The sequence below is a fragment of the Macrosteles quadrilineatus genome, unplaced genomic scaffold, assembly GCF_028750875.1.
Source record: "Macrosteles quadrilineatus isolate MER2022 unplaced genomic scaffold, UCM_ALF_1.0 Scaffold_6__1_contigs__length_79288215, whole genome shotgun sequence".
In the NCBI taxonomy this organism is placed as follows: Eukaryota; Metazoa; Arthropoda; class Insecta; order Hemiptera; family Cicadellidae; genus Macrosteles; species Macrosteles quadrilineatus.
In genome coordinates this window covers 14,073,418-14,145,506 of record NW_026542599.1, presented here as the reverse complement: position 1 = coordinate 14,145,506, position 72,089 = coordinate 14,073,418, and the positions used below count along the sequence as shown (strand labels likewise).

Genomic DNA, 72,089 nt, shown 5'->3' with positions numbered 1-72,089 from the left:
ATCGAATCGTCTGGCGGAAAGTCCCTCGTAAATTTTCAATTAAAAAACAAATTACATTCCACGCTGTCTCTTAAACATTTCCGAACACCTTGTTTCAGTTATCGATAACCTTACAACAGATGTTATTCATCCTAGTATAAACACACTAACCTTAAACAGTGAATATGAATTCATTCCCAAACACATAGGTTAATCAGAGTACTTTAAACAATATAATTCATTTTATTTTACAAGACAGTTATTTGTACTAATAGCTGATATATTACGAAAATGTTGAAGTGAACAATAATGTTGGACATTCGTTGAGTGCAAGAAGACTTGTGAATTCATTAAATATAAAATATCATCGGGTATCACCACAGACAACGGTTAACCAACCACTCCATTGTCTGTGGCACTACTAACAGAGTAACCATAGTTCGTTTGGGGTGTTTGTCATTGTTACTACATTATACGCACTTTATATCAAGGAGCGGGAAATAAAGCTCATCAATTGTCTGGGATACAGTGTTTGCCTTCAAATCTGAAGGTCGCTGGTTCGAATCCATGCAAAAACGTTTCCAAACGTAGATGCCATTTGTCATTGGGCTATGAATTAATAATGCTATCTAACGAAGAGGTCGACGTTAGATAATAAGACAGGGTTTGGACCGTTCTCTTTTAAAACGTAAAAATACCAATGGCGAAAATGGTACTACAAATATATACTGTATAAAATAATTACACATCCTACATTGATTTTAGAAACAAATATCAACAGGGTTTCTTAGTCTTATAAAAGTAGATTTCTCTTAATTCAGATAAGTGGAAAAAACCTCTTAATCTACTTAGTGCGAAACGTATCGGTGATTTACCAGGAAAACGCAGTGACTACATGATTCTGTGGTTAAAATTTACGCTTGGTTAAAAGTGTGTTGCTCAAACATGGGAAAGCTCTACCCAATCTGATCCATGATTTAAGGAACTTACAAAGTTAACACTGATTATAACAAAACCGCGAACAAGGGTTGATAAAGTAACTGGACAAGTGATTGGATAGGAACCTTTGAATGTAAACATATTTCATGAGTTTAAATTATATTGGTTGTTGTATTATTGTTTTTCAATGGTATAATATGATTGGTATAATATAATATAACGGTATAATTTTATATAATCAAAATCAAACAAAACAAAATCAAAAGTTCAACTTTTTTTCATTTTTTAAATTTGGTTTTTGATTTTGATATATTAAAATGCTATAATATAATGCTTAATTAAACACAATTAGGTTAAATTTAATTTTATATTTGACGATTCTCTTAATATAATTAAGGGCGAGAAATACATAGTACGATTTTAAATGCAAAATAAACTTATTTAATACAGAACACATTCTAAACAATTAAAAAAAAACAAAGATAACTTAACATCCCTAAAAATTAGGATTTATTTTCACTTTTAAATACCAAATCTACTTATCTAAACTTTTCTTAAAACTTACCAAACTTCCTCATATATTAGTTTAAGTCGTTTCAATGTTAATTTTTCAGCTTGGCCTCAAATAAGCCCCTTCAAATATTCGTGAACAATTTATTAACTCCTCTCACCCTCTTACAAAAACTATTTTTTTACTAAACCAATCTAGTTTTGTCCACGTCTAGTTTTACAATTTTTGTATTGTAAAACAAAACAAAAATAAATATATTACAAAAGCCTTAGCATCGATTGAAAAAGAAACAGTCATAACGTAACTATTCGATTCCAATTTGTCCAGTAATAACTAACTATTGATGTCAAATATCAGGTACCGTATGCATTGTCTACCAATACTGCACTACTAATTAATTGCCACAATCTTACTGCACACTAAAGCTATATTTATGGCTGGTTTCTACATTGTTTGATGGAAATTGTGAGATGTATTACTTCCAAACTATCGATTGGTTTTTAATTGTTCACGTATCGATACAGTAGCAGTATTATAAGTAGTCGATGTGAATTTTTCATAATCATTTCGTCTACAAACACACAAATCCCATACGGGAACAGAGACCATAGGTGCGAATAAAAATTAATATACTTTAAACAACGATATCACGGTATTCCTATTTAGTATTGAGGAAACTCAAGGTATTTGATGGTATAGTTGCTAGTGAGAATACTATTCCACTATGTAAATAACCAAAACGAGTTTTAAAGGAAAACTAGTCAGCCACAGCAACTTAACGAATCCTTAAAGGAATTTATCTCCCAGAATCCTTTGAGTGATTAAAAATATAATTTAATTTTTTTTTCATGAAAAAAAAATCTAAACAAATTTGGTATATAGCAAAAGCGCAAAAGAACACAACAAACTCGGAATGTGTTCGGTATAGATGTTTCACTAAACGTTTAATATTGTTCTGAAAGCTGCTTTGAAGCGCAACCGAATGGAAAGTTAAACACCAACAAAACCCTTTGTCTACGATATAGGTCAAAAGGCACGGATTCAATGGAAAATCTATATAGGTGGAAACACTTTGTTGGTTGATTCGAATTTGTGTTTTAGAAATCAGTTAAAACGCAAGTTTTTCAGTTAATTGTTTTGATACGTTTCCTAAACCAAAAATTAAGCCAAGCGCTGTATTAGAGTAGATTTACCTTGATTACTACTTCAGTTCTTGTAGGTAAGATGTTTCTATCAACCCAAAGGTAAATGTAACATAGTTCAAGCTCTTGAAACTTGGCTAGCAAAAGAAGAATTATGTATTAGACTCTAGACTGGTGGTTAGCTGGGTTTTTATCGCAAAAATTATTTTTTATGGATGTGTATCTCTTTGACGTATTTTGTTGTATATTCAGGAAATGTTTTATACTTTCTATATAGTTTCTTAGTAAAATCAAAGGTATCTGCAAACTGACTTACTTTTTCCATTAGCTCGTCAACAACCCTTGAGTTAACAGGTGGTGTTAGTAATAGTTAGTAATATTGATAAGATTTTACTCGATAAAAGAGATTAAATACAATAGATGTTTTATATAACATGGTTTAGAAAGAACTGATAAATGTAAAAAAATATAAACAGATCATAACAATTAATAAAACGTATGGTTTTATCTTCAGATGGCAGGCAGTAGATAGTAGATATACAGTAGAGTAATACAGTGTGACTATCATTTTTGGGAGTGAAATATGTTTTGTTTTTAATCGCAAAAAATAATCCTAGAACCGTAAGTTTACATTAGGAGTCCTACCATTTTGTTCATGCTTAAAATTACAACATTGTTTGAAGTAACGTATAAAATCAAGAAAAACTGTAATGTATATTTAAAATGCAAACATTTTACCAACAATCTACAGTATTATTTGCGGGTAGCCAAATTCTCCCGCCAGCGCTAAGACTCAAGACAAGAACAACAAAATGTAGTTGCTTGTACTTTGTACCTGTGTTCAAGTTCAACTGCTTCAAGGCACTTCTGAACTGTCTGCTGCAGCTCGGAGTTTACTTAGCTGAAATTGTATCTTTTGAATATGTAATTTAGGTAGCTAGCCTGCGTAATGTCTCGTTTGAGTGTAGCGTAGTCATTTATCTGTTAAAGTGTAATTTCCTTGCACATTAAAACATTCTCTTACTCATATATACGTTGTAAAATTATTACCTAGGTTTTAATTTGGTATAATTTTGTTTGATTAGGATTAATATATTCACATTATATTTTTATCATACGATAAAGTATAGTTTTTTATTTATTGTTTACAATATTAAATTTTGTTCGGAATTTTTATTGTTAACTATTGAAAAAATATATAAAAGAACAAAAAATAAAATTTACATGTGCATTAGAGGTTCTTCTTTATGTATGTATTTCTAAGTAGGTAGAAAATTATACGTCTTGTATTTGTAGCATCTGTAAAACAAATCTATCAGATACCTACTATAGTTTATCCAATGGTACCTTAACTTTTCTCAAGGAATATTAGCCAACCTTTCGGGACTGGTTTTCATGTTTATCATGTATATTTATCTTACGAATCGCTTTATTAATAGTACTTATAGTTTTATGGCAGTATCTGAATATGAGGGATACCCGTTACCATATATAAATTATTAACTAACCTTAAAGCATATTTGCTAGTTTTAAAGTCTATCAACAGTTACATGATAAAAAAAATACCTCAACGTGTCATTTATCCATTCTTTTTGGGTTCAAAATTTAATTGATAAATTAATACCCATGACAATTATTACTCAAAAAATGCGACTTTATTAATTTAAGACAAATAACAATGTTACACTACATCTTTGATATTCAGAAATATTTTACTTAATGGCTACGTTTACAAGATGTCAAACCCCTTTAGTTTAATAGAGAAATCGGTGTAGGAATTTCGTTACAAAAAGAAAGCTTCAATTCACTCGGATGTGTCAAAGACAAAACCGTCATTTCCTGCCATTTAATCTCCAGTAAAGGGTCAAAGCAACGCCTGCAATGTTCACGTTCAATTGAATCAACGCGTGTTCTTTTTTATGAACCTTTGGGCATAAAATTCTCAATATGTTTTAGACATTCCAGTTTTACCAGTTTATAATCGTACTTGTTAAGCAACGTCGGTAAATACCGTTCCTAAAATGATTTAATATTACACACAGAATCGCCAGGGAATATATTTATTTTTGTACAAAAGAGACATTTTATAACACCGCCATATTTTACACCCTCAGGCCAACAATGAGGTCTGTATAGAACGGAATAATAAAAGTACGTTCTCATAATGTTTCCCAAAATGGTCGTTTTCATTTCAGTATTGTTTTCCGAGCCGCATATTGTTTTAATATATGTTCCGATGAAAACACAAAAACTATTTCTGTCAAGTTGAATTCTCTGTTGTAATTTATTGAAACTGATCGTCATCACTTATTCTTGAGTTTATAAATATCAGGTAAAGATATTTAAATTCCTTCTATCCTGCATTATTAATATAACTTTAAGCTATGCGTAGAGTCACACCATTATCTTATTCTGTAGGTTATTGACAAGATTAGAACCAGGGACCTCAGGGAGTTAAGCACGCACTCATAAACCACACCAGCTTTCTTCCTGAGCGTATAGAACTAATAAGCATTGGTTGCGCTTGTATAATGTTACTACAGGTTGATACGGACATAACGAAAAATAGAATTAATTTTCCTAGATGTTATAATTAATGCTAGAATCATTCTATAATTTTATCAGGCATATTAGTATCATTTAAATAAAAAATATTTCAATCACATTATAATTTTTAGCATTGACGGCACTGATATAATTTGGTATTAGTCCAGCTTATGATTTAAGCAAGACTACTTTTGAGATCTAGGAATAAATAATTGTTATTACGGTTGTATACAACCATTTTTATGTATATTTGATCGGTTTATGTTTGTAACAAAACTGTTTTAAAACTCTAAATAGTCATTGCTGCAATTGGCTTCATTGGCTTAAAACGTTTTAGAAGTATGGTAGATGACATAACTAACTGTAAACAATGTTTAATGGCTGATTAGCGATTTAAAATCCTTTGTGGATCAGGAAAGCAAAAAAGGATATTTTGTGATCATAGTACCACGCCCTAATGTGTACACAAATGCAACCCTGCATTAAATGTTCTTTTGTTTTAAATCCTAGCTAAAAGAGCAAAGTTCCCTATTCACACAGAATATCAATGTTAAACAGTGGTATATTGGTCAAAATTTTATATTTTTCGATAACCAATGTAAGATAAAATTTGCTTTGATATTATTTTGTGTCTCTAGTAGTATGTGTTTATGTCAATGCAAAAAACGCACTGATGTATTAAAAACTAGCTGTTGTACCCGTGCTTTGCAACGGGAAGAGGACACAAAATAGAAACATTTTAATATTTATATCTGTTGCATATAATAGTTACACATCCGCCAACGCTTTTAGAAACAAAATTCAACTTTTGTAGCCTTAATAGAAACGTTTTAAGTTATATGACTTTTAAATTTGGTAAGTAGTGGATACCACCATTTTGGTTTTGATTACTTTTAAATCTTTTGTAGGCTGATATGAGAAAAACTTACCAAATCTTCGAATAAAACATTGACATACATGATTTATGCCTTCATCTTACATATCTTTTAATTTATTATTGACATTTTAAATATCAATTTTGAAGTTGCAAAAATACTAATTATTAAATTTAAATGAACATTTTTTTTGTATTTCACTCTTCTTTATATTACATCACAAATCTTTCCATCTTCAGTTTCTTCACTCACAATAAATCATTAGCTAAGTGAGCTGTTATAAACTTTAGAAATATTGCTGTGCCTTATCAATACAGTTTTTTGAAATATTAAAGAAACTATGTCTATAAAAAGATTTAAACAAATAATTTAGCATTAAAGACAGCAGACAAAACTAATATGATTATCAAAGCATCAAGGACTAAAAAATGTAATAGCAAATACAGTATATGTTTCATTGCATCTCTGATTCTACTCTACAAAAATATCAACAAACAACTTAATATAAAAACCATTACTTTTAATCAGTTCCATCGTCCATTGCCTTTACATTTTCACACTTACCATTAAGTAAACATAGTTACAGATATTTCATTAATTTTAGAAACAAAACAACACTGTGTACTGCTTAGTTTTATGATATTTTCCTTGGTTTAATTTAATAAGTGGTGTGGCAAAACACAAATAATAAATGTATCAAATAAAGAAAATGTGAACTGAAAGCTACGTAAAGATAAAATAAGAGTATTTTGTACTATTTGATAATCAAATATAGTTACACATATACAACAGATTTTAGAAAACAAAAATCAACGACGTACAATTCAGTTATTGAAGATATTCTTTAGTTTAATTTAAGCATAGGTTTAGCAAAACACAATAACTAAATTTACCTAAATATACATATAAAAAACAATGTGATGTGCAAGTTATGTTAGGTTAATCCAACACATGTTAAGCAGTTAGAATTTATTTAAAGTAGCCTCCAAATTCATATAAAACATCTATACTTTGAAATTTTAATACTGTTTCCATGAAAACATATCAATAACATTATTTTCATAACTTAGACACTTTAAAAAATCCAAAGCAAAGCTGGAGTTGATACAGCAACGGTTATAGAATTTTTTTTTCTATAATCATTTACTTAGTTTTAGAATAAACATTCCATGATAAAAGGTTAGTTTAAATAAACCTACCTCATAGTTATGGAAAATATTACATTTAATTTCTTTGTATCAGCTGTCTGAAATTGTGAAATAATATGCAGTTTAGCAGTTCTTCTTGTTTACATTTAAATGTCAAAGCAAATGTAAACAAACATTGTTAGGGTTCTCATCACAGCCATGGAGACCAATCAATATTTACTTTTAAAAGGTTCACTTCAGAACTTTTAAAGCCAAAGGGGCAAAGCCTTTGGTCAGTATCGAAATGAGAATAGTCCTATAATGGTCCTTGGTATGGTTGCTATATTTTTGTATAATTTAAGCCCAGTTGGTTCAGTAGTTTTTGCACCTATGAGTAATACACATACAGACAGACACCATTAGATTTTTATATAATAGTATAGATATAGATAATTAAATGGTGAGTGTTTTTAGTGTAATTGTGGTGCTCAATGATAATATCAAAATGAAAGAATTGTATAATGGGTCAATGGTAATGTAAACCTAACTGAACAAAATTAGTAGAACACTGACTTCGACATCTTTCTACAAAGTTCAGATGAATCGGCTAAACAAGTTTTTTTTTTTTTTTTTTTTTTTTTTTTTTATTGGTGTCTCTAATAAACAAGGTAAAATTGTAGGCCCCTAATATTTACTTTTCGCACGGGCCCCTTTCGTTTATATTATTACAAGTATTGTTTTTAGTTAGCCTACAAATTTTATTTATAATTTAATTTAATTATATTCTAGATTTTTGTAAATACTTTTTATTATTGAGGTTAGTTGAGCCATGTGGCCCTGAGTTAGTCTCAAATAAACTAAATAAAAATATTTACACTTTTTTACACAGTAACCAACCCATACGATTAAAGTTAAAATGTCAACTGTGCAGAGAGAGTTGATAAAACCTACATCCCCCAGGTCCTCTCTGCTTTGTTCTCTTTGCTCTACAAAGTGAGATTTTTAAATGACGCTCTCTCGTTATCTAAACAATAGACTCGAGAAGTGAAAGCGTATTTTCAGACAAAAACTACGCGAACGCCAGAACTTTGCATGACTCCATCCTTAACATAAAGTTTAACCCAGGGTATTGCTTCATTTTCTTTGCACTATTTCACATATAAAAGGAATAAACTGTTACCTTGTGTCTCAATGATGGACCTGGACCCGGGATCATTTTTTCGTTTTAATGTTTCCAGGTTAAAAACACCGCTCAAATTCATATGTATAATTGTATGTGTGTGAATGTGTTTGTCTGTTAGCAGGATAACTCAAGTACTTTTACCCCAGTTTAGATCGCGAACTAGTATGATGTATGATGGGATTGAGTTTATATAAGGGTGAATTAGTTATTCTAATTTTTACCCTCAAAACCTAATATATCATAGTGTGTTTTTTTTATTATGCTGTAGAGCTCAAAATAACAAATAATTTATTACCCTAAATTATTGTTTTACGCTAGATTGTTACGGAAAAAATATTAAAACCAACAGTTAAAAAATGCCCATATTATTCTTATGGAGAAATCTAACTGTTGTATGTTGTTTGATTTGTTTTAAGACATATATTTTGATCCAATTTGGTCAATTCATTTATTTCATGCCAGGCTATTACAACTTCACAGAAAAACACACCCTATTATTTACATTCCTTTCCTCATTCCTTTATAACAGCTAACCTATGGGAGTACTTCACACTAAATTTAATTTTAGTAAATTTGAATTAAATCTAACATGTTTAAGGGGATATTATAGTTGAAATCTGATCAGGGAAGAGCAAATTTACTTCGTCTACAGGTTTGCTAGAGGAACTTTTACTCTTTAATGATTGTTTTGTCACTCACCTGAGTGAAAAAAACTTGTACACAAAAAGCTATTATTTACTTATTTCTAAATACAGATCGTAAATCTGCTACGTACGTATTGTTTTATTCCTAATTTTAAACAAGTAAAAACTCCTAGCTTACATTTTGAACCGTGTTTTAGGCCGGGTGGTTTTATCTTGGGCTTAGTAAACACAAAAGTTACCATAAATTCCACATATTTATTGGTTTGTGTTGGTAAGTTTACGTTGTTGGGCTGAAATTAGTTTTGACGTTCGATCCCCAGTGAACACATGATCCTGTTCCTCCCTACAAAACAGTCATTATGTTTAACTTATAATGTCCCTCAGAACTATTGGCATACACAATCACGTTAAAACTTTAAAATACCAATATTGGCTTATTTCCCAGATGTTTTATAATGAACATTGTCTTCTGTGGAACCTATAATTATTTAAACAATTATTTCTTGTTACAAGAACCCTTATTGTTTACTTATGTGCTATTGTTAATAAGATTGTTTATGTGACTTGAAGTGTGTTTTTATATTCCCCCGTACACTTTTGATGTTTGTTTTGATTGGATTAGATTGGAAAAATAATAACAACCCGCATTATATCCCAACTCTACACGATTGTACGTTTTAGTGCGAATACAACTTGATATTAAAATATACATACGTATTCCACGTATTATATTTGCAACCTTATACTTTAACTGCTCTGTAATAAATAAATAAATTACGTCGTTCTTAAACTGAAACATCGCCAAAGTTAATAAAGTAAAGTGGATAAGTAGCAAAACACACTGTAAGTATTTGACAGGCAATGCACTGAAATAGATTGGAAGCAAAAAATATATATAAACATATTTTAACAAATTTTACACAGTAAAAATCGTGTAAATTGAATCTTCCAATAAATACAGATGGACCAAAGATCTCAATTAACAAAGGTCAAACATAACTTATTTGATTTCTTTGCAGGGTTCTAAGAATTTTCACTAATCTTCAACTCTACTTTTAATTACGAAAACAGATCGATTTCAAATATTTATCTTCCTTTGATTATTTTTTCCAAGAATTATTTTCTTACCTGTTCATGATTAATAATTAATTCACATATTCGAAGTAACCTTTATCGAAAAATGTAACGATTCATTGTTTGCTATGTTGGTTTTTATTCACAAAAGCGTTCATAAGCCTAAGATGAAAGCAAATCAATATCAATAAAAAAATCAATGCTGCTAAATGAATTATTAAAACAATGCTTATTTGAGTGATGGGTTTAATCGACCATACTGATTATTAGTCCAACAAAACTATTTTGGTTTAAAACCGTTCATGAAATAAAGACCTATTCCTAAAGTATGGAATAATCAAGAGTACCGAAATCGAATCTATCTCATAAAACTAAACCTGTTTAAAAAGTGTAATAGGATATCTTATACCTACATAAATATCCTTTCCCGTTTCGGTTAACTTCGGGTCTGGGTGTTCATTAATAATAGGGCATTAATAAGTGTTCAATAATTAATACGGTACTGGTGATGATTTATTTTTCTGTATTTTTTCACCAAAACTTTGTCTCTTTGGACAATCACAAACAAATAAACTTTAAAACAAAAGTACAGTAAAAATTTTTGACGACTGTGTCGTAAATAATCTTAACAGCTTGGTTCGTATTTTTTACACAAGACTCACAGCCATGCTATGGATTCAAAAGGACTTCAAACGGTTGAGAAGTGAGTTTCAACAGCCATCAAAGCCTTTAAAGAGCGCATTTTGTTAAAGAGCCAAAAAACAATGGAATCGTTTTAACTTCTGGTGATTCGACCAACCATATAGCAGTGTGTTTCAACACGGCGTTTGCACACATAGGTAGAGAATACAAGAATTATAATAGAGTATAAAATATAACCACAATTTTTGTTATAAGTGACAAGCCAATGAAAAGTATTGAGAAATTTCAGTATTAAAATATTGAGTAACGTGCGAGTTAGTAATACAAGATATTCGGTTACTCTACATATTGCTATGGGACAGAGGATATGAGGTACCAAATCTAATTTGCGGAAGGCTAAGAGGTCACTTGTGCTTTCTATCCAATAATCCAATTTGTACCCGACACGAGCTCAAATGTAATCACCCCTTGTACTCTATCGAACTATCGGGTAACTGGGACCAACCGTAAAGCTACAAATTTGTTGGTTTGTTAAAATAGTATGACTCTTTATAAAAATAAAATATATAGATAACATATATTCATGAAATATTTCGAAGTGACATCAACTATTGTATGTTGTTTTTTGTCTTCGGGTGTAAACAATGTAAAATTCGATCATTATCCACCGTTTTGGTTTTGATAAACCGAACCTTCACTTTTCGGGTGTGAGGTTGACCAGAAGACACCTGACTGTATTATATTAACATTGAGGTGAAAATATCCGTTAGTTAATATGCTGCTTCGACAATATGTCACCTAAAGATCACGAATATGCAGCTTCAGAGAATGAAATGTTGGCTATAAATATATATATATATATTTTATTTTAAGACACTTCTATAAATACCATTTTATATGCCTTTCTCCACATATAAAAGTGAAAAGTAAAATCATTGAAAGTCCCATATTTCCAAAGTAAAATGTTTATGTTTGATGGCAACTATGACGCGTTTAAATGACACAGGTATACCAATAATATTCTGATGTTTCGAGATTAGTTGCTATCATGAAGGTTCTGCAAAAGGAAATATTTAAATCATCATCCTCATGGTTATGATTCACTGCAAGTTTAACCAAGGACATCGATTTAACACACATCTTTTGAAATTTATCATCAGTATGGATCAGTTGAAGACAGTTTAAAGGTGTTTGGAAGTTTAGATTTTGTTTCTTGTTATTATATTTGTTTAACAACTATTTGAACGAAATAAATAATTCAATGGACATCAATAATAGCCTTGTAGGTTTGTAACCAAACAGTAAAGCTCGATTAGTAACAGGAATTTATGATAATAAATGAAAAGGGAAAGCTTTTAAGCATTTAAATAAGTCAATAAAACCAGGGAGAAAGGATAAACTTCTTTAGAGTAGTTTTAATTTACTTTCACCACCTTTTGACTTGACAATTCCTCTAGGAAAGAAGAATTTTTTACCGTTTTTTTTATCATTCTAGGCCTTAAAACACCAACCCTTAGAGGGTTGGTGCTCCCAGACCCGGCCAGTAAAATGTTTGTCTGAATGATATTAAAGCCAAAGAAGCAGCCTGCCTCAGATATTTATGAGGATATTCAGTGAGTTTCCACTCTCTTGACTGCACAAGACTCTAGATAAAAGTATAAGTCTCTCAGCTCCGAGTGGTTGACTTGTGTAGTGACAATATACTTGATTTTGACCACTGTAATGTTTGTATTGATCATATTACAGCTAAAGAAACAACCTGTCTCAGATATTTATGAGGATCTTCAGTGAGTTTCCACTCCCTTGACTGCACAAGACTCTAGATAAGAGTATAAGTCCCTCAGCTCTGAGTGGTTGACTCATGTAGTGGCAATATACTTGTGTTTGACCACTGTAATGTTTGTATTGATCATATTACAGCTAAAGAAACAACCTGTCTCAGATATTTATGAGGATCTTCAGTGAGTTTCCACTCCCTTGACTGCACAAGACTCTAGATAAGAGTATAAGTCCCTCAGCTCTGAGTGGTTGACTTATGTAGTGACAATATACTTGTGTTTGACCACTGTATTGTTTGTATTGATCATATTACAGCTAAAGAAACAACCTGTCTCAGATATTTATGAGGATCTTCAGTGAGTTTCCACTCTCTTGACTGCACAAGACTCTAGATAAGAGTATAAGTATCTCAGCTCTGAGTGGTTGACTTATGTAGTGACAATATACTTGTGTTTGACCACTGTAATGTTTGTATTGATCATATTACAGCTAAAGAAACAACCTGTCTCAGATATTTATGAGGATCTTCAGTGAGTTTCCACTCCCTTGACTGCACAAGACTCTAGATAAGAGTATAAGTCCCTTAGCTCTGAGTGGTTGACTCATGTAGTGGCAATATACTTGTGTTTGACCACTGTAATGTTTGTATTGATCATATTACAGCTAAGTAGAAATCTGTCTCAGATATTTATGAGGATGTTCAGTGAGTTTCCACTCTCTTGGCTGCACAAGACTCTAGATAAGAGTATAAGTATCTCAGCTCTGAGTGGTTGACTTATGTAGTGACAATATACTTGTGTTTGACCACTGTATTGTTTGTATTGATCATATTACAGCTAAAGAAACAACCTGTCTCAGATATTTATGAGGATCTTCAGTGAGTTTCCACTCTCTTGACTGCACAAGACTCTAGATAAGAGTATAAGTATCTCAGCTCTGAGTGGTTGACTTATGTAGTGACAATATACTTGTGTTTGACCACTGTATTGTTTGTATTGATCATATTACAGCTAAAGAAACAGCCTGTCTCAGATATTTATGAGGATCTTCAGTGAGTTTCCACTCTCTTGACTGCACAAGACTCTAGATAAGAGTATAAGTATCTCAGCTCTGAGTGGTTGGCTTATGTAGTGACAATATTCTTGTGTTTGACCACTGTAATGTTTGTATTGATCATATTACAGCTAAGCAGGGATCTGTCTCAGATATTTATGAGAATCTTCAGTGAGTTTCCACTCTCTTGGCTGCACAAGACTCTAGATAAGAGTAAAAGTCTCTCAGATCTGAGTGGTTGACTTATGTAGTGACAATATACTTGTGTTTGACCACTGTATTGTTTGTATTGATCATATTACAGCTAAGCAGGAATCTGTCTCAGATATTTATGAGGATCTTCAGTAAGTTTCCACTCTCTTGACTGCACAAGACTCTAGATAAGAGTAAAAGTCTGTCAGCTCTGAGGGGTTGACTTATGTAGTTACAATATACTTGTGTTTGACCACTGTATTGTTTGTATTGATCATATTACAGCTAAGCAGGAATCTGTCTCAGATATTTATGAGGATCTTCAGTGAGTTTCCACTCCCTTGACTGCACAAGACTCTAGATAAGAGTACAAGTCTCTCAGCTCTGAGTGGTTGACTTATGTAGTGACAATATACTTGTGTTTGACCACTGTAATGTTTGTATTTATCATATTACATCTAAAGAAGCATTATGGCTGTATGTGTATATGTAAGCTATATGTATATGGTTTTACGAATTCAACGATCATGTAATTTTAAAACTTGACTTTCACAATCAGGTCCAGGCAACTAATGAGATAATACATGGCACTGTAATTTAAATGTTATTAGTCACTGAGAAGTTTTAGAAACAAGTTCTGGTAAAGATTTTTTTAGTTTGAATTAAATCTTGTTACTGCTTGGGCCAAGTTGTTTAATTACAAAACAAAACGCAAGTGTAATTTTTACATCAACAAATAAACTTTACTTACATCCACAGGAATCATCGGAGATGGTTTCTTCAACAGCGAACCTTATTTTCAATCTCCCGCTCTCTTTTGACAGTATTTTTACGAATCTTTTGACATACCACACTGTATTAATACATTGATTATGTGGTTGCAAACAATGACCTGACGAATTTTAGGATACGAAAGTAGTTGTCATACCAGCAACTGTGGTTGGATAAGGTAATAATTTTATTTTATCTAGTATCATCACATTAGTTCAATGACTGTTAGGAGCTACTAACATAAAACTAGAATTTACACTCGATTTCGATTTCAAAATACCCTTAACGCCAATGGTCTTTGAAATCGGTCGTCAACCAGAATATATGGAGCTGTAAAACGACCCTAAGAGAGCACTCGCCCGTGACTTAGAGTTAGTTATCGGTTGCTGTTGGTTGTATGTCTTGTGTGATCGACACTGGAGCTTGATAACCAACATTGTAGCTTCGGATTTAAGTTTATTATCTCGTTGCTTACCTTTTGATCATTTTGTATTTAAACACACTGTTAAGTAGTGAATACATAGGAAGTAAACAGAAATAAAAACAATAATAAATGAAATTGTTATACAGTGTGATTGTAAATGTTCTCTAGTGATATATATTGCAGGTGTTAACATTCTTTTGATTTTCAAAATACAATTTTTTCATATATATTTTGTCTCCTCTTTGGATTTTTTGCATTGTGGTAAGTAGATTTTCTGAAAAGCATATTTTTTATGTGGCTTAGTAGGAAGCCTAAAACTGTTTTCAATAAATAAATTTCCTTTCCTAGGTTTAAATTCAATTACTGTTTTTCTTTTCCTATTGCTTAAACATTATGTTAAGCGTTCTGTGTAGTTTAATTTCATATATTTTAAATCGAATGTTTTATCTTAACTAACAATTTTAAACATGTATATTTTAGAAAGGCTAGTAATTGTTTGTCCTTGGACACTAGGCTCTGGCCCGGGGTATTCTTGCACATTACTTCAGGTTAAACATTGGGTTTGCGACATTATAATTTAGATAGTCTTGGGCAGGATTTGAACCCGGGACCTGATGGACTGAAGGCCCACGCTCTACCACTAGTCACTCCCCGAGAAAGACTAGTAATACACACATGCTTATTGTGATGTTATAATTTGACCGTAAGGCGGTAGTTTGTGTAAATTATACCTCCCGGGTCTTACTACAACCGTCCAATTTGTACTTAATAGTAACCAGTAGCAGCTTACAGGGGTCAGGCGGGTATAACAGTTATAGTTATGAATTTGTCAACGGTTATTGGTAGATGGGAAATAAAGGAGTTAGTAGCTTTACGTTTAGTTACTTTGTATGCTTAAATATATAGATTTTTTGCTCATATGGTACTGTTTAGAACACAGAATTACTTGAAAAGTAGCATATCTTAAGATAACATTTATATAACTCTTCTGTAATCAACCACATTACGGTCTAGTAAAAAACATTTTTATGAAACTAAATTAAATGTAACTAAAGTTAAATAATAGGTAGAAAAGTATTTTATTTAAATCGTCTTTTATGCATTGTCTAAAGATATTGATGACTTAAACGTATTTAGACGTCAAAACAAAGTAAAAACACACTTTGTATTGTGTGATTAGATATGTCAGCTTTGCCTATTACAGAATTTGAGTATTTCATTTGTGTAGGCAAAATTTAAGGTTTTTAAAAATTAAAACTTTGATTTTCTTTAAGGCATGGGTTTTTCCAAAAACGGAATCCGTGTTATAAAATTAAATGCACACGGCAAATAAAGACATACAAGTTGTGATCAAATTAAATATTTAATAAATTATTAACGAAACACTTAAAATTGTTTGGTTCATTTTCTAATTTGTCTTACAAAGAGTTTTAACGCAGGATTAATATTTCGTGTAAAATATACTTATGTATTATCATTGAATCGCAAAGTATTATATGGATATAAGGCAATAATTCTAGACATATTTATGTTAAAATTTGATATTTCCTGCATATCAACAAACATATTTCAACCAGAGTAAACCGTTTGAACTCCAAATGGCATTCATAACTAAATTTTTTATAACGTAAATATCATACAAGCTGATGGAAAATAGGTTCATAAATCTTAAAACTGATATATATTTAAAAATCGTTCTTACGTTTCAAACACAGTGAAAATATCAACTACAGTTTTACGGATGAACAGAGACCTAGAACCTTGATATTAACTGATTCAAAAGTAGTAAATTCTTAAATAAAAAAATCGAAGTACAATCTGTAAAGTTCGCAATTAATTATCTTGAGATTTTTAAATACAGAAATTAAAAGATAAAAGTGGCGTGAATAAACGCCTTAGCTATTTGAGTAATAGTAAACTCTAGGGAAGCAATATGAAATATTAATTCTAAGAATTCTGTCTACAGCGTCACAAATGACATTTAAAGCAACAAAGAAAACGTGGAATGCTGTTGTATTGCAATTTTCTTATTAGCAATTGACATGGAGTTGATTAAATTCCTTCTCATTGAACTGTTATTTTCGATTCACTCTTTTACTACGTCTTCTTAGGTAAATATGTTTCCTTTAAATGATGCTCGTTTTAAATTGGTTTGAATCAAATCAAATTTTATTGAGCCCAAAAAAAAAAAAAACAATAATACAGTTAGTTTGCATTAGCCAGGTCACAACAGTACAAAAATACTACACTATACAGCAAAATTACTAATTTTTATATTTACAATAATTATATATTAGAGCCTTCAAAACATTTAAGGAATTTTTGGACGCTGTAACAGGTTATACTTAGTAATTTATATTTTAATTGTTTTTTTTTAAGCCTTGGTTCCAACTTAAGGGATAATGGAAGTGAGTTAAAAAGCTTTATGTCAATGTACAATGTGTGTTTTATTCATTATTTTTTTAGACGTTGTGTGTTTAGGAATTAGCAAGTCAAATTAATTGCGCAATGTGTAGGCTATATATTTTTAGTATAGACGTCAAAATCAGAAAAAATTTCTAGAATGTAGATGGAGGGAAAGTCTAGATTATTCAAAGTCCTGAAGTCCTGAAATTTTCAATTTAAAAAGTACTCTCTTCAGGACTGACGCTCAGTAAAAAAAAACTAACTAAAAGTAAGTAATCGTCATAAACGTGTTTTAAGTTATCTAGAAATTCTGTGAGAGACCTAATAATATGAAAGAGAAAATAAATTTGCACTTACGTCCTTTTGCCATAATTTTTTACAAAAAGTTAGTGCACACCAATTTAAGATGGTCAATGATTTATTCTCTTGATTTATCAACTACTACACTGATATATTTTATTGTAATATCATCAGAATTCAGAGACCCCTCTTAGTAGGGTTGCTATAACATTGATCAAAACTATAAAAATGGCACGATTTATTAGATCCTATAAACATTGCTTCAAGTTCGGTCAAATCATTTCTTTTTTTTACTTTTATCTGAATAACTTCTTGATCAGCATCGAACGTGATATAAAATAACCTAAAAACAAAATTGTATAAGTCTTATACCTACACTGTTTGCTGACATGACGGTAAATACACATAACAGATGGTAAGTGGTAAACGATTCCGATTGGACACTCCAATCATCATCAGACTCAATAAGCGAATGACAAGGATCTCAATATGGCGTTTATTAATTATAAAATATGGCGTGTCTCATATACTATTGGCTACCAAAAGTACCGGCCACTAAGTTTTTTAATAAGTAACTGGAATAAAAATTCACTTCATAAATGAGCTTATTTAAATTTTTTAATTCTTTTTCTGGAATTTACTGGTTTATTTTAAAAGTTATCTGTGTCATTGAATGTATTAGCAAACTTCAACACCTTAGGTAAATTTAATTAAAACTTAAGCCGGTTGAGTGTCAAAACATCCCTCCTCAACCAGTTTACTTTACTTTCACAGGGACAGTTTTTATTTTTTAATACTATAAACTTAACCAACAACCATTTTCAACTTAACTATCTGTAATACATAAAAGTGGACTGATAAATATGTATCTGCAATGACGTGTAAAAGAGTGTGCATTTTCTCCAAATGTCCATAGTGGGGAATGATTCTAAAAATAAAAATTAATAAATAAATGTCCTTTAAAATAAACCCTTGAGCTGAAATGTTTGTAGCCTTAAAAAAACCATGCAACCTAGATGAGTTGAAGAAACAAGAAAAAAATGAATTGTTTAATTTGCAGCCATGGAACCCATAATCGAACCCTATAAGTTTCCTTTCAAACTGTCGTACATAAATAAAACGTAGGCCAAAGTGGTGACCTTAAAAGCAAATGTATTAAGCTAAAACTTAAAGAGTATAAGATTTTAATACGTAATTCATTAACAAAAATCATTTAAAATGCAGGTATGCTGCTACAGGCGAATATTTTAATAATTGAAATGAATCACAATTGAAAATAATTGATCAGTATTGTATTCATACACATGGAGCTTCCAAAGTGGTTTTCCCCAATTTCAGCCCTTAAATTCCAAAGTAAATTTACTCCCAACTTGCATGACATTACGAAAGTTTATCCTCATGTTTGACACGTGTTGTTGTTCACACTTTGACGTCTTTGGCTTCTGAAGCTAACTTAAAAATCTGTAAGACAATTTGTAAACTAACGGCAACTTGGTAGTTAGTAAACTGTAAGTCATGCGGTGACCTACAGTAGAAGTTAGGGATTACCAGAGTTGACCAGTATACAGTTTCCTGTGAACATTATCGAGACATAGTTACAATATAGATTTAAATGTACTTTGGTTTATCAATTATACAGGGTGAATAAAAAGTCAAGACCCCCCCTCTAATATTTTTCCAAGTAAATATACAGAAATATCCTTTTGGTGGTCGATCAATCTTAGCATTAAGTTTCATTTTATCATTTTGAAAGTTTTGAGTGTCCACCCAAAAGGGGGGGATTTGGGGGGCAACTAAAATATTTTAAATGTAAACCCCCTTCAAGTGACACCTCATTTTGAATTGTTTACAAAAACTTAAAGAATAGTGAAAACTAGAGGTCACTATCTCTTCTCTATCCAAAATGGTAGCCCGTCAAATGTTGTGGAAAATCAATGGTAAAATTGTTAATATTGGTTGTCATTTTGGATAGAGAAGAGATAGCGAGCTCTGGTTTTCACCATTCTTTAAGTTTGTTTAAGCACTTCAAAATGAGGTGTCACTTGATAGGGGTTTCTTTTGAAACATTTTTAGTTGTTCCCCGAATCCCCCCTTTTGGGGGACACTCAAAAATGTATAACGTAATTCCCCTTCAAGTGACACATCATTTTGAAGTGTTTACAAAAACTTAAAGAATGGTGAAAATCAGAGCTCGCTATCTCTTCTCTATCCAAAATGGCAGCCAATATTAACAATTTTACCGTTGATTTTCCACAACATTTGACGGGCTACCATTTTGGATAGAGAAGAGATAGTGACCTCTAGTTTTCACTATTCTTTAAGTTTTTGTAAACACTTCAAAATGAGGCGTCACTTGAAGGGGGTTTACATTTAAAATATTTTAGTTGCCCCCAAATCCCCCCTTTTGGGGGGACACTCAAAACTTTCAAAATGATAAAATTAAACTTCCTGCTAAGATTGATCGACCACCAAAAGGATATCTCTACTTGGAAAAATATTAGAGGGGGGGGGTCTTGACTTTTTATTCACCCTAGATGTGTAATGATCGGAAATGACGAAAATCCTTAACATAACAGAATGTTTACTATATAACAAACCTAACTATGGTACACAATTGATAAGTCAAATAAGTGGAATGCGGCAAAGAATTCCATAATCACACCTTGCCCTTAAAGGGTCCCAAAAAATATTCCTTATTTGCGCCAAGCCCAAGCCAAGTAGAGAGGTCAGTTGCCGACAGAAGGAATTATTTATTTATTTATTATTTACATTTGTTGTCATGAGAGCCGAAGCCCCCTGACTGCTTACCCGGTACCTATCCTTCAGGACATACCCGGGCCCCATGATGTAGGCCGAAGCTTACGCATCAACCTTTAGCACATCATGGGCGGATGACTTAAGGTCATCAGGCTCGCCGGCTGCCGAAGCAGACCCTTCGGAAAGAGGGTTGCCCCTCAATCCTAACCAGGGATTCCGGCTGCTTGTTTAAGCGTCACTCCACCTGGGTTCCACTAGGTCGGAACCTAGAGGTCCATAGTAGAGCGCCCCGACGCATTTAGTGCAAGCAACACTCGGGACCTATCTCATCCCTGACAGGCAGAACCCGCCATCAATAGCCAGGAGGAAGGGGACCATCAGCACGCTGACGGGGGGAACCCCAACCTCCCATTTACACCGCTGCCCAATCGAGGCCTGACCCATTGCTGGGAACCAGAGATATCCAGAGCGATAGATCCCCAGATACCCCTGGCGGGCTCGGACCCAGCACCCGATCTACTTCGTTTGCCCGTCAGACCCAACATCACTGCCAGGCCATCAGGGTTTCCCAAAAGGAGGCAGGTATAGAAGTGGGACCCACCCGGATGAACCTATCCACCAGAGGTGGCGACACCCTTGACTCAATTGAGGTTCCGGGAAGAACCCCCCACACTCAAGATAACCATACCGTCCGTGCTCAGAGACAGGGATAGGTTTGCATAAGTACCTACAAACCGTTGCCCTTACACTGCGGAAAGTTACGTTGCCCTTGAGTGTCCCCGTGAGCTGCGGGTACTTGCCCGTTTTCACCTCCAGGAAAGGTTACTTCCAAAGTCGAGGATTTGCCCACTGAATGCTGGTCGCACACAACAAGCAGGCCGAAGCCCAAAGAACCACAGACACAGGTAGGTTAGAGATTATGATGTACTTCCATCTCTCCTAGAGCTAAACACCCCTCCATCCTGGATAAAGGAATGTCACTGGGACCCGATGCCCAGTCGACCATGTCTGTGGCCAACTTGAAAATGCCGATACCAACACGGAGCATTTACCTCCCCTCTGGGGGCTAGGTATTTCACCTCCCAGGACGAGGCTACTTCCAAAGTCGAGGATATGCCTCACAAAATGTCAGTCGAACACAACAGGTAGGACTCAGTCACAACCACAGTTACAGGTAGATGAGGAGAGGCGGAATTAACGGCATCACTGAGAGCTAAACACCCCCCCCCCCCACCCTGAATGGAGGGAATGTCACTGGAGGCTCCCCCTAAGGGGCTGGCGCTTACCAGTCGTCCATAACTGTGGTCTACCTGAAGTGCCGGGTCTGACACCGGGCAGTTACCTCCCCTCTGGGAGAGCTAGGGTCCGCGTGGTCGCCCAGGCCACGAACCCACGCAAGCGTGAGCCCCCTGCGGTTCCGACAGAAGGAATGTCCTAGTTCACGTGTCATCCTAATCTAAAATGTAATCTAACCTAATCCAACCTAACCTACTAAACTATACAGTCAAAGAGGGCCGCCACTTGGCGCAGTCAAGGAACGTATTGGGTGGCTCCCTGGAGTAGTTGGCGCAAGGAATACCCGACTACAAGATTTTCACTTTTGTTAATTCCCAGTGTTTTGAGCTTTGTTGTGACAGTTTCTACCACAGACCTGAATGTCCGTTGGAGCAAGTGTAAAGATGAAAATATAGTGTCAAAATACATAGTCGGCTCTGCAGAATCAGGTTAAACACACCAAAGTTTGGCCAAAATAGTCATTAACTTAAAGCCACTAAGTTACATGTTTATATTACACTTGGTGTACACTTAGTGATTATCATTTAATGTTTCTAAACATTTTTTTATTGCACTTTTTAAAATTTAACATGCCAGCCTACACACTCGTTTTCTCTGTAGCACCAAAGTTTTCACTTCTAATAGTGTGAACTTCTTCTATTCAATGGCTGAGTCCATTCTGGTAAAAAAATTATTAAAATTATGAAAACGTTATTTACTGTACCGTGCTAGTTAAGACCTGTCTTTGGTGGGTGCGTTCTATACCCATCTCTGGGGTCATGTAGACAGGAAAATACAGGTAAAGTATTTCAACGAATTACCGCTGCGAATATATTGGATTAAAAGGAAAGTGTTCTCAATTTCATAAGTATTGTTACGGTAATTGCACAACGATGTTACTGAGAAACGAAAGACTGGAGTTTAATTTGTGTTTTAATTAGCGATTGGGAAGAAACGTTTCACCAAATGATTCGATTTCTGCCCCTCAAAAAATTGCTTTCCCTAAAAGAATATTAACTTAATTTTCAATAAAGATATGTACATTTTACTAGCTGAAATACATAACCCAGAGTAAATATACAGTATGGTAAAAAAGTCCTGTAATGGTTGAATATATTTTAATCCAGTTTATATTGACATAGATAAAACATTAGATTTCCCATCCTTATGCAACAACTGAAGCCAATTTTATTGTTAGTTCAGTCCAGTTTTCTGTAGATGTCTTGTTTTGTTTACAATTTGTTTCTATTATTTTAGGGTTAGTTTTTCATTATTTGTGTCTCACTGTTTAGTTATATAGCTAGTGAACGAGTTATTGTTTATGATTAGATAGTTCTATTTGGTGAAACGAGGTTTTAAATTACTGAAATAACAAGAAACAAATTGTAAACAAAACACGACATCTACAGAAAACCGGGCAGAACTAACAATAAAATTTGCTTCAGCTGCTCCATAAGGATGAGAAATCTACTAAGGGACTATATTTTTGTTTTATCTAGGATATTGAAAATAAAAATGAATATACCTATGATACTTATAAAAACATTTATATATATTAGAACTTACTTTTTGATCTCATTAGAGGACGGCCACTAAGAGTAAGTGGAAAATCTTATATTTAAGCATAGGTTGATATGGAACTAAAATTAAAGATATTTGTTCGTAAACTCTAATGCCTTAAATTCGAGCTCAAAAGAACAACTGAGTCAAAAATGGCTCAATGATTTCTTGAATTTGTAGTTTTGAGCCTTCGAGCAACCAACAGTTTACCAGTTCGATCCTGAGAAAAGTCAGAAAGAAAATTCAGAGAAGTATTTTTGAAGGTTCAAAACTGGATTTGGGCTTAAAAAAATTACCCTGGCTTATAAAACAGCTGATCTTAGTCAGTAACTAAGCTACATACTTTATCACAGTTCCTTCTACACTTATACTTCTAACATATTTGGGTTGAAAAACGCACCTAGGTGGTGTCCCTATATCAGCTGGCAATAAATAAAGACAAATTCAACTATTAAAGGCAAATGTTCCTAACAAGTCCCAGAAGTACATGTCACAGTCCTCCTTTTATAAAGTTAACAAAAAGTAAAGATAATCCATGAACAATGACATCTCATTGGAACCCTATTTCAACCCATTAGTTCTATCAATGCCAAAATAGCAGCCACACTTCTGTTGATAGAATCTGGAATGAGTTCAAACTTAATATGCAAACGAAAAAGCAATTAAGTCAACAAGTTAGAGAACTTTAACTCAACTACCAAAAACTAAAACATTTTGGCTTATGTTGGTCTTTCTTCCCGACAAGTTCAAGTTCAGTTTAATTAAAACTCAAGTTTCAGAGATTGTCAAGTTCTCCCCGTAGCTTGTCAGAAGCGGTTTGCTTACTTTGTGGCACTGTTAAACTTCCAACTTGAAGACTAACTCTAAACACAACATGAGGTTAGCTGCTAATCCCCGTACCTATGTATCTTTGTGTTTTGTTTAGATAAAAGTATAAGTACTTTGATGTATAAAATTACCCTAACTTTAAATACAATTTTAACAAAACAAATTGATCAATTTATAAACTGTTTGTCCTTTGGTACTTATCAAATGAGAATTACACTTTGAAAAAAAGTCAGTTTGGATCAGCACAATCAAGCGTACCTTATTATTACCACACATCTTAAATTTGACAATAGTCTGAAAAGTGAACTTGCAGTATCTGAAGTCATAGCTCCCAACAATAATTTACCCAATAAAATAACTGTATTACAGTTTGCAATATTTAAGCCCAATGATTGCAGTATTTTGTGGATAAAGGGTGGATTGAGGAGGACGTTTTCGTTGATAATACGAGAAAATTGTGTAAGTATATTGGTTTACCCGCTTAAATTGTATATTTCAAAGTTTCAAATTTCATCAAAAGCGGACAAAAATTACTTAAGTCGTCATGTTCACGGACACAAAAATATATTTATACAAACAATTTTGAGCGGACGGTGTTTTTGGCTTTTGTAGACATCCTTTGTAGGCGTCCAACATCATGTAGCGAATTATTTGTACCATTATCAGAGTTACAATTCTACCGTATGTATAAGGTTTTATGAAGTTTAAGCACATAGGTTTGTATCTTGTAACATGTTTAAAACATATTATAACATACATTGTTGTTCATTAAATAGGAATTTAGTGTTGATTTTATTGTAGTTCGACTACTACTAACCAAGGTGTTAGTGACACCTTTTTATTCGTTAATTAAATTATAAACAATAACAGTTATTATAAACAATAACTGACCTGTGTGGATTATTAACATTAGTAGGAAATTCATGTAACAATAAGTTCGCATTTCCGAAAACCAAGAGTCATAAATCAACGGACCAGTGAACATTGCAGAAAGGCGGGAAAGAAAGATAAATGTGCTGAATATAAAGGGTTCGCCAGCACAACTGTGCTTAACGCTGATTTAGCAGTTTGAAAACAGTTTAGCTTGATGCTATCATCTTGTCAGTTATTTGATTTTCTTCAGTTAACACTCTGCAAACTTGTTTGAAACATAGCATTCATAAGGTGAGGAGATTTTTTAAAGTTAACTAAAAAAATAATAACAGATTTGAAATATTGGTGTGCAAATTTTCCTCATTTATAAAGTTAAGCTTTCAAGAAGAATATTTATTTATTTATTTATACACAATTTACAATAGCTACAGGTATAAACCCAAAACAGCTATAATGAAAAATAATACAGTATTAATACATAAAGTGAAGAACAAAAAAAAATACAAAAAGTGCACATAAATAGACAATACAAAACCAGTGATGATAATAGTACAAAAGAGTGAATACAAGTTAAAAAAAAATGGACAACGTTGTTGAAAATTTCACTTAATTTGGCTGCAAATCGAAAGGGATGGATTACATTACGTAAGCAAAGCGCTTATCTTAAATTTAAACTGCTTAATAGTGTCAGAAAAAACATCTATTTTACTATTGTGGACATTTAATAAACGGAAGCCTGTAAAAAGTGAAAAACTGTAAAATTGAACAGTGTTACAACGAGGGATATAAAATAAAATTGACGACCTTGCATTATTACGAGGAACATAAAAAGCAATCTTACTCAACAAAAACAAACTATCAACTTTGTTATTTAGGATTTTATACAGAAAAATCAATGCTAAAACTTCCCTTCTTAATGTAAGGCTTTGGAAATCAAACAATCCTCTCAATGAATCAGTTGACATATGCCAGTCACATCTCTGATTATACCTTTTTAAAAACAAGTATCGTAGAAATTTATTTTGGATAATTTCTATTGCATTTTTGTGGTATGAGTTGAAAGGAAACCAAACTAAAACACAATATTCCAGCTTACTTCTAACAAATGAGTAAAACCATCTAATAACGGGGTCAATAGTTCTGAAATTCTTGGTATTTCTAATTATAAAACCTAACATTCTATACGACTGATTAATAATCAATTCAACGTGTTTATCAAATCTTAGATACGAGTCAAAAGTAACTCCTAAATCCTTAATTTGGTCAACTCTTTTAAGTTTAAAATCATTTACTGAATACGGAAAAGGGTTGAATAACGTTTTTCTTGTAAAGCTCATCGTAACACATTTTTTAATATTCAATTCCAGGTGGTTATCCAGACACCACATTGAAAGAAGATTAAGAGATGCTTGTAACATGTGCTCATCATTCCCTCCTCTAATGGCTCTATACATCTTCAGATCGTCTGCATACAAAAGACTCTTACAGTCAGTTAATATTTCAGGAAGATCATTAATAATGATCAAAAACATGAGAGGACCCAAATTGGAGCCTTGGGGAACACCTGAGCTACATAAGTATGACTCAGACTTCACATTCTTAACAGTTACATATTGAAATCTGTCTTTTAGATATGAAGCCACAAAGGAAACAAAGAAAGTAGAAAATCCGAATCTAGATAATTTAAAAATTAATATTTCGTGGTTAACTTTGTCAAAGGCTTTAGAAAAATCTGTATAAATAACATCCACTCTGCCTCCCAAATCTAGTTCTGAGTTATTATCAAAGGAAAACTCCAATAAGTTCGTAGCAGTTGATCTCTGAGGTAGGAAACCATGCTGTTGAGAGGAGATCTGACTTTTTATACTGGTATAAATAAAGCGATAAATAAGAGTCTCAAAAACCTTTGCGAAGGAATTTATTAAGGATATTGGACGATAATTCTCAATATGATCAATTTTACCTGATTTGTGTATTGGAACGACCTTGGCTTCTTTCCATTTTTGCGGGAAAACACCGGATGAGATTGATAAATTAAATAAATAGCAAAGTGGCTGGGAGAGACCTTCCGCACACCCTTTGACAACATACGAGGGAATATTATCTGGACCCGATGACTTTTTTGATTTCAACTGTTTTATTGCCAACAGAACTTCAGAAATAGAAAAATGAATGTGTTTACTACCATTTATAGATCTTGAAAAAATAAAGTTAGAATAATCAGGTTGTCTTCTATCAAATACTGAGCCAAAATGAGTTGCAAATGTTTCAGCTACCTTGTCCACAGGAACATTTACATTCATGTAATTCATGCTAGAAGACCCTAATTCAAAACTAGAAACATGTTTCTTGGACTTGACATAGTTCCAAAAAGAAGTAGTATTAACATTTATACTACCCTCAACAAACATCAAATAGTTAGTATATGCTGTCCTAATTTTTATTTTTATTTCCGATCTAATAGTTCTAAACAAGGCATTATGGTAGTTAGAAAATTTTCGCTTTTTAGCATACTTATTTTTAAGCTTAATAGAATCAATTATATCTTTTGTAAACCAAACAGGATATTTGCTTTTACGGACCAAACTACGCTTAGGAACACATTGATCAATAATTGAAAATAACAAAGAATAAAACATATCTACAGCTACATTCACATCACTAACATTATATAAAGGATTCCAATCAAGATCTCTAATAGAACAATATAATTTATGAAAATCAGCATCCTTAAAGCAGTAATATGGTTTATTTATTAATTGTGCAGTTGTTGAATTTCGAGAAGAATTACTTGAGCAAATTATGTTAAGTGGGGGATGGTAAATATGTATGGGTAAAAGATCAACATCAGCCCTAGAGATAATGACTGAGGGAATATTACTTAGAACCAAGTCTAATATATTATATGTTTATATTCCTATTTAAAAACTCCAAAAAAGATTGTTATTGCATTCAATAAAAAAATATAATAAACGGTATCAGCAATAAAACACTTTCCCATAAGCTTGTCAACAACCCTTATCAAATGGTGAAAGAAACTATTGTAAGAATATATTACTTACGTCAATCAGCTCATTGAGTCATGAGTTTGACCTCAGTACATGTATATAATAATTTTCAGTATATGTACTGAGGTGAAACTCGTGACTCAATGAGCTGATTGACGTAAGTAATATATTCTTACAATAATATCCACAACTCAGGGGCTTAACAATGAATTTAAAGAAAGAAACTATGATATTTTACGGGAAAACTCACAAAAGTTGCGAGACATTTTTCACCGTAATTTACAGTTCGGGTTGAGCCATTTTTTTTTGGAAATAAAAATGAATATAACTTACTTTTTTCTTCAAGATCGTTTGAGCATTGTTTGTAAAGAATCAAATTTTTTCATTATTCCAAGGGTTTATATAAGAAAATCACTATTACAAATTGAAAATATTAAAATTACTTATATCTTTACCATAGATTAGGATCCACATACCAATTTTCATCAAAATTGAACCGAAGGTAAGATTTGTAAGCACATAGAAGTTTGTACACATTCACAAACAAAAATACATCACTTCGAAAACCACTTTTTTGGGGTTCAGGGCTAAGACGGATCCACTAATTCTAACTAGAAAATTTGGACGAAAACAATATTTTCTCCGAATACTATGTATAGAGGGAGAAGGTAAAAATTGTACGTTGTAATGTTTTTATTTATTTATATTAATATATATATATTTAAAAGTAAGCTGTTTTGTTATCTTTCAAAATTGTTCTCGAAGGATAGGTATGTCAAAAGGTCTTATTGACAAATTATGTGGACTACGTTAGTTTAATAATACAAAAAGAAACTTAAACAGAGCAAATATGAACGCTTTGCTTTATGAATTATTATAAAACTCACTATACAATGGCAAAAAGGAGAAAACTTTAACTTACAGTCAATTCATTAAATCCGATGAATATATTTTTTTAAGTACTGCCTTACATAGAAATATAAAGAGACTAATAAAATTATTCCTATTGGATTGCGTGTAAACAATTTACAAGTAACCTATGTCCTGAAATTCCAAATCTTGTTTTGTATGCGAATAATAAACAAAGGTTGACAAGGTTGATTATTTATTTCATATCTCATTGGACAAATTTGTTGCGGAATAAAGTTTGATTGAAACTATGGATAAAATATTCGGTCGTAACATGTTCAGGCGAAGGTTTAAAACATAAAACCTAATGACCATTTTAAGGCTAATGAATTAAAACCCGCCCGAATTTCCAGTAAAACGTCATGTCTCTAACATCAAAGAGGCATGGTGCAGAAAGTCACAAGCAGTAAATGAGATAGAGAGAGACGGGAAGAACAAGAAGAGAAAAAGGAAAACCCAATGCTAGTTTGAAATCCTTTGACCTAACCAGTTGTGTTTCCTTTCATTTAACATTACTTTGAAAGTAAAAGAGTTTTAGTTTGTAAACCAAAATGTTTAGAGTGTTTGGCAAATACAAAACTAAATATCGATAAAAAATATTAATTAAGAATATTTAGTAAGATTTGTAAGGTTAACGCTTTGCAATATTAACATTGCAATACCGAGTTTTTTTTTACCAAACTCAAGGTTTAAGTACTGTGATCTAAACGTCAAATCATTAAAATGAAATCTATATAAAACTGAAAGACAGGGTAGCTACTTCTTAGGAATTTTCTAAAACAATAAAACCCTCTGATAATTGTACTTTCTCACCCTCAATGGTAATCCACATATCTGATTCCATATATAGACCAAGCCGGTCTGCTCGGGTGGAATTTTGTCCTCTCGTAATAAATAATGACCGCTTTTGTTGTCTGGCTGTTTTATCATATTTCCCCGTTATTCAAAGACAAATGCTTACGCCACACATATTCTAGTGTCTTTTTTCTGTGGCGCGAGTAATTTCTATTAATTTACTTTGTTATCCAATAAAAACTAATTTTCAAAACTTGTGATATTGGTCTTTAATTCATTTGGCACATTTGCTTTTAAAAATTTCCCGACAAACATTATTCAAACTTTTTTCCATGTGGAACAATTACAAATCAATATGACAGTCGTATGGTTTGCTCATGGGTTAAACGATAACATAATCGTATTTTACTCTTTCATCCCAAACTAAAAATTTGAAAAAATTTTCTAATATAACAGGCCTTATAGGAAATACGTTTTATGTTAAAAAGTATAAGCTGGTTGCCCAACCTTTAATATTGTCTGTGCATTATATATTTTTGTCCTAATGGTTTAACTACATTTTTCAAAATGGTAATTTCTTTAAGTGTTTTGGACTTCACAACAAATATATATATATGAATATAAAGTCAAGTTCAAGAAGCGATAGCTCTCTGGGTTCACAAGTTTTATGATAGTTGATAACTTTTGACCAAACTTTTAATTGCTGCTATCAGTAAAGCCAACCAGTTGTACTGTTGTCATCAAGATGGCAACATTAATTCGGTTGGTTTTAGTTTTACTAGCTATAACCTTTTCAGCATTTGCCACAACATCTGAGTAAGTAAATGTCAAAACAATAGGTTTGTTAGTAACCCATTCAAGAAATCCGATGGATTTACAATAATAGTATTATTTTATAAGAAAATTGGTACTTTTGACAGTCATCATATCTGTTAAGAATAGCTTAACAAACAAAAACCTTTAGCACAGTAAAGTAGTCTGCTATTCAGCAAAATATATTTAATAAAATCACTCTGAAAAATTTTTCAAACTAATATTTACTTGTTTATGGTTTGCTGTGGAGTTTAATAAGGTAATAGATCAAAAGAAAATCTTGAAATGTTTACGTGATTTAATAAATATTTAAGTTTACCCTGACATAGTTAGTTGGGAAAAAACGTTTTTAAAACTAAAAATCTTTATTTTATATTTTATTCATTGTCTACGCTTACTACACAACCAGTTAAATGGAACATTATGAACACCATAATGTACGCCGGTTGCAAGAAGAAGAAGGCCTAGTATCCCATTAACAAGAAATAACATCAAATAAAATAATAAGAATTGAGATGTTGTAACCCTCTTTGAATTGAGCATTAATTCTTCAACATTTACAGTTAGGTTACGGTTGTACATTTGCTGTATCTACATGTTAAATCATTAATTTTCGTTTTTAAAATGTATATATGTTGCCTATTTCTTATTTTCATCACAATGACTTGAATTTGGCGGATTTAACTGCGACCCTCTTCTCGAAAAGACCCGAATGCAAATCAAAATTCTTAAACCTTGTGTTGTTTCCATTACAGGGTCGAACACAAGGTAGTGATAGTTGGAGCGGGCATCTCGGGGTTTGCAGCAGCAACAACCCTTTTGAAAAACAACTTTACCGACTTTGTTGTTTTGGAGGCATCAGACAGGATTGGCGGCAGGATTAACACTGTCCAGTTCGGTACGTAAAGGATGATCCAATTTTAGTTACCTATTTTTTTTTTTTTTTTTCAGAAAAAAAAAACACGATCAATTTTACATTTTCTTACTTATTATTTGGTTAACATAATCTTTGGCAATTTTCATAACAGTGAAAAACTTTACTAGGCTAGTAAACTTTACTGATTTGGCCAATATGGACGTCCTCCACTTCTGTATTTTAGAGGTAATTTTTGTTTATAAGATTTAGATGTAGCCCGCACTGTAACTCGTTGAATGTGTGCTTTCAGTTGTTCTAGCAATGCCTCACGTGTATGATATAAGGTTTATATTCTACCCATGTTGAGAAATTCCAATTATTAACATACCCAGAGAAATTAAAACTTGCTTTATCAGATAAAAGATTTTCTTCAAAAATTCGGTCTGTTATTCTGTTACCCACTCTGAATACATTCTTTGCTGTCAATAATCTAGGGATTTCAGTTCTTAGAATTACTGGCTCATGTTTAATGTTTAATTCCAAAAACTCATGAAAATTGTGCTTAAGGGATGCGTACGACAGGCTTAAAGTCTGTGAATGGTGGAACATTTTTAATTGTGGCTACACTATCACTCAAAGTAGTAATATTTTCGGCTGATCATATTCCACTATGATAAAAAAGCCTTCGTCTATCTCTAATTATTCCAGTTTCCTTAAATGTCTTAACTATGTTTCAAGCTTTTCCTTCGATAGGAATAATAAATTAAATATATTTTTTGTCTAATTTCGGTAAGGAAGTTGTATGGAATTTTTCTTTCTGTAGATCACTTGATCAAATTTAACACGGTAGGCAGTGTTTAAACTATATATTTTACTATTGTGTTGCAATAGACTGACCTTCTATTTGTCGATGATGTAATACAAATATACAACAATGATCAGCTGTGCAATTGTCAGTGCTGTTAAAATGAGTAACTGAAATTTTATCATCCTATTACAAGATACATTCTGATAAAGCCTTTATGACTGTGGGGGGAGCATCGTCCTGGCCAGCCTTCTTATTTTTTACTTTTAAAACATAAAATACTCCAATTTCACTTTAAACCTGTTTTCCATATTCTTGTGTATAAGGAAACCGTTGTAGTTTTCTTGTTTCAGAATATATTTAGATCAAACTTGGAAGATTTATTTATTTTGTACTAAGTTATTTAAAATTTACTAAAACAATGTGTATTACCCTCCCCGTAGCAAAAGAAACTTGGTACTTATTATTCTTATGTTATATCAATTTATTTAATTGAAAATTAATTCAGAAAAAAAGAAATTCGCTTATGCTGCAGTTTTGCTGCGGTGGAGGTGTTGTTATTTTAATTTTAAAAAACCTACATTTATTCTATTGAAACCCTTTAAAACCAACAGGTCGATATAAATGAGTTTAAATGAGATCAATGTTCCATCTAGGAGGTGTACCTGTAGACAAGGGTGCGGAGTTTGTCCATGGTCAGGAGGACAACATCGTCTACGACCTGGTGAAGCCCTACGGTCTGTTAGCCTCGTACGCTCCGCTCGTTAAGTCAGGGAAGCACATCTTTGCTGACGTCACAGGTCGTCAGTACAACAACACTCTGGTATATTCGCTGGTGGAAGAGGCTCGTGAAATTCTCTACCAGGACTACAGTGAGCACAATAGCTCAGACGGTTCTGTAGCTGGCTTCTTCTATCCCAGGTGTAGTATTGGAAAAATTAAAAAAATCATTTGAGTATTGCCTCATCAGAATGATGATAAGTCGAATCGCATAAGTGTTTTTGTGGCTTAATACTAAGCTTTAGTTTTTCATGTGAAATCAATAGTAATAAAAAAGTAGGAACTAATAGTCAAAGGTGTTGGGTCTTCAGGGGGCCTTTCAAAACAGCCCAGTTCCTGTGACTTGTGAAACGAAATTGGCTCACATGGGACTTTTCAATGAGTTGTGCTATAAGACAGAGTACCCGTTTCCACTGTGTGAATCTACTAGTATTCGAAATTCTCCATCAATATTATTAGTATTGTTATCAGTTACAATAGTTTTATCTTCCAAAGTCATTATTTAGTGTCAATTTTCTCAGCATTCTCTTAATATTCTCGATTTAAACCGTCAGTTCTCTGTGTTTTCAAATCAGGACACTCAGTAATCTATGTTATTTTACTCAGGATTAACGTCGTTGTTGCCATTTAATATTCTCAGGAAACTGTGTCAATATTATCAGGGTCCAACATCAATAGTTTCAGTATTTCAGTACTGACTAACATGCTCTCTCTATACTTTCAGCATTTCAGAACATCTGTCAGTATACCGAAGATTGTCCCTTTCACACTTTCTATGGGACGTTATTATTATTTATGATCATTACAACATATTTAATTGACAACCAACAGCTTTATAGAGTTAAATATAAGTTAGTTTCAAATTATTGAATGTTTCTCAAACTATACGCCACAGCCCACATTAAATTCGCCAATCAAATCATACATAAATTCCAGTGGTTACAATTTGGTTTTGCTATACAAATACATCCGGTGTACCTACAACCGCATACACTCCTTATATAGAGTCTATTAGAGAAGAGATACACCGGTTTTAGAATTTGACCTATGCAACCTATGTCAAGTAGGGTGGGGTTAAGTTAGGTAATGTTAGTTTACATAGACTTCTCTCCATCGAAAAATGTTTATAGTGGCTTAAAGACCAAAATATGCTACAAATCTAATTATAATCGTGTACTTTGACCAGGCTGCAGGAGCTGGTGACAGCAAGTGAAGTAGACGCTGAGCTATGGGAGGCTGTCAATCACACAGTGACCACCAATGAGATGGTGTACAGCGCTGCAGACAGCCTTGAACAGTTAGGGGTGCGAGGGGAGGGGGAGTATGTGGAGAATGGAGGTGATCAGACTCTGAAGTGGACCTCCCGTGGGTACAAGACCATCTTTGAGATACTGTCGGTGAGATAATAGATATCTGAACAACTAGTGAGCAAAGGATATTTTTGAATAGAGAGACATGTCACACATTAGGCTTGCCAAGAGCGTTAGTTTTATAGAGTTATCTTGGACACGAGTTGCATATTACATTTTGTCTATAGATGATATTACGTGAGTCAAGAGCCAACTTTAGGCAAATACGAAAGGTGCTGCCTCAAAGCGCCCTATGCAATGGGAGGCAACGTGCTTAGTGCAAAACACGTAAAGATTGTATAAAGCCCATCAATTTTACGTTAATTTTGTTAGTTGTGAAAGTATAATAGTGAAGAAATATGAATATTTACATTGAGATTTTTGTTAGTTGGTATTGTTGGGATAGTAATTTTTGGGTAGTAAGGTGGCTACTCACTATGTTTGCACTAGACCCACGGTACTCGAAGTCGGCTTTGTATGTGACAGTTAACATATCTGTATTTATTGCAGCAATTAATGAAACTTCTATTTAATGTTACGGTGTTGAAATGACCCATCAAAAACTTTTGGCTTGTATTACTCTAAGTATTAGGTATACTTGTTCGCCAGTTGTTTGTTAGAGATTCGATTCTGAGTAAGGTCAGTACAGAAGCTGTTTAATTCTTCTATTCTATGCCCATTTGGGGCACCAGCTAAAATTGCAAAAATACAATTTTCATCACTCCTTGACGAAAGTAACTATTTTCGATAACAGCTGATATCAATGAAAGTAGTCGTTTCCCAAGCTCTAATTTAGGGCGAGGGAAAATCGATCAGCTGATTTTCCCTCGCTCTAAATTTACTTTCCCTCGCTCTCAATTAGTTCTCCATTTATTCACTACGCGCGCCAGTGTTTTGTTACGGTTTAATTTAATGATTTTAATCAGCTGTATGTATTTTTAAAAGTTGTGTTATTCTTTTATTTTGATGTTTAAACAAAATTTATTGAGAAATATACGTAGGTTTCTTTTTAGAAGATTTTATTTTATTTTGATGTTCAATCAAATTAATTGAGAAATCAAATTGTTTTAATATACTGAGGTCTGCTATTCTGTGTTTGTGTATTTTTGCGTCGTGATGAAAAGTATCGTTCATAACTCGTACCGAAAGTTATTATCCGGCACTTGCTCCATTATTCCCGTCCTCGGCTTCGCCTCGTACGTGAAAATAGCTCTCACATACTCGGCTTCGCCTCGCACGTGAAATTAGGGTTCCCTGTGTTCGGCTTCGCCTCACACAAAAACTTGGGCGCGCGACGGAAAATGCCACTTTCGGTCCTAGTAATGAAATATACTATTATAAGCTACTTAAAAGTTGTTCAAAGGTTTATTGCGGACATTTTCCATCACGATGGTAAAAAACAATACACAACGTTTCGGGATCTGGAATCTGATCCCGTCTTCAGGTGAAAACTTAACTAACACATTACAACTAACAATACACAAACGCCCAACCTAAGTTGGAATACACTACAGAAGGTAGCAGTCAAAAAATATACACTGTATTACAGTTAAGTCAATACTGTACTTACAAGTTATTTTCGCATTTAAAGTGAAATTTTGCTTACATTTACAAAGAAAATAACTAAAAAAAATGTGTGTTTCTGATATGGACAAAGCTTTTATTTAATTATCATTCACTCATCTACATTAAAACACACCTTAGAATATAAACTCATTTGAACATAATCTAACAAAGTAATAGTTGCTAAAATGGTTTTATCACACAATACATCATAAACATCATACGTTCTGTTTCGTAACTCCTAGAAAAAGTTTCCCAACGTCTCCGAGGAGCTGCCCATCATGGAGAAGGTTCTGTTCGGCAAAGGAGGTGCAGGGGGTGGACTATGGTCAGGGGGAGGGGAAGGTAGTAGTGAGATGTTCTGATGGTAGTAGCTACACAGCTGATCACGTGGCCATCACAGTGTCACTGGGGGTGCTCAAGAAACACATGGAGATGTTCAACCCTCCCTTGCCACGGAGTAAGACTAATGCTATCCAGGTGAGAATGTGGTATTGTTGAGACTAACTTAAGGAACGTGGTTAGATGCATTGATAAGTTTTGGGAAGTAACCCTAATTACAAGTACAGAAGGTACTCTTGGAAAAAAACAAGCTAATAAGTTGGCAGCCCTGTTTCCTTTACTTTATTACCGATCAGCTGATATGCATACTTGCATTGTTGTCAAGACAGCTTTATGTTATAGGGAGTTTATTATGTTTATTTATTGAGAGTTCATTTGCAAAACCAACCGGCTTAACATAGTTTGGATAAAAAAATAACTGAGGAATAGTTCCTTTCTTGCTTTACCCACAGGTTTCTCCATAAATTTACCGTCCTTTAAATTGAGAAAACTGTAGATATAGCATGAAAGAAATTAGCAGTTACTCTTTGTCCAAACTATGTTTAGTAATACATCGTTTAATTATAAAACAAATTTACTCAATTTAATGCGTCTTTCAGTTTTTTGTGAAATTTTGCATTAAATAGCCGCTATTTTTTACGATTGAAAAGTTCTTATTCACATTTTGCTAAATTATTTCAATCAAAATACGAAGAATGTTGCTAAATATCAAAGAATTAGCTCCAGTCGTTAAGGAGTTGTACGTTTTTTGCGTATTTCCTGAGTGTACTATATGACCACTCTCCCTCCAGTAGACGTCTGTGAATAAAATATAACTTGATAGTTTTATTAGTGTTGAAAAATTTAATTTGGTATAGAATACAGTATTTACAGCATTGTACTTAGACAGTTATTGTTCAATAATGCATAAAACCGCTTATTCTGCACCAACAAATGGTTAATGAAAAGTTTTCTTGATAGCAGTAAGCAAAAAAAAACACTCCTATCTTTTGTTGTATTTTGCAGACTTTGGGAATAGGGTGTGTCGGAAAAGTGTTTCTCTTATTTCCAACTCGATGGTGGCCTGAAGATATCAACGTAATTGTTTCAATGTTTTCTAAGAAACAGCTTGAAGACTTCAAGAAAAATTCCACCCATGTAAGAAATGTGTCATGTTATATTAGAGATACTAGTCATGTAGACAATAAAATAACTTCCTTTGTTAGAGCAAGTTGAAACTGAACTTGTACCTTTTCTGGCTAAATATTGTTTTAATCTTTCAATACGCTCTAAGATGACACTTTACTGCCCTAGATTTAGTTGTTAGTACACTATGCGTTAAACTAAACTATCGCTGTCCTTAAGGCTTTAGGTTGCACAGCTGACACCAGTAAGGAAGAAATTAACGAAAAATCTAAACTAATAAGTCCAATCAATGGTCGATTAAGATTTCGATATGCAGAATCGATATCTCGCCAAACTATTCATGCCAGCCGTTGTGCCATTTGCCTGCGCAATTTACCTGTTACTCCTTGTAGTTAACTGTTACCTTGTTATTTCTGTCATCTTAACTTATTACTTTTACCTTGTCTGTTACAATTATATTTACCTGCGACTATAACCTAGTATAACATGTTATGCCTCTGCAGGGTTACTGGGCCGCCTACACCTCCGGGTTCTGGCCGGTGATGCAGCATGAGCGCATGCTCTGCTCGTGGTTTTCAGGGGAAGCTTGTAGAATCATGGAGAAGTTGACGGAAGAAGAAGTCATCCAGGGTCTGCTTGAGCTGCTTAACGCTCTTGTAGGCAAACAACATCAGATTCCCCGACCTGAAGGCATTCTGAGGTAACTGTTTTGCCTTGACACAATGACAAGCATAATATTAAAACCTAGACCACTTTCATGATAGTGTTTTGTTCAAAATGCCCCTACAGTTATCGGAATGTAGTTTCCAGCATCTCACCTAGTAAAAGGTACGATCGTGAGATATGTCAGTAACCTCTTGGTGGTTTGAGCTGTCCAAGATGCCTTTCATCATTGGGTTTTCGATTAATGGTTTAGGCTTAACAGCTAATATTATATGTAGGAACAAAGCTACAAAGGTTATCTCACTTTGCATATTCAGAATGGGAAATGTATATCTACACCAGTTGCAGAAAACCTGCTGACTAAGCGAATTTCCATTTGCTTGATTCGATTTTCACTTGAATGTATCAAAATTGTCAATTCTTTTATACTACATAACAATGGGTTTAGTGAGTACTTAGGTTTGCAGCTACAAAGGAAGTAATAATGTGTGGTTTTGGTAAAACAGTAATAGAGTATTTTGAAATAATATGCCAAAATTGATTTTTTTAAGTATCTAAAACAAGCAAACACCTACAGTTTACTTATTCTCCATAAAAACAAAATGGAATTCCAATTTTAAATTATTTTGGGGAATTTCCTCCAGATATACCAATCCCCCAACAACACCTAACATACTAAAGCATAACTTTTTCAATCCCTAGATGATTTTGATGGGTTGGAAATAAATTGTGATATAATAGAAATAAGAAATAAGATATTTATTTTCCCATTTTTTTACATTAAATTGTTTACAACATCACTTATTACAATACTAGCCATGGCATGACCTATAATATACTAAGGATGAGAAACATACTTAAAAAATAATAACTGATAAGCTATATAAAACAAAATTTGATTTTCAAGTTAATTACAGTAGCCATATATCTACATGTTCAAACTAAATTATATTACTTTTGGGAAAATTTAGGACCTCCAAGGCCTAGCCTGAATGGAGGCTCCATTTATACATACATTTTAAAACTAAAACAGCTCTTAGACGCTAACTTAAATTAAATGTTAACTTAAAATATATACTCCTGCCTTAAAACTAAATAAATGCACTTTCTAAAACATATACTTCTTGCTGTACTACTTTTAATTGATGAATTATACAAATTTAAAAAAATATTTTATTGAAATGTGTTAAACCTGTATAGTAGTAAGAAAATTGATGTTTGTTTGCGTAAAAAGCCATTTCTGTAATCGTTTTGAAAAAACTGTAGAATTAAAGGAACTTTTTATATAATCTGGTATCAAATTATACATCCTTGGTGCCATAAAAATAAAACTTTTAGTAAAGAAAGTGTTCACTGGTTTTGGAACAGGAAAATTGTTTCCAGTTCTTAGTTTTGTTCGGTATGAAGTTCCAAAAAAGTTACGATTGCCACTTTTACTATAAAAATATTTTAAAACCTTATATACATATAGATACTCTAGCGGAAAAATCTTTAAAGAGAAAAACAATGGTTTTGAAGTTTCAGTTTTTACTTTTCTTAAAATTAATCTGACAAAATGTTTTTGTTGTAATAAAAGAGAATTTATATTTGATTTGTACGTTCCACCCCAACAAGTCAAACCATATTCTAAACGACTTTGGACTAAAGAAAAATAAAGTCTTTTCAAGATGTCCTCATTACACAATTCCCTTAAAAAGTAAAAAATTCTTAACACATTATTTAATTTGTTTTTTAGATTAAAAACATGCTTTTTCCAATTTAATTCACTATCTAATGTTAGGCCAAGATATTTTATTTCTACAGCTTCTCCTACTAGAGCACAAAAATCATTACACTTGGTTTGCTGACATAGACATTTAATACATTTGTAAATAACAAGATCTTCATCTTTTAAAGACTTTCTTAAACTGAAATTGATATACTTAGTTTTTTCTGTACTGAGAACCATATGATTTTGGGTGAACCACCATTTTAGAGACATTAAATCAGTATCCATTGCCATTTTAACTTCTTCCCATGATTCTCCGGCATAGCACAGAGCTGTGTCGTCAGCAAATGAAGTTAGTTTTCCATGGAAAGATGCATCACAAAGGTCATTAATATAAATTAGGAAGAGGATTGCCCCTAAAACCGAACCTTGTGGAACACCATATAAAATTTCTCCCAGATCGCTAAATTTACCATTTACTTTGACACATTGTTTTCGTCCAATTAAGTAGCTCTCAAACCAATTATAAGCAACCCCTCTTATTCCACAATTGTATAATTTTGAAAGCAGAATGTTAAAATCAACTGTGTCAAATGCTTTTTTGATATCTAGAAAAAGACCACTTACTTTAAGTGAAGAGTTTAGCCCATTGTATATAGAACCGATGAATTTTTGTAAAGCCATTTCAGTATTTAAACCCTCCCTAAAACCAAACTGATTGTCACTAAAAAATTTATTTTTCTCCAGGAAATTAACAAGTTTGAATTTCATTATTTTCTCAAATATTTTTGAAAAAGAAGACAACAAAGAAATCGGACGATAATTTCCACAGATATCTTTTGAATTGGATTTATGAATTGGAATAACCACTGCCTCTTTTAATTTAGCTGGAAAAACCCCACTTTCTAGACTAGTATTTATTAAATAGAGTAGTACATCACTTATCTTTTCAAATACTGATTTTATCAAGGAGGAACTAATCCCATCGATACCTGGTGATGTTTTGTTCTTCAAAGAATTTACCACTTTATGCAATTCTTCTTTAGTCACAGGTTCAAGAACTATGGAATTTAATTGATAAACACTCTTAAAAATATTTTTCATTTCCAGAGACATAAAGTTCCCTGGCTTACTTGTACTTATATCTATTTCATTGACTACATTTAAAAAATATGTATTAAACTCATTACTGACTATCTCAGGATCACTTACATCAGTACCATTTACCAACAAAGATATTTTATCACTCTTTCTACTATCTTGCCCTGTGAGATTATTTATTACACTCCATATGGCTTTTGAATTGCCATTACAATCATTAAATACCCTTTTATAATACTCATTCTTCAAAACTTTAATTTCTTGATTTAATTTATTTCTGTAATTTTTATAGTATTTATATAAATTTTCATTGTTTGGGTGTTTTTTAACATTTCTAAAAATTCTATTTCTAATTTTTATTTTCATGCAAATAAAGTCAGTGATCCAAGGTTTTAATTTATTGAATACAGTTCTTTTGCCTACTTCAACTTTACTTCTAAGTATCATGTTCAAAAATGATCCAAGAAAACAATCATATGCTAGAGAAGCATTTTGTTGCTGATAAACAAGATCCCAGTCGGCGTTATCAAGAAGAGAATTGAGGGTCTTGTAATCAATGTGATAAGCCGGCGTATCGCCAGCACCACACAACCTTACTTGACCTTGACTTATACCTGATACTGACACACGCACCAAACTATGGTCAGTTATATTTAAATGCTCAACTCTAGCTTGTATTTTAATATAACTCTTATTTACAACTCTAATAAAGACATGATCAATACAAGTTTGAGACTCGATAGTTATTCTAGTTGGTTCATTGATAAAACATTCTAATCCATTTGCTGTCATAAGAAATTTATACTCATCATTTATGAAAGAATCTTCAATTATATTAATATTAAAATCACCAACTAAAAATAAGTTTTTTAATGATTTTAAGTTTAAATGAGATCTAAAATATTCTTTTAATTCTGTAATAAAATATTCTTTTGGAAATGAGAGGAATCTGTAAAATACAAGCAGGTCATAGCTATTGCATTGTAATTTGATTGTTACATGCATTATATCAGCTGAGTTAAATATAATAGGATTGAATTGAATAATTTCTATAGAAGTTTTAATAAATATTGCTACACCTCCTGCTCGATATGAATCATTACACTTAAATATACTTGTATAATTAGGTATTTTGTATAAGCAAGATTCAGCACTGCTAATCCAGGTTTCAGTTAATAAAATTATTTCTGGAAAGTCATTTCTGGCAGTTAATTCTACTAAAAACAAATCAAAGTTTTTCCTAATACTTCTAATATTTTGATGGATTATTTCAAAACTCATTTTTCTTATTTACTTTAATTTTATACATACAAACATAGATGGATTCTTATTGTTGGACATAAAATGTAAAATAAATAAACCACAATTGATAAATTGGTCACTGCACAAAGAAAATTAACAGTAGGCCTATAAAGCATTACCATATGGTATTTAAATTTCTTAAAACATAAAAATAGTCTGATTGAAAATGCAATGTAGGCTACTACTTACAGTCTACCAAGGTCAGCCTGGCTATTAATGTTTATGACAGGAGAGCCGTCTTCCTTCCGGATGAAAATTTTTCCACCGCGCACCCACAAATATTTATAGTTTTTATTGCGCTTGATCTCCTTCGCCGCCACATGTAGCCTCCGCCTTGCAGGTGACATCGATTCATTTATGAACACTGGTTGATCCACGGGAAGATTCATATGGCGCGTCGAAAGATTATTTTTCACACGCCGTTTTCTCAACAACTCCTCTTTGTCCAAGCGTCTAACAAACTTGACGATGATCGCCGGTGGACCGCTGGTGCCAGGTTTCCGCCTTAGTCTATGACATGCGTCAATCATGGAATCAGTGATGTTAAAGTCCAATGCTTCGCCTACCTTCTGTACCACTGCGACGACATCTTCAGTACTTTCATGAGGAACGCCATGTATCTCGACAGCATTACTGCGAGAATATTGTTCTATCTCCTCTATACGGGTTTCCAGTTGTTCCACCTTTTGGATTAGAGCTCGATTTTCTGCAGTTAGCTTCTCAACGATACCTTGAAACTCATTTATCTTATTGGTTTGAGATTTTATTACTTCAGAATTTTCTTCAATCTTCTTGCATAGATTATCAAACGATTTGTTGAAGTCAATTTCATTTGATTTTTGACCCTCTTTTATCTCATTCACAGCTGCCATAATGTCATCCAGTGTTAGCTTACCTTCAGCCAGTTGAGAATCAAACCGCATACTCTTGCGTCTTGTAGATGCACATGGATTACACCGCCACACGAGATCATCTGACATGATGCAATCTACATCCGACTTATATTTTAAGTTATTAGGTTCAAAAATAAGAAAACAATTTGATTACCGTTCTATTTAACATTATTTAACATTATTCTTTTTGTTTGACAGGACTAACTGGGCCAGCTATCCCTACACGTTAGGATCATACTCTTTTCCCACGCCGGATAGCGATCGTCTAAATGTAACTAGAAGTCATCTATCCGAGCCTGTACTACATCATGATAAACCTGTAAGTATACTTCTTACGTCACTTAGGTGTAACTTTAAGTAATAAGGCCATTTCGTAATTATTTAGTATACTCTATACGTTCTAATAAAGTTAAAATTGAAAATACTATGTTTCAACACTAAGGCTATCCTCCATGGATATGAAAGGTTTAATTCTGTCCTTAACACATTTCAAGGTCAGGACATACATCAGTATGTCTTCATTAAATCTCGTAAACGAAACTACATGCGGCATTAATTACAGTTAGTTGCTTATGTCGTATTTATAAATACGCAGTATGTTGCTAAACTGGGTTTAATTTCTTCGCCTTTTCAGGTTGTACTGTTCGCTGGGGAGGCCACTCACCCTCACTACTGGAGTACGGTGCATGGCGGACTGGCAACAGGGGTTAGGGAGGCAAACAACCTACTAAAGTATCTCCAGACTGCCTGAAATATAGGGAATTTTATATACTAACCTAAGGAGTTTCTTGAATAATAAATCAATTTTTAACTTTTGAAAAATGAACATAAGACTTTTGAAACAAAGTACATAAAATTGAGTTTACAACATAATTTTGGTTCATTTGCTTCTGGTATTGATCATGGGGTTAGAAAGGCCAACAACCTAATACAGGACTAAAGGATAGTACTGTCCCAAATTTGGGGGCATTGAGTGTACTACGTTATGGTAGTTCTGAAATATACAAATTGAAGGTGTCCAGAAAAAAACTGAACATACTCCTATAAAACAAATTTCTTCGTGTTAAAATTGTTAAATATTATTTATTTATGTTATAATAAACTAAGAAAGCTACAGGAGGACATTAATAACAAGACCCTTGATAAAAAGTCTCTTTTGATGGTAAATGTCATTTTTCAATTCCCAAGAATTTGTTTTATCCCTAATTAAAATATTTTTTTACAAACCTTGGTTAGAATAAAAATAATAACACGCTTATATAACAAATACAGTAGCATGAAAGTCTTGTTGTCAAGGTCATATGATTCATCTTGTAAATCTAATTATAAGGTTCAATAAACAACATACCATTACTTTGATTTGTTTTCCTGTTACTCTGCAACAATAGCAATAGGTCAACTTTCTCAATTTCATTCTCAATATTAAAGTTATTCTGGGCCAGAAATCATTGGTTTGGTGAAAGCTTGTGATGCAGCATTTGTCAAGAATTGTTATATTACTAAGAATAACCATATGTTGTGCTGTTTTCATTGGTAAATTCATTGTAAAGATCTTTATTGTATCCAAAGTTTTGCTTTGTTTTCATTTACACTCATAAAAAGTACACATTATTGAGGTGTATATCGTATGAAGTAAAGTTTTCAACACATTTTTAGTGTTTGGAGTCTCCCAAAAGTTTCTTATGAATACAAAAATATCTTAGCATTCACGAGTTTTGCTTTACGACAAAAGAATTCGTAAACTTTGGTGTTTTGCTATGTTACCAAGTTTATTTATGTCATTAAACTGTTGTTTGGATATTTTTTATGTTAGTTAAGGCTTGAATAAAACAAGAACTTGATCAAAGCAATTCCACCCTTATCATACAGAGCTAGAGCTTCTGGTGTGAAGTAGGCTTCTCTTTTACTGTTAGATTAATATGAACACAATAATTTGCAATCCATAAACAAAAGACTTGTAACATATTGTGTTTATAACAAGCCAACCACAGTATACTAGCAAATTATAATTTACAGTACAAAGGAGAAAACATCTGTTGTTACTATTGAGCATATATTACACTGAAAATTGATCTATATAGGGGATATATTCCCCTATATTGATTAATTTTCAGTGTAATCTTTGCTCAATAGTAATAGCTGATGTTCCTCTATATGAGTGGTTTTTACCATTGATTGACTGTAAAATAAAATAATGTGTTGTGGATTGCCAGGTTAAATTTTCCATCATAATAAATTGAAATTCCACTTGAAGTTAAATAATTAAGTTCTAAATTAGTTGTACATAAGAGTTGAGTTGCCTTTATATTGCTTTTACAATCGAATTCAACTATACCGAGCCATGAGCCATGGCTCGGTCCCCCGGTACTGAAGTACTAATAAGAGCAGCAACTTTGATTGAGAATAAATATTTCATGAATGTCATCAGTATAATGTACATTTAAAATTTAATTGGGGGACTTCGCACGATAACTATTGTTGTTATAACCTTAAAATTATTTTTTTCGATGGAGAGTCTAGATAAGTAAAGAAATAACTTCTAATTATTTGGCGATTTGGGAAAAAATCAACTTTAGGCTTAAGTTTTATTAGTTGTTCTATACGCAATTAAAAATACACGAAATTCAATTTTGGTTAATGCCAGTTGGTAGTTGCTTACTGGGTATTATATGGCAGACAATCTAGGTTATCGTGGTTTACACTTTTTTAAGTTGATCGTTAGCCTTATTATAAAAGATAGGTAAGACCCTATGTACTGTTTATTTGAAGAGACATATTACATTAGCACTGGTTGCTCACATTAACGTAAATTCTGCTCTATTTGTGGCACGCTTTATACATTTATTCATATCAAATACTTTCCACACATAAAGCCTTTAAAGGAATTTGTCCACGTTGGCCTCATGTCTTCACAAGATGGTACTGCAGACCAATAAACTTATGCTACGTTCTGGATGCCTAAAGCCTAAAGAACTGCAAGATGTGCAGTGATAATTTTATCAACACATCTTTCTTCTTCTCAGTGAAGCTTGTTGTACGTATGTATGCCGCGTATTTTACAAAAGAATTCTATGAGATGATTTTAAATGTTTAACTAATAGGTTTGTCTTAATATAAAAAATTGCAATGGGAAATTGGGAGAAAAGATGGAGATGACTTAATAAATATATGACGAAAAGTTGTTTTTTTCTACTTTATTCCGGAGTATGAAATGGAATGTGAGTGTTGTAAGGCTCATAAAACAAGGCATTGAAAAACGAAATCGTTTCCTTTCATATAACAATAAGGATATCATTTACAGTGATTAAACCAAATTCAGAAATCTTTTGTGAAGTTTTTCCATTTAGATAAATAGTGTGTTGATTAGTAACATCAGTTTTAAGTACATAGCATTACATATCCACCGCTATGTCCCCTATAGTGAGCCACAGACCCAGAGTTAGCCAGTAGAAAAGTTCATACACCACCTTTATACTAAACCCGTTGAACACCCCCAATATACCCAAACTGTAGGCTACGAACTCCGCTGGGCTCGTCACACTGTAGCGTATAACAGAGAGAACGTTGTCTTTCTCGTAGCTAAACTGAATAGTGGTATTCTTTAGCATCAATAGTGGTGCATCAGCATCAGGCTTATTCTTTTGATCGATAGAGTACAAAAAGCTCAAACAATCTAAAGGACAGTCACACTTGCATCGTTTGTCTTTGTACTCCTGATTGAAAAGAAATTTACTTTGTTTTTGACAATCGAATGCTTTACTGCTGCTACAGATAGGAAGGGAACTGTTAATAATAGCTGTGCCATAATGGACGCAGCTACACAGTTTCAAAGAACAGTTTATCTGACATTCGAAAACACAGTTGTTTTGCGTGTAAAACTCAAATAGAGAGAGCGACCTTTCATATGAAAATACGCAGTTTCGTTTTGACTGTTCTACTTCAGCAAGATCTTTCCTCGCATTGGTAATGTTTGGTGAAACAGAAATAGCTGCTGATGTGCATTGAATGATTCTCTGATTTGGCATGATTGTCATCGATGGGTTATCAAAGTTACTGTGTACAAACAAAATATATCTTCCGAATAGTGATCTTCTTTTTGCAAGTTCCACTTCATGACTATATACGTCGGGGTGACTGTTTGTAAACTCAATTTCAGCAGCAAGATCAGCAAACTCTAATTCCAAATGGTTATCTGTGTACAGCAGTTCATTCCTGCAAAGGTCGTCAAATATGTTCGCAGGATTACACAAGAACTCATTGAAATCCTTGGGCTTACTTACATCACGAGATTTAGCTTTTCGAAGATTTTTCATAGCGTTAATAGTCTTACAAGTGTAAATCCCATTTTCAAATTTCTTAACCGGTGCTAGCAGTATTTGTGATGAAGTTGAGCCATTGCGAAGAGTTTCCAAACGGTAAGGAGTAGTAGGAAAGTCGAGATTGTATATTTGGAACGTACTCAGTCGTTCTTTTCCTAATTTTTCTATGTATTTAAAATAATCCACCCCATTGAAGATCCGGTTTGGTTTAATATTTTCCGTATCTTCAAAAAGGGGAACGTATAAACTTGTAAACAAATCCCCTTCATCATCAGTCATTAACAGAAAATCAAATATGATTGGATATATATCAGTTGAAATCATGAACATGTTCAATTCATCCTCGCTACACAGCCAAGACGTTCCATTCTCAAGTGACATGCATCGTTTCAAGATCTCAAACCTGTTGTAGTCATCTTTCAGCAGTAAAGGCTCACAGACAGTGATGGCTGGGAAAGGCATGTCTTTGACATTCATGTAGGTCAGACTTTGTACTATCAGGGAGTTCCGAAAGTTGTTGTATGCGTCTTGGATGTAAATAGCGCTTACAAACAGTGCTACAATGTGGAATAATATACTCACCGAGTTATACAGATCTGGGCAACGCCTCAAAAAAACACATTGCATCCCAGAAAGTCCCATGTTGTTGAAGAGGGCTTCGGAGTAAGAATTTTCCTTTCTTGAAATACCCTCTAATGACATAGTCATGTTGTCAACCTCAAATTCAACTTCTTTCACAGCCGCTTTACAATTTCTAAGGTCTTCCAACAATAAATCATCGAATTTTTGAATTCCTTCCTCCATATCATCCAGGTAGTCTTCAAATTCATGAACATGTTCTTCAAGTATGTTTTGGAAATGTATTTCTTCCTTTGGGTGGGACCGGTCATTCCCAACGATACCATTTCGGGTTTGATGAGCCATTTTGAATACCTACGGATGAAATCACCCACAACAGAAGTGTGACAAAATGAACTACTTTCTTGTCAAGTAATTAAACTTTAACTATTCATTAGGTGACGATAAGAGAAGCTTGCGTGTTAAAATGAACAGTTTCATTGACTAATTATGATGCGAGTTCCATAAATAATATTTGCTATAATAGAATATGCAAAAATGCCCCACCACAGCATACCTGCAGACTTGAAAATGTTTTGAAATTGGAAATGTTAGACCCCATAGAGTGACCCTTCATTTTTAAGGTCGTGGTAAAATAAAACTAACAACGTAAATTAGAGGTCTATCTTAGCACAGTAAAATATGGCCGTCAATTTAAATCCTTAGAAGTCAGAATAATTGTCTTCTGCAACCTTTGCATGAGTAACAACCTGTATTCTGGTACAAATTTTTTGCAAAAAGAATTTTCAATTATAAGCAACAATAATTGACTTACATTGTTTTTATAAAAAGGCAAATGATAGTAATTTTAACTGTTCCCAAAATGTTACGTAAATAAAATTGTAGGTTAATTCTGATTTCTAAAGATTTCAATTGACCGCCATTTTGTACTGTGTTAAGATAAAGACACCTATTTTGCGTTGTTAGTTTTCTTTTATCACGACCTTTGAGTTTTTATCACGTACCCACGATGTTTGACCTTCTATCACTTGCCGGGGCTTAACATTTCAAATTCTTTGAGTTTTCTCCGAAATCCCCTATTTTGGGGTTGCGAACCAAGTAGCAATTAGGCTCAAAAAGTACGTATGCCATAAAGGTGTGCGGAGTTTAGTGTTTCTAGTTTGAGCCTTTACAAAATGTATAGGGAGTTTCCAGACTTAGAAATTTTCACTTATGACCATTTTCATTTTCAATTGACTACCATTTTTTACTTGGTTCAGATAGAGCTTTTAGTTTGCGTTGTTGGTTTTCTTTTATCAGGAGCTTTAAAATGACGGGTCACTCGATGGGTCTCACAATTTGAAATTTTTAAGTTTCCCTCGAAATACCCCATTTTTAAGATGTACATGAAGTGGTGGTTACGCCCAAAAAGTACTTCATCACATGCCATAAAGAAGTGCAGAGTTTAGTTTTTCTAGTATTGGTCGATAAAAAATTTACTTGGGGTCATCAGACTTTTTTATAAACTCTGTAATAGTAGAATGCTGTATATAGATGAATAAAAAACAAAAATGCTAGTCTATATGTATTTTAGATTGGGTAAAGTTGGTATAACATACTACAATTTTAAAAAACGTACACATTATCCGGTTTAGTTTGCTCTAAAATTTTAGTTAAGTGAAAATTTTTTGATTGGATTTGGTGAGGCTCAAAATGATCCTAAAATAACTTTAATTTTGCACAAAAACCACAAAAAAATCTTTTGTCAACAAAAATTGTAAGGTTTTTGAAATTTTTGTGAGTTTTAAGACGATTGTTAGGAGGAAAAAGGCGTCCTCCCCTAAATTGACAGAGAAATGGTTTTCAAAATTGGTAAAATAAAGAAAAATATGTTTTTCTCTTGATATTCTTTGAATCTCCGAAACTAAAAAAATGCTATTAGTATTGATATAACTACTAAGTACGCTTACAGTTCCTATTGTTACTTCATATTTTTACGTTCAAAATTATAAAACTTAAAAAAATATATAAGTTTAAGTTTCTAAAGAAAACACTTTCCCATATACGGAGCACAGCATAAATATAGGATAGTTAAATATAGGTTAGTTGGATCCGTATTTTAAATTACTGTGCATGCATACCTCACTTATTTCAGAGTGCAGGATGACATTGGATGACAATTTTTTCCACGAAACAAACCGCCTCTTAGCTTTTGCATGCGATTCCAGCAATTACATGATGGCTCGTTCTTTGACACGCATATCTTCTAACTTATTTACGCTGTGTAATCCAATGTAATGTAATTAGCAGCAGTTGAAACAAAGTCGAACAACCATTCTCACTCCGTAGTAGAAATGGATCCTGAAATTGAACATGAACTGCATGGTAAAGACCTTTATCCATTGGTTAAGCAGACTTCTACAACCAAAGAAACGCTTACAGAGCGGTTAAGTAGGGTTAAGAAACGGTTGTTTTTGATAGATGGAAGGATTGGCTCACCTAATAAGATCACCAAAGACATGATAGACCTAACAAAGACTGTTAAAACGGTAAGAGTAAAATGTCAGAATCTAAGAAAGTCGTTCACAATCCCGGCTACAAAGGAACAATCACATTTCGGAGAACTATTTAACAACATCGGGTTAAGTAGACGTGCTGAACGAAGACATCTGCAGAAGACCCTTTATAAATTGGTAAACATCATATTCCACGTTTTAGCACTGTTTGTTAGCGCTATTTACATCCAAGACGCATACAACAACTTTCGGAACTCCCTGATAGTACAAAGTCTGACCTACATGAATGTCAAAGACATACCTTTCCCAGCCATCACTGTCTGTGAGCCTGTGCTGCTGAAAGATGAGTACAACAGGTTTGAGATCTTGAAACGATGCATGTCACTTGAGAATGGAACATCTTGGTTGTGTAGCGAGGATGAATTGAACATGATTATCATTTCAAATGATATATATCCTATTGTATATGATACACTGACAATGACTCTATACGAAGGGGAGTTATTTCAAAGCCTATATATTCCACTTTTTGGAGATTCAGAAAATGTTCCACCCCTTGACCATAATTGGACCTTTAGTGGGGTGGATTATATCAAATACATCGAGAGACTTGGCAACGACCGCATAAGTACAATTCAACTTTACAATATTGACCTTCCAGGAAGTCCCCACAGGAGGGTAACCCTCCGCAACGGTTCAGCATCATTGATGACATTAATATCATCGATAAAAGATTTTCACACGGGAATTTACACATGTAAGAGCTTCAATGCTGATAACAAAACAACTATGTTGGGTTCTACAAAAATAAAAATGAGCAATGAAAGTGCAAACCATCCATTTTTAGACTCCTACCATTCACAATCATGCAATCCTGATAACATATTTGATAGTGCCTGCAAGAATGATTTGTTATATACGGATAATCACATGGAGATAGAGTTTGAAGATGAAATTGACTATCCTATTCCTGAAAGAGATGACAGAGAGATTGACGATCTTTCAAAAAAAGAAATATGGTTCAACAGCTACTTTGTGTTTTTACACGGGCATTTTGACATCCCGTCAACGTCAAATATGAAACACGTGAGACTCGTCAAGACCACATCATCTGCCCTTGTTGCAACGCCAGCTGTTACCAACGCGTTACAGGATCTTACAGAAGTGGATGAATCATTACGAAACTGTGTATTTTCACACGAGAGATCACTGTCTCTATTTGAGGTTTACACGCACAACAACTGTGTGTTTGAGTGTCAGATAAACTGCTCTCTAACTCTCTGTGGATGCATTCCTTATGGCACAGCTATTTTTTACAGTTCTCTTCCTATCTGCAGCAACAGAAAATCACATTCTTGTCAAAAAGAAAACCAATTCTTATTAACTCCTGAGTACAAAGACAAGAGGTGCAAGTGCAACTGTCCAATGGATTGTTTGTCTATTTCGTACTCCTTTGGTGGAAAAATTGAATTAAATGAAAAATATTCAAAGAGGAGAACCACTTCCCAAGTTAGCTACAAGGAAGACAGCGTTCTCTCTGTTATACGCTACAGTGTGACGAGCCCAGCGGAGTTCGTAGCCTACAGTTTGGGTATATTGGGGGTGTTCAACGGGTTCACCATAAAGTTGGTGTATGACTTGTTTTACTGGCTCACTCTAGGTTTGTGGTCTACTATAAGGAACATGGCATGGCACAGAGTGAATATTTAAGAGTAAAAGATTAATTTATTTCCTTTGAGCTTCGCATACTTATATTATATTTATGTTAATGGAATATTGTGTCAGTGGCTTAGTAATACGACATTTAACATTTTTAATTCTTGCTTGCTGTTGAAGAAATCCCTTAAGAACTAAAAAATTTACACTCTGGTAATTTTGCAGTTTGAAAAGATCATAGCTTATAGTTCATTAGGTTCGAATTTTTTCAATATAACGATGTTTAAATATTAGACCCTTTAATCTGCTTAGTGTTGCACAATGTTCTTGCAGGTTACAAATTCTCACAGATAATGCAAGTTATAGTAATTTCTGCCAAGTTATAGTAATTTCTGCCGAAGAACGGTCTTGTATATTATTTCTATTTTACTATCAAACTGTTGTTTTCTAATAGATAATATTCATACAATCTGTAGAATTTGATTTAAGTTGTAGAGAACGATGATGTCAGTAATTTCTGTATTTTATAAAGTACTATTTGCACTTTGCTTGAAACTCTTATACTATTTTTCTAGCTTTTTAAAGTAAATTCACGTTGTTTGTGTTTTCTGAGCTTTCTACTTATATTCCTCGTTGCAGACTAGGTCACAAAACCTAGAACCCATTAAAATGATTTAAAATAGCCAAGTTATAAAATATGATAAATTTATAAAATAGCCTAGCTATTTTCCAAAAGCCTAATCACAGTTGCTTTAATGTTGTGTTGTTTTCATGACCAATTTAATTTTGTTTAAATGAACTAATAAAACATCATATTTAATCATATTTTTGTCTTGAGCCGAGCCTTTTACTTTGTTCAATATCCTGGGGGGCTATACGCTGAACCGGACACCAGCCTCGACCCAAAAAAAAAAAAACTGGAAACGCACTACCCATGTGCCGGGCGGTGTCCAGACCACAGGTTTAACAAAGGTACAAATAAAAAAGTGGATTCGGCGTGCAAGAAACGAATATATTTAAGTTCAAAACAATCACGTGAGAAATATCACAAATGCTTACAATTCAATTTCCATTAAACAGTTTAAAAGTAGAAAAAAAACTTGCTGGGTATTAAGAAAAATTCTGATGAAATTTATTAATTTAGTTGTAAAAGGTTGGGTGCACCCATCAATAGTCATAGAACATAACCAAGTAGAAGAAATAGAAATAATGTGTTTATTTTTTCATTTATAATAGTAGACAACCTAATGCGGCTATGAGTGGGAAACATTTGTAGAAAACACTAAAAAACAAGATATTTGAAAAAAGATAAGATATTTACAAAAAAATTTGATTATATCTAACTGTTGTGTAGATCGTGAGTATTTCCATAATCTTTGAGTTGACTCTTATAAAGTCATCGGAAATTATGACTGTTTGACCTATTCGTTAAAATAATGCCTGTAATGCTTCGCAATTGCTCGAATTCGAGCAACAGGTATGGTCGCCATTTCATCAAAAAGTATAAAGTATAAAATAAAGTATAAAATGAAATTTAAAAATGTTATGGTTAGGAAAAAGTTAAGGAAATGATTTTCGTGCCGATATTTAGAACAATTGGGCCAAATCCCACCTTGAGGCCTCTGTCAAAGGGCGGACTCCTAATGAAATGAGCTTCTAGTTTAAAACTACTTAACAGTAAATTAGAATATATAATACCCCCGCCGCAGCAAACCTGCCGTCTAAGCGAATTTCCATTTGGCCGAATTGATTTTCAATTGATCTATTTAAATAACATTAGGTTTAACGAGTACCTAGGTTTGCTGCTACAAGGAAACTAATAAAGTAGTGTGTTTTTAGTAAAATATTGATAGCTTACTATAAAATACATAAATTTGCCAAGTTTGATCAAAATATATCCATAAACAAGCAAACTACAACATTTTACAATATTCTTCATAAGAATAACATGGGAATTTTAAATTTACCATTTTTTTTAGTTTTCTCCGTAATTAGAAGTGCTGCATAGCGCTTGCTTCCTTAACACATTTTTTTCAGTTTAATTGTCAATTGATCAATATTTTGCCTTATTTTGTATGGAAATATTCTTATTTATGGCGCATTGGACATCAAACTCTTAAATCCTTTAGAAATTTACTACAAAAACTGCAAACTTTGTATAAGGCACATAGCTTATGATATTAGCAAAATTGGATTCACTAATGTAATTTAGTGAATCTAAACAGATTAATAAGTAATAAGTTTTCATGGAAAACGCAACTGTTTTAATAAATCATATTATTAATATTTGACGTTTGAGTTGACCTCTACTTAAGTTAATTATAACAGTGAACAAATCAACAGGTGTAATGCATAGTGTAACTTGGTGATCAACAAACATGGAGGATAAAACAGAAGACGTATTTATAGATGCAGATCAATATTCAGCAACGGAGGGAACTATTCACTTTCAAAGAGTGTTTCAAGAAGAGTATGTTGAAGTTAAGAATAGCTTAGAGAGTATAAGAAGAAGAATGGAAACAAGTAACGAAAGGTTAAAAGAAAACTTGAAAATATTTAAAAATGATATTGATGAAATTAAAGCCGATTGTAAAAACCTGAAAGATATGTCAAACAATCAGTCCAAAGGTCAAACCTTCTACTTTACTGATTTCTTCAACAACATCAGATTGCCAGGAGTTCGAAGTGTTTTTTTGAGGCGTTGCCCAGATCTGTATAACTCGGTGAGCATATTATTCCACATTGTGGCACTGTTTGTTAGCGCTATTTACATCCAAGACGCATACAACAACTTTCAGAACTCCCTGATAGTTCAAAGTCTGACCTACATGAATGTCAAAGACATGCCTTTCCCAGCCATCACTGTCTGTGAGCCTGTGCTGCTGAAAGATGAGTACAACAGGTTTGAGATCTTGAAACGATGCATGTCACTTGAGAATGGAACGTCTTGGCTGTGTAGCGAGGATGAATTGAATATGTTCATGATTTCCACCGATATATATCCATTATATTATGACTTTCTTCCAATGACTGATGAAGAAGCCACGTTACTTTCAACTCTGTCCGAACCGTTTACGGAAAATACAGTACAGATCAACTCCGTCAGGCCAAACCAATCTTTCAGGGGGGTGGATTATTTCAACTACATCGGCAGGCTAGGAGAGGAGCTAACTAATACGTTTCAAATATACAACCCTGACTTTCCCAACAGTCCATACCGTTCGGAAGTTCTTCGCAGTGGTTCAGCTTTACCAGAAAGACTTCTAGCACCGTATAAAATTTATGAAAATGGAATTTATATCTGTAAAACAATCAATTCTGTAAGACATAGAGGTGCTAAAATGAAAGATAACGACTCAAATAAAAACAATATTTTGCCTTCTTTGGACTGTGTCCCTGAAAATATATTTGATGACGTATGCAAAAACTACCTGTTGTTTACAGACAATCATCTGGAGTTAAAATTCAATGATATTGACGTTGAAACTGAGTTTAGGAACTACTTGCTGCGTATAAGTTATTCAGAATTGGCAGTAGACGATTTTGAACTCTCAGATAAGAGAGTAGAATTTCAACGATATATTGTGTTTGTGCACAGCAATTTCGATCATCCGTCAATGACTGTCACAGAGTATCAGAGAATCTTAAGAGGGTCCGTAGCAGCTATATCTATCACACCAACGGTTACACATGCGTTGAAGAATCTTGCTGAAGTAGAAGAGTCAAAGCGTAACTGCGCATTTTCACACGAGAGGTCGCTCTCTCTATTCGAGGTTTACACGCACAACAACTGTGTGTTTGAATGTCAGATCAATTGTTCTCTGACTCTGTGTGGCTGCATACCGTTTGGAACAGCTATTATGAACAGTTCTCATCCCATCTGTAGCACCGTGAAAGCGGATACTTGTCAAAAGGAAAATAAAGCGTTGATCTTCCATGAATTTCATGACAAACTATGTAAGTGCGATTGTCCTTTGGATTGTTTTACGATTTCGTACTCAACTACTGTAGACGTTGACTATGGAGCACTGAGAAATACCACTCTTCAGATTAGCTACGCGAAAGACAGCGTTCTCTCTGTTATACGCTACAGTGTGACGAGCCCAGCGGAGTTCGTAGCCTACAGTTTGGGTATATTGGGGGTGTTCAACGGGTTCACCATGAAGGTGGTGTATGACTTGTTGTACTGGCTCACTCTAGGTCTGTGGTCTACTATAAGGAACATAGCGTTGACCTCGACCCATAACTAATGGCCATAAATAATAGCGTCCGTTTTGTTTATAGTGTTGCTGCTTCCTTGATGTTTTATTATTTTAATATGGGTATTAAGCTCATCTAATGTACACACTATTTTGAGTTTGTTTGACTTTGTTGCACCATAAACCGTCTGGAAATGGAAAAGCAGTAAAAAATTTTGTTTTAAAGTCAATGTATTAGTGTAAAAAATTATTAAATTTTAAAGTGTTATGTCTTTTATTTCAGTACCCCTTATATCTTTTGTGTTGTAGCTGTTATAACTCGTTAGAATAATAATTATTCAAATTGATACAGCTATGATATAGTTATTTGTGTAACTAGTGTACGAAGTCGCAATTTGACCAACAGATCAGCACCAACAGATAGAAATTAAGGCATTTTAGACCCATACTTGTATGACATTTATGTTTGTATAGACCTAGGAAAAAGTCCACAATATATGTCCAGACAATTTTGAAACATTCTGTATAATTCCATTGCGCAGTTTATAAAAGGAAAACGTCATGCTTTGACGTGTATTAAAGTTGGGAAAGCTTTTCCTCATAAATGAAAAGTTCTGTTGGATCAGATAAGCGGAAAATCCACTGAGACTTCTACAAATCTTCCTGACAGACAAATGGATTCCTGAAGTAGTTGGTTTTATCAGTTTTTATACGTTTATGACTTTGGTAAAATAATCAAAAATATCAAACTATCTTTCTATATACTAAATAAAATAACGAGATTCTCTGTTCCGGGTACAAACTTTTTTGCCAGTCTTACTGAGCAAATTTTTACAATTTAGGTGTCATTGTAAAATCATGACCTAGCAGAGTGACCAACTTTAACAAACATTTTGATTTCATTTAGGGCTGTGCTTCCCTTGTTCAGGAATCATTAAAATATAATCCAGCCAATGTGTGAGTGTGTGTGTGTGTGTGAGAGAGAGAGAGAGAGAGAGAGTGACAATCTCCATATGACCAACAATACATTAGTAAAAATTAATAAATGTTGACACTAAACATATATTGTAAAGAGGTGATCTAATTAATCCAGTTTTACTGAGAAAAAAAAATCATCACATCAAATATACACAATAACACCAAGTTGTTGAATGTAACGTTTTTCATTTATTAAGAAATAAATTGTTTGTAATAAATCTGTTGCTTCTAAATTTGCTTTAAAATTAGTATCAATGCTAACGTTATAACGTAAATTAGGCTTATTAATGTAAAAAATTAATAATGTTTCAGATGCAAACATTTCTTGTTAAAGCAATACTCTTAAATCGTCAATAGGCTAAATGCAACATTATGTAACATAATGTAAATAAACAAAAGAATTCTTTCAAAAATGGCACCATGTGTTATCCATAAATATGTTTTGAACAACACGACGAGACTGGCATTATGTAAGCTGTTGTGGACATATAAAAACATGTAAATATGAGAAAAACATAGAAATGTGCAAAAATCAGAGGGAAAACAAAACATGCATTATTTATATCCAGCAGATAAATAATGTCTTTACCACAGAACTGGGTGAGCAATAGTTATGGGGTGAAGTGTTGTAAAGAGCTCCTTTAAATATATGTTTGTTTTATTTCGGTAAAAAAATGTATACTTGTTTTACCTTCGCCATACGTAAATACGCTGGATAGCACATAGTTTTAACTACTAATTATAATTTATAAAAATTATAATTTTGCTAAAAAAATCCAAACATAAAAGTTATTATCATATTTTGAATCACAAAGAGAAAATCATACTCGGTGAAATTAATGACGTTGAAATTGATGTGGCATTGTTAATTTGAGATGCATGATTGGTTTGGTTAGGTTAGGTATTAGTTTTATACCGACAAGAATCATAACTAACATTAATAAATCATTAGACAGCTGTTGATAGTAGTTGAAAATAAAATAAATATAAATTTAAGTGAGTTTTGGTGTGAGTCGTGTCCGTTAATCTAGGTCCTCGTTGAGATCCCGTCCCGGGAAAGGTGGCTAGTTCAAATCTACCACCACCGATGAGATTTTATGTTAATTTAGCCACTAATAATCTAGACTGTTCCTTCCTTATCAGACAATTGGGCTTCGTATAGCTGCGAACAACAAATCTGATTAAACAGGTTAAGTTATTACGGACTTACCAATAACTTGTTACCAACAAAAAACTATCCAAAAATGTATATAGCCTTTTAAAATCTTTAATCGGTTTTTTTTTTATAAACTTAAATTTGAACATGTTCAGCTGTGAGACTATTATTTGCCCTAACACTGATATATTATCATATTACTTTTGTATGTTTAGTATTTATTTTTGCGTTTTTGTTTCAGAAGTAAGATATCTAAAATTGTGAGTTGTGTATACAAATATTACTAAAAGATCTACTAAAGTTTCTAACCTCAGCATTGTGAGTGTTATTAAATGCATTGGATGTAAATAAAAATACGTCTAATATTTTACGTGTTTGTATATACATATATTGACACACTCATAAGACGGTAAATACATATAAGATATTAAGTGGGGATTGATTTGGATTGAACTCTCCAATCAGCAGACTCAGTAGGCGAATCAGTGATTTTTTTGTGTCTGATGAGCTTAAATAACAAATAATTAACTAAATATTTGTTATCTTGAAGTATTTAAATCTACATTATAAAATACAAAAATACTTTTCAATAGATGTTTACGTTTTCCTGATTAATATAAACTAAAAGGACCAAAACATGTTTCGTTACTATTCGTTATAACGATTAGGTCTACTTGAAATATTCAAATATGAAATGTTCATTTAATACTTAAAAAGTAGTTTTAAAGATAAAAGATTTTTCAAATAAATACAATTATAAAATTTTAAATTAATATTTTATCCATTTTAAGATTTTTGTAAGTCAGATTAGTAAAATAAAAAATAGCGCAAAGAATTGTAAAAAAAATGCGTTTGGTCCATGTAAATCGAGTTCTTTGATTTACATGTATTTAATTTAAAAAAACAAATTCATGCAACATGAACTTTATCATAATATTGGAAATCTTTTAAATCTGTTGCTTCAAACAAAATTTACTAAATAATCTTAAAATCAAGGCCATCAAAAACTGTTTATAGTTATTTCTACTAGCTATAAAACTCCCGAACTTATCTTTGTCTTTGTTTCAGCAATGTTATTTGTTTATAACAATGTTTTATAACTTTTAAATTAATAGGTGGGAACTTGGTAGGTACCAAATATATAGCATCTCATAGTTATAAATAGTTTAAATAGTCTTAAACAGAATATTCTCAGTGCCCTAACGTACAAAGAGTCGTATTTGATGTAAAAGCCAAGTTGTTAACATTTTTATGACCTGTCGTAGCATCTTGTGTAGAAGCATAAACATTTATCACATAGCTTACATCCTTATAACACGGTTGTCGTTTGCTCCATTTTTTTGTGTGCAAAAGTTGAGCGTTTATGAATATTTCATTTTTGTCACCTATAAATAATTTAAGGTATCACACAACAGTTATTGTTTAAAAAACACAGAGGCCAAACTAGGAAAATATATCAAACACAAACTAACATGACTTGTATACTTATTTAAATAAAGTAAAATTTTTAACATTATTTTAAAAAAACACAAATTTTACCTTTTTCTTTTCAAGTGATACAAATAATTATCTAGAGTTTTTATGAAACTGATTTGTAAAATTAAGTTAACAGTTTTAAGGGAACGTTTTAAATAAGTAAATAAGTAAATATGGCAAGAATGTAAATTTTTCCTGCACCATTTAAAAATTATTAGTATCTTTCCTGTAATTTGTAATAAATATTTTTTTTTTTTTTACTAGCAATAGAAAATCTAAATAACTTCTCCCAGTTAAAACAGCGTAGTTTAATTATGTGTAACTAGAAATCTTTCATTAATTTATTTTATTATTTTTTAAGTCATGTTAATACAAAGTAAAACTATTTTAGTGTAAAAATTTAGGTAAGTCAATCATTGAAGCTTTTGCGGTTGTTAAAATTGCCAAGGACGGTAAATAGCTTGGTACCTATGTGGGAAGTAGTAAATAATATTCTGTGTTTTGTAATCGTAAAATTTTATATACTCCTTTTACATCTCGGGATTATTATTCATACACAGCTCTTAAGAGTTTGTCTATGACTAAGTAGAACTGTACAGCATGGGTTAGTGAAAAAGTCTGCAAACAGGGGTAAAATCATTTTCACTGCTCGGTCACAGTACTTCTCGAATTGCTTGAATAGCATTTAGGGAGGTTACACTGGCCGTCCCTTTATATTCCGGTAATATATTATCTTTCTTTCCCGCCTTTCTGCAATGTCCGCAAGGTCTGTCTGATTTATAACATTACACCCATTCAAAATTAGGACCCATATTAAAGGGCCTACCTGTACATTCCAATCATTAAGAGAATAAACTATAGATCATTTATGCCTGTCCTTGCTTCACACACAAACTTGAGGACCAATTTCATTTAGATTTAACAACTTTCCTTAGGTATATTGCCGTTTTATGTATTTACCTATGGTTATCAGTGGCCTAAAAATGACTGGCGTGGTTTTTAAAACTAGGTGTAAATGTTGATTAGTACCGACATGCAAAAAATAATGCATAAAGATACATTTGCTCTAGTTGAGTATTATATTTATATTTTGATAAATCTATAATTTTAGTCTGTTAAAAAGCTTTTTTAAACCAACCAATTTATTTTTTGTGGAAGTAATTAGTCGCTGTAAATTCTGTTCTTTTCCTTTTTTTAACTCTCTGTGAGGTATAGTGTGGTAGTTGTTAGTAACCTTTTAAAATTATTTATTTATTTAATGGTAAACACCATTTTACATTGTACAATTAATCTTTTTACTTAAATGGCTAAGGTTAAAAACAAGAAAACTTAATACGCTGCAACATTATAATGTAACATGAACATAACACAATTAACATAATTTTACTTTTAACCATATTCCTTGTCACAACTCACATTTAATAGTTGGTGGAATAGGATTATTTTTAACCCTCTGGGTATTGAACATTGAGCTGAATTTCAGCCCAACAACATAAACTCACTAACACAAGCCAATAAAGAAGTGGAATTTACAGCAACCTTTGTGTTTAAAACCGCCCAGCCGAATACGCGGAGCAAAAATCTAAACCATCTGTATTTTTCTTTGCGATCAAAAATATTAAAACCTACGCGTTCGTGTAGTCTTAGTCCTATAATGCACAACCTATTCAAATCAACGAGTTACTTGATTTTTACATAGTATTTTACTACTGCTAGTATATTACATCACCGGAGAGGAAGTAAAATGCTATTTACTTTTTTGTCAAACAATATTAATTTAAGTTTTAGTTGGAAATATCCCTTTGTTATAAATGTTGTTTTCAAATTTATGTCTGTTTCTGTATGTATGTGGATATGTACAGAGATACACATGATGTCACATTTTCAAAAAATCTAAGCACGTAAGTACTAATCTATAATATATAAAGATATTTTTATTTGTAATAGACTTATCCCCAGAAAACCCCATAAAATAACAGCAACTTCAGATTTACACAGAAAAAACTTGAACGAGTTTGATTATAATTTAGTATAGGTTTATTTTAAAGCTAAACAAAATTGTACAACCACCTATGATAGAAGAATTACGGTTCAAAATGTATTGCAATTTTTTGTGATTTTACCCATACAATATTATAGTTACCATCAACTCGTTATGAGGATTTGTGACAAGCTAATGGGAGAAAAAATATGTAAGTTTGGCTACACCGTTTATTTTATGTGGAAATTTGGGAAATTTAGTAGTTTCATACGAAACAATTACCAATATCAATTAATAGTACAATTTTATAAAATTTAGTCCCACATGTTAAATTATTTACCTGGAAATTCTAAAGTTATTCAAGAAAAAAAAATTAGATGCTACTACAAACAAAACAAAATCTTGGACAGTTACGGGTTTTTTTTAACTGTATTTTTTAACTGTATATTTATAAATGTCTGTTTTACATGATTCATTGTGATTTTCAGAGATATTACAATCGAAATACAGAATAAAAATGTATTAAACAAAAGATTCTGACTAAAAATACCTCCAACTAAATTCTAGTTAACTACTTACCTTAAACTCTCAGTGTTTGATATTGTGTTTCGTTAATGTTGGTTTGATACAATTTAAAATTTTAAGAAGTCTAAAGCTCAGCCTAGTAACAGAAATTAAAAGTTTAAAATCAATTAAGTACCCGAGTAAAACCTTCAACGTTTTCCAATATACAAATATAAATAATTATTTAGGATACTTATTGTATATTTACATTTGGAACAGTCCTTTCCGGTATTCTTACTGTTAACTAACTGTTCTGAAACATTTTTTGAACTATTGAATAACTTGAGGAATATTAATAGAATATACATTATTGAATATCCCCCTTCAATAGTTTGTCAAGACATATTAACAGCTGATAACTAGGTTAATGATCCACAGCGACGCCATGTTGTCGACAGATATAATCAATCAGCTGATCATTTGTGATGTCTTTGTTGTGAGGAACACGTTTATGTTGGAACAGATGATTGTATCGTAAGAGTCTTGTGGCATTGTATTAACATGTATCATGGAAAAAAAGTAAAATCTGAATTTGAAATTCGTTTTGAATCTGAATTGAAATGTTTACACAAAATATGTCGTCAACTTGAAGTAAGGAAAACATTGTGCGGTGAAGCCATACTTTTTCACGCATTTTATTACCTCACTCTAAAACCACATTGTTGTCACCATGCTGTGCAACATGACAGCATGAGTTTAGGTTTGTTTGTATCCACTGTATTTTCAGTGGCTTTTAGAAAATAAATCATATACTATCTTATTATATCGCACGATGCGGTATGTCAGATTTTATACTGTAAAGCAAAATAAAACTCAAATGAAATTGAGACTGATGTATGTACAATAAAGCTAATCGATTAGTCGTTATTATTTTATAAAAGTACATGTGTGTTAGTGTTAGTTTAGTGTGTGTATGTGGCATTTTTTGTAAATACAGTAATGGCCCCTAATTAGTCTGGGAATGTATTTCATCGTTTGACAACATGGTATACTTTAAACATGGTAAATATAAAAATAGCAGTAAATAACACAGTTTTTAATTTTACTGAGGAAGAATTGTGATCACTTTCTACTTGAAATTGGATAACAATTTTAACGCATGATGCGTGTAAGATTGATTGACTTTTTTAAATTTTACAGATGGTTGTTATAAAACATGTATATTTTTGTCAACTAATGACATTTATTAGGGTTTTAAGGGTGGTATTTTATGACAAGCTGAAACTTTGTTTTCTTTTAATAATATTTGTATAATTTTCTTTCCACAGTTTTCTACAAATCAAACTTTAAAAAGAATATCTATATTTATAATCCACGACCATTGTAGTTTACTATTTTAGTGTGCTACTATTTTCTAAAAGCACGTCTAAATGGTTATAATGACATAAATTATGTTTTAAAACTGTACAAATAACTAACAAGACGATTGATACACTACATTAATGTTGCCAACAACTAGTATCTCATTTATATCAGAATATTTAATTGGTGAATTGGTTAGCAATGAACAGTATAGCTCATTGTCTAAAGACAGGTCCATTTTAACAGTTTAAACCCCTTTTCATATTCCCAAGAGGCTACTTACTTAAATGGAAAATATTTCGTGGAAATATTTCTGCCTCCACTAAAAGCCAATTCATTGTTCTTTTAACGTTTTTATATAAAGGTTTTTAGTAATTTGACGTAGTTTGACTGCAATTTTCTGCTTTATTCCTAATACTTTGAACTTTATAACGTGTAGAATACTGTAAAACACTTTAAATTATGTAAACAATGCTGTATTAATTTAGTAAAATGAATCTACTTATTAAAATAGTATATAGCACTACTTACTACAATAACTCCACCAGACTAAATAAATTGTCTTTGCTCAATACTATCTAGAAATACAATCAACTATATGAATATATAATATTGGTTAAAATTGAAAGTATGATTATTAATTACTTATGGCCCTGAAAATTAGTTTAAATTAAGCCACTGATATATCTGCACGGAAAGAACGAAGCAAAAAATGGGTAAGCGAAGAACAATTCTTAAAAATACCCCATGTCTAAAACTATAATACACTTGAGGCTGAACATTATTTAATTTGCCATGAGCAATTCCGGAAATGTTGTTGAATTGGCAAAATTATACCAGTGCATACTTGATAAGCTATGTTAAAATAATGGAAAATTAAATTTAACACTGTTAATTATCAATAAAGTGAATGCATATTTTATGTTATTGGTTATTGAAGATGGATAAATTGAAGATTGATTATCATTGGTGTTCCAAAAAAAAAAACTTATCAAAAAACTAAGGCTACCTACCTGTGTTATAACGTGTTATGTAGTGGATTTTTCAAAATTATCTTTCTATCTCTAGGCTGGTGGCATTTTTTTCAAAGAGATGTAGAAAAAGTGCATTAACGCTTTTTGGGAAAGCGGTCCAAGCCTATTTTTTTATGTTTTGTGGATATGACGGGAGTCGAACCCATTTTACGTATAGTTCAATTGATTGTACAAAATTATTATCCATTGAATTATACTTTTTCCTCTCAATGCTTGATTGTTGGAATTTTATTTTCCATGTTTTACACGCCACACAAGACGAAATCAGCTGATTCCAATATGTCTCTTTGACCGTTTGAAAGTTCGTATTTTGAATGCCCACATCAAAGGTCCTATTGTGTCCGGTTTGGTGATACAAGACTACAATTTCGAGGAGATATTCCCCTTTTTTATCTAGTTGGATCTTACTTGGACTTTTGCCATGTAGGATTAATGTAATGATTGTTTTAGCCCCTTTAAGTTAGCATGATTTTTTATCATTGGCTGACACTGGGGTTAACAATATCCAACAACAATCCATTTGAGGGATTTCAATATGTAGTAATATAGAATAAACTGCTATAATTGGAACAGCAAGAGTATTGCAACTGTGTTTTAATTTACAAAGAACACATATTTTCTTATCCATAAAACAATAGTATATTTCGTACCTAGGGCCGAAAATGAGGTTTTGCCGGCTCGAGATAGTTTTTAAGTTCGAGACGCAGTCGAGAACTTAAATCGATCGAGAGCTGCAAAACTATTTCGGTCCGTGGTACGAACGCTATTTTTCACCACGCTATACCCTATTACCACTATTCTCCACTATAATAATGCACAATGATAGTCAACACAACTACAACTTTAAGGTTATGTGAAGAAATAATTTGAGGAATCAGCAAAAATAAAAATAAATAGTTGCTAGGCAACGGTGACAATAACACAATTCTATTGCAATGCTACGGATTTTGATTGTGTATTAAAAATGCGTTAATGTTCTAAGTAAGTAAGCGGACAGCTGATTTTGCGGCCCCGGGCTGTAAAAACCTGCTCGGTCCCCAAATTACGATGACAGCTGGCATGGCCAGCAAAACGTAACTTTCATCCACCAATTAACGTATGTAATACAGCCAAAAACATCATAGTGTGGTGAAAAAAATATTGTACATAAACTTGTTTTCAATATTTTATGCAGTTTCATTACTTGATTCACTTTTCAACGAGTCCAATTTTTCACCATTGGTATTAAAAATTGATTTGCATTTACAGTTGTATTTTTTTTAATTGGTACTGAATTTGAAACTATCGTATTATACCAAAAAGAAAATTATATTCTTTTAATAGCTTCTCCCGAGTCCTATCCAGCAAAATATGCCACTGCTTAGGACAGATTTTTGTGAAAATACGTAGGCTATCTTTGTTCTTTTTGCTGAGACTAACCAGTAAATTCATTTGCAAAAAGCGAAGTTAATTTTATGTGTTATTTCGAATGTTTTCAACTTTACTGTTTGAATGTTTATTATTATTCAAATTATTTAGTATAAGATTGTATGAGTCTGTACAGTTAGCAAGATCGTTTTTATTAAACTCATTATGTAAAGCTTAAAAACTATTGCGATACTACCATATTCTATTTGAAGTAACTAAAGAAATATATGTCGAATACAGAACAACAAAACTATTTTCACAAACACAATAACAATAATTTATATCAGACACAAGATTATTTATGGTTGGAGAATATAAGAACCCTCAATGATATTAAACGCAATAGTTGAAGGTAAATCATAGGTCCTACATTTTCAACAGCTAGTTAATATCATCTGTGGAATTGCGAGTTTAATTTTCATGTTGCTGGTACTTAATTCATGTTTGCTACGTGCATAATTAACTACATAGATACCTTGAATAGTAATGTAACTAACGAATATCCTGGATCATTTTAAAAAGAGATTATATTGGTATTGCCTAATTTCTTGTAACAAAAATGCAGTGGGAACAGCCAGTATTAATAAAATTACAACAAAGAATTCAACTTGACAAAGAGAGCTTTTGTGTTTTCATCGGAACATATATTAAAACAATATGCGGCTCGGAAAACAATACTGAAATGAAAACGACAATTTTGGGAAACATTGTGAGAACGTACTTTTATTATTCCGCTCTCTACAGACCTCATTGTTGGCCTGAGGGTGTGAAATATGATGGTGTTATAAAATGTCTCTTTTGTATAAACATGGATATTTTTGCTATTGTAACTCTTTATGTGATATCAGGTCATTTAACTATTATAAAAAATACGATTTTCAATTCAAATAATTCACATAGTAAGTAACTTAATTAAACAACAATATACCAATACAACATTACAACAACTACGCTATTAAACATTTCATACACTTAACTAAAGTATACTTTTAAAAACTGCTGCTTTAGCATTTTGACAATCGGTAAGTCTTATGTTTAAGAAGGATGAAAGATACAATGCACAAAATTGCCCTTTGGTTTAAATTATATCAAATTACTTCGGTACAGAAACTCAGAAGTTGAAATTGCAATTCCAATTCCAAAAATACGTCTAATTTTAACATCCAAATGTATAAAAAGCACCCGTGTTGATTCAATTAAAGAATTGTAAAGGCGTTACTTTGATATTTTACTATAGATTAAATTGTAGAAAGGACGGTTGTGTCTTTGTCACACTAGAGGGTAAATTGCAGTTCTACTTCAGTCTCAAAGTCTTACTCGAATTCTCTTATAAACGTTTTATGACATATATATATAAATATATATATAAGGCTGAGATATAAGGCTTTATTTATATAATTAATTTACTATAACATTCACTGCTCTTGGGCTGAAAATGATACTAAATTCCGTGTACATTTTAACTACTGAAATCGTTTTTTATTAATATATAGCGGAGCGAGCTGGTCTAGTGGTTAGAGCGCGGGACTCCAGTTCCTGGGGTCCCGGGTTCAAATCCCGCCAAATCACCAATGGATTTTATCCAAGTAATATTGCCATAACCCCTAGGTCTAGCCTGAAGTTATGTGAAAAACAATTCCGGGCTCGTGCCTAGCGTCCTAGGAAAAAAATATTAATATATATTTTAAATTGTTTTCATGAAAGCACGCCTACTCAATAAGTAAACGAACAGTACTTATGAATTAAATGAATGATTTATTATCGTTTAAACTATGTACAAAGTTCATGACAATCGTCAAAAGAAAAACAAAACAATCAAGATGACACTGGCATTAAAACTAAAATAACTAAAACTCTAAACCAAAGTACTCTTCATGTTTGTACAGGCAAGCCTGGGTTAGAGTAGTTTTTAAAACTTTTTTTGAATTTTAAAGGAGTTAGTAGAATAGGAATACTGTCTGGCGTTTTTGTTATCTAATTTTTGCTTATCATAAATATTGAAAAATATTTCACAAACTTAATTTGTAAGTAAAACGAGAGATGAAGTAATTTCACTCATATTTAACTAATACACCTACTGCATTGTCCACAATAATGTAAAAAAATCAAGAAAATAAAAAAATAATGTAAAATAAAACGTAATGTAAAAATAATAATGATAAATAAAAATGATAACGTAAAAAATATAGAATAATAGAAAAGCTGAAGGATGTATTATAAAACTCTTTATGGATGGTCTAGAAATAAAATGTAACTTTATTAAATGCATTTTATATGTTACCACCAAATTTTCACCATGTGTAACTATTAAAGTTAGGATTAAAGATAACTTCTTCAAATAGACTATAAAATTAAGCAATAAATTGAATTTACACACAATGAGTGAAACATAATATCCTTAAAATATGTATATAAGATACAAGTAAACTCCGGGCTGCAGCAGACAGTTCAGAAGTGCCTTGAAGCAGTTGAACTTGAACACAGGTACAAAGTACAAGCAACTACACTTTGTTGTTCTTGTCTTGAGTCTTGTCGCTGGTGGGAGAATTTGGCTACAAGCAAATAACACTACAGATGGTTGGGAGAATGTTTGTATTTTGCATTATTCAATTACTCTTTTAATTTTATGCGTCGTGTTATACAATATTGAAATATATATCTACTCCATATGCTATATATGCACAGAAGAAGAAAATAACAACTTACTACAGATCAATAAACTACTTTGACTTCTAGCATATAATAGTTCTGAGATATTAATTTACATGACCAACGCAAATTTTGTATTTGTTATTTTGGTTTAATAAATGAGTTATTGAGTTACTTCCCTCCATTTAATCCGTGCCTTTTGACCTATATCGTAGACAAAGGGCTTTGCTGGTGTTAAACTTTCCATTTGGTTGCGTATCAAAGGTTCTTCCAGCTCAGGATTGTTAAACGTTTAGTAAAAAGTCAATACTGCACATATTCCATGTTTTTTTTTTCTTTTCTAATTTCCTTGGTTACGTCACAAAGTTTAATAATAATTTATGCAAAATAGTGACTTGAAAGTACAAAATACGTCAAACAACTTTAGAACATGTTTTCTGAATTTAAATTTAGGAATATCAAACTACATAAACAAAATAACTCTAGAAACGATATATTTCAAACATTATTAATCAGATATATTCCATAAATAGATTTCAACATAATTTGACCTTTTGAGGCGATGTATATTATTATAAATGTTTTTATGGAATAAAAATAAAGTGGTTTTACAATAATTAGTGGTTAACGTTAACAGCTTAAAAAATTAGTAGTCCTATATGAACCAATAGCCTTTTGAAGCACTATTCAAAAATGGATTTTTACTTTAAAATAAATAACTTCTTGATTAGCATCATACGTAAATTACTATCTGAAAGTAGAAAAATACGTCAAATTTAATAACACATGTAATTATACAGGGTGAATTTTAAATTAGTTCCCCCCCTACTTTTTTCTACATTTCTTAAGATATCAACTTCGGACCGCGTCAGATCATTGTAGTGTAGTAAGTACTTCATTTTGACTGAATAAACATTTTTGGCCGCCATCTTGGATCCGCCATATTGGATACAAAATTTTTTTTTCAAATGTAAAGGTAGGGTTGTGACCCATTGTTTCAAACTAAAATTTTACGCTGATTACAATGCCGCAATTAGTTTAAAAAAATCTTGATCCGTTCTAAAGTTATGAGGACTTTTTATAACTTTATTTTTAGCCCATTTTAACATTGTGCATTTACAAACTAAAACCATAATCTCAAAATAGTGCTAGATAAAGATAAGTATACACCACCATTCATTGTCGACCTATTATCACTTGGTTATGACGGATGTATTTTTTTGGCCGCCATCTTGGATTCGCCATTTTGAGATGTGATAAATTAATTTAAATATGAAGGTGGTGTTGTGACCCATCATTTCAGACTACTTTTTTATGCTGAATTTAATGCCGTAATCCGTTTTGCATTTTCATATTTTTTTTTTGAAATATTGGAAATTTAAGTAAGATAATTTTAATATTTCATCAAGAAAGCCTGAGAAACAAAAACGGATTGCGGCACTGAGTTCAGCATAAAAAAGTAGTTCAAAATGATGGGTCACAACACCACCTTCATATTTAAATTAATTTATCACATCTCAAAATGGCAGATCCAAGATGGCGGCCGAAAAAATTAATCCGTCATAACCAAGTGATAATAGGTCGACAAAGAATGGTGGTGTATATTTATCTTTATCTAGCACTATTTTGAGATTATGGTCTTAGATTGTAAATGCACAATGTTAAAATGGGCTAAAAATAAAGTTATAAAAAGTCCTCATAACTTTAGAACGGATCAAGATTTTTTAAAACTAATTGTGGCAGTGTAATCAGCGTAAAATTCTAGTTTGAAACAATGGGTCACAACCCTACCTTTACATTTGAAAAAAAAATTTTCTATCCAATATGGCGGATCCAAGATGGTGGCCAAAAATGTTTATCCAGTCAAAATGAAGTACTTACTACACTACAATGATCTGACGTGGTCCGAAGTTGATATCTTAAGAAATGTAGAAAAAAGTAGGGGGGGGAACTCATTTAAAATTCACCCTGTATATTTACACTTATACTGTTTACTCATAAGACGGTAAATTCATATAAAAGATGGTAAGTGGTGATTTAGTCTATTTCGATTGGACACTCCAATCATCATCATCAGATCCAATAGGTGAATGGCAAGAATCTTAATGGCGTCCCTTGTATACTATTGGCTACTGGAATAGTAATAATCCCGGAATAGTAATACCATATACCATTCAACTATGGTAATATTAAATAAGTAAATAAAAATGTCTTTATTAAGCGTTATGTTCTGGTAGCCAATAGTATATAAAGGGACACCATTGAGATTCTTGTCATTCTCCTATTGGGTCTGATGATTGGAGTGTCCAATCGAAATCAATCACCATACTTGCCATCTTTTATATGTATTTACCGTCTTGTCAGTAAACATTGTCAGATTAAATATATTATTACAAGTGTTATTTGACGTATTTGTGTATTTTCGGGTAATCTGATAACACGTACGATGCTGATCAATAAAAAATTGTGACCACAATTATTAATTGACGAGATCAAGTCACCATTCTCCCTTTCACCATTAAAAATTGATATTCCCGATTCTGTATCGTCTTTACAAATTACAAAATTGAGCATGTATTCAGTTTTATTATAAATAATCCATCGGAATAGTAAAAATAGTATACGAAGATTTTTTATGTTGAAATATAATTCATTGCACATCGAGAAAGGAAAATAATATTAGTTTCTCATTAAATCATTAAACACTTGCACGGCTGAATTTCTTCTTTTATAGTTTTTTCACGCAATGCTACAAATAAAATAAATTATATTGAATGCAAACGTAACATTATTTTATCTTATTCTATATCTAATCTATGTTGTTTGAATAATAATTTCAATATAGGTATTTATATAGTCAATTCTATTTCTAATAAAATATGGTATAAGTAAAAAGTGTGGAGACCCCCTGTTATTTTTTTAATGGCCCATACTAGAAAAACTAAAATCGGCACACCATTATGGCATGTTATAAAGTACATTTTGGGCATAACCGCCACTTGGCGTTCATCCCCAAAATGGGGGATTTTGGGGGAAACTAAAAAATTTCAAATACAAAGACCCTTCGAGTGACCGCTCATTTTGAAGGTCCTGGTAAAAGAAAACCAACAACGCAAACTAGAGGTCTCTATCTCAGTTCAGTAAAAAATGGCAGCCAATTGAAATTCTCATAAGTTCTCAAACCCAAAATGGGGGATTTTGGGGGAAACTCAAAAATTTAAAATGATAAGCCCCATCGAATGACCCCACATTTTGAAGGTCATAATAATGAGGGGTCACTCTATGGGGCTTATCATTTAAGAAGTTTCCCCCAAAATCCAAAAAATCCAAAATAGTGTAGTGTATTTGGGTTTGGTAAGCAAGTGGCTATTAGGCTTAAAAAGTACTTCATAAAATGCCAC

At 32.6% G+C, this 72,089-nt stretch overlaps 4 protein-coding genes across 4 annotated transcripts; all 4 read left to right on the top strand.

The window, feature by feature from the left end:
- Nucleotides 1-30,333: 30,333 nt before the first annotated feature.
- LOC128996628 (spermine oxidase-like) lies at nucleotides 30,334-36,124 on the top strand. Its single transcript, XM_054422034.1, has 5 exons — nucleotides 30,334-30,409; nucleotides 31,162-31,304; nucleotides 32,724-32,988; nucleotides 34,034-34,244; nucleotides 36,005-36,124. Exons 1-5 carry the CDS (start codon nucleotides 30,339-30,341, stop codon nucleotides 36,122-36,124), a joined length of 810 nt encoding a protein of 269 aa, XP_054278009.1. The 5' UTR covers nucleotides 30,334-30,338.
- A 38-nt stretch (nucleotides 36,125-36,162) lies between these two features.
- LOC128997013 (peroxisomal N(1)-acetyl-spermine/spermidine oxidase-like) lies at nucleotides 36,163-44,555 on the top strand. The gene is made up of 5 exons (XM_054422590.1): nucleotides 36,163-36,239; nucleotides 37,107-37,238; nucleotides 37,730-37,926; nucleotides 43,092-43,212; nucleotides 43,528-44,555. The coding sequence occupies exons 1-5, from the start codon at nucleotides 36,189-36,191 to the stop codon at nucleotides 43,642-43,644; spliced, it is 618 nt and encodes a 205-aa protein (XP_054278565.1). The 5' UTR covers nucleotides 36,163-36,188; the 3' UTR covers nucleotides 43,645-44,555.
- A 6,661-nt stretch (nucleotides 44,556-51,216) lies between these two features.
- Nucleotides 51,217-51,996, top strand: LOC128996625 (pickpocket protein 28-like). The gene has a single exon (XM_054422029.1). It carries the CDS (start codon nucleotides 51,217-51,219, stop codon nucleotides 51,994-51,996), a length of 780 nt encoding a protein of 259 aa, XP_054278004.1.
- A 2,552-nt stretch (nucleotides 51,997-54,548) lies between these two features.
- On the top strand, nucleotides 54,549-56,192 carry LOC128996624 (uncharacterized). The gene has a single exon (XM_054422028.1). The coding sequence runs from the start codon at nucleotides 54,549-54,551 to the stop codon at nucleotides 56,190-56,192; it is 1,644 nt and encodes a 547-aa protein (XP_054278003.1).
- The last annotated feature ends 15,897 nt before the right edge of the window (nucleotides 56,193-72,089 follow it).

What these genes read in the sequence shown, in the direction of transcription:
- LOC128996624 (XM_054422028.1), top strand. Translation starts at nt 54,549, where the DNA reads ATGTCAAACAATCAGTCCAAAGGTCAAACCTTCTACTTTACTGATTTC.
- LOC128997013 (XM_054422590.1), top strand. Translation starts at nt 36,189, where the DNA reads ATGGAGATGTTCAACCCTCCCTTGCCACGGAGTAAGACTAATGCTATC. An exon ending in GTAAGACTAATGCTATCCAG is followed by an intron (nt 36,240 to 37,106) that starts GTGAGAATGTGG and finishes TGTATTTTGCAG; the next exon opens with ACTTTGGGAATAGGGTGTGT. An exon ending in TCAAGAAAAATTCCACCCAT is followed by an intron (nt 37,239 to 37,729) that starts GTAAGAAATGTG and finishes ATGCCTCTGCAG; the next exon opens with GGTTACTGGGCCGCCTACAC.
- LOC128996625 (XM_054422029.1), top strand. Translation starts at nt 51,217, where the DNA reads ATGGAGATAGAGTTTGAAGATGAAATTGACTATCCTATTCCTGAAAGA.
- LOC128996628 (XM_054422034.1), top strand. Translation starts at nt 30,339, where the DNA reads ATGGCAACATTAATTCGGTTGGTTTTAGTTTTACTAGCTATAACCTTT. An exon ending in GATTAACACTGTCCAGTTCG is followed by an intron (nt 31,305 to 32,723) that starts GTACGTAAAGGA and finishes TGTTCCATCTAG; the next exon opens with GAGGTGTACCTGTAGACAAG. An exon ending in CCATCTTTGAGATACTGTCG is followed by an intron (nt 34,245 to 36,004) that starts GTGAGATAATAG and finishes CGTAACTCCTAG; the next exon opens with AAAAAGTTTCCCAACGTCTC.